The sequence below is a fragment of the Macrotis lagotis genome, chromosome 3 (genome assembly GCF_037893015.1).
Source record: "Macrotis lagotis isolate mMagLag1 chromosome 3, bilby.v1.9.chrom.fasta, whole genome shotgun sequence".
Classification (NCBI taxonomy): Eukaryota; Metazoa; Chordata; class Mammalia; order Peramelemorphia; family Peramelidae; genus Macrotis; species Macrotis lagotis.
In genome coordinates, this window is record NC_133660.1 from 13059258 (window position 1) to 13131346 (window position 72089).

Here is a 72089-nt window from a genome sequence, read left to right on the forward strand (position 1 = left end):
CTATTGATATAGTACAAGAAGAGGACAAGAAACAGACTAGGTTCAGTCCATTAATCAATCACTAAGTTCTTATGTATTTATTAAAATATTATTTATTTATTTTTTTTTTTTTTAGGTTTTTGCAAGGCAAACGGGGTTAAGTGCCTTGCCCAAGGCCACACATCTAGGTAATTATTAAGTGTCTGAGACCGGATTTGAACCCAGGTGCCAGTGCTTTATCCACTACGCCACCTAGCTGCCCCTATGTATTTTTTATAAAAATCTAAATCCCAAATTCTTTCTCTGGCTCCTGTCCCTCCTCCATCTGTCAAGAAGGTAAGCAATATGATAACAATTATACATGAATAACTAAATATTTATCAAGTACATGGCATATCCCAGGCACTATGTTAGGCATTTGTGATCACACAGAATTATAACTGCAATAATAAAATACATGTGTATTATATATGTATATATAAAACAAAAAGGATTGCTTTTTCTGATGTAAGTTAGATATCTAAACAAGCTTGATGTTAGAGACGCATCCCATTATAGGAATCCTTTGCTAACTCCCAAAAAGGGAGTCTCATTTCCTTTTGAGAACTGAACACCCAAAATACCTTAGTTGTTGAACAGAATCATCACCTTCACCATTCCAACTTTTATTTTTTGGCATCATGATTTGGTAGAAATAGGTGGTGAGCATGGATATATATTTGTGTAGCCAAGATTTCATTTTGAAAAGGAAAGGAAAAGTCATCAGAGATTTGAGAATGTAATTTTGATAGTTTTGTGGAGAATAAATAAGCTGATGTGGGAGGGGGGAGATTTACAGCAGAAAGACTAATGAATAAAGGCTACTTTAAAGGACTGCAGATTAGGAGGCCATTGCAATGTTGTGTTAGCAGCAGCAAAAACAATAATGTGGCTCACCTGTAGAACACATGGAGGGTAGCAAAAGTAGGAAAAATAGGAAAGGGATCAAGATAGGGAGTGCTTAAAATACTAAATACTTCATATTATATACTTGAAATATTGAGGAGTCACCAGGATGGAGTTAGTGAGGGATGTTAGTTACTTTAGGCTTTAGAAAAATCACTTTGGTAGCTGTTTGAAGAACAAATTGGAGTGGAAAGACTGATGAAAATATATCTGAAATAATCTAGATAAGAGGTGATGAGGTCCTGAACTATGATGGCTGCGTGAGTGGACAGAGGAGGAGGTACATGAGTGATATTGGGAAGGCAGAATGAAAAGTTTTGATGCAAGATGCAATCCAAGATCACACATTCATTGTACCCAAGACTAACAGTTTATGAAAAAAGTCAGTCAATAAACATTTGTTAAGTACTTACTATATATTAGAAGTATTGAACGTAGTAGGAATACTGGGAATATAAAGAAAGACAAAAGGACAATTACTGCTCTTAAGGAGTTCAGTAAGTGAAAAGGCTTGGTGTCAGGAGATGGGAGTGTCTTATTTAAGGAACAGAAAAGAAGTCAGTCATTGGATGCAGAGTATGCAAGGGGGAAAGGTGAAAGGTAGGTAGGAAATTTCTAAAGGGCTTTAAATGGCAAATAAGATATCTTTTTTTTCCCCCGTAGGTTATAGAGAACAACTAGAATTTACTGAACAGAGGAAGTGGCAGGATCAGGTTTGAACTTTAGGAAGGGTATTTGACTACCAAGTGAAGGATGGACAGGATTAGAGATTTGTGGTAGGGATACTAACCAGCAGGCTCTTTATTGCAACAGTTCAAGCAAGAGGTGATAAAGGTCTGCACTAGGGTAGCAATAGTGTCAGAGAAGAGAAAGGGTCAAATTGACAAACCTTGGCAGCAGATTGGATATGTTAGTGGTGAAAGAGTCAAGAATGACACCTAGATTGTAAGCCTGGTATTTTGAGACAATGGTGAGGCTTACAAGAGGAAAGTAAGTGGTAAAGGGTTTGGAACAAAAGATAAGTTCAATTTTGGACAGGCTGAATTTTAGATGTTTATTGGACAACCAGTTCAAATGTTCAATAGAAAGTTAGAGATAGCCAGTAGGGAAGCAGTAAATTGATAAGAGTTCATAGAAAAGAGTAAAGATGATAGAATAGTCAATCTGTTAGAGAAGACAGGATGGAATGGGGTCACCAATGCATGGGGGTGCCAGTCCTAGAGTCAGGAAGATTTGAGTTCAAATCCAATCTCAGACATTTATGTGACCTTGGGTAAGTTACTCAACCTTTAGTTATCCCAGTTTTCTCTTCTGTAAGTGGAGATAATAATAATAATAATAATCATACTTATCTCCCAGGATTATTGTGCAGATCAAATGGGATAGTAAGTAAAATGTTTAGCATATGGTCTGCACTATATAAATATAGTACAGACACATAGTAAGTACTATATAAATACTAGCAGTTATTATCTTGAAAGGTTTTTGCTGTTGTTTTTGCATTGAGGAGGAACATCTCTTCACATGAGATGGATAAGAAATAATGGGAGAAGGTATCTGTATGATAGGAGATGAGAAGGGGAAAAGGAACTCCAGAAAATGGTCTCTTTTTTCAGTAAAATAATATTAGGCAAGGTTCTCAGATAAGAGGATTGGAGGGGTAGGAAACATGAGATGTTTGAGGAGGAAAGAAAATATTTGGAAGAGCTCTGTGCTGTAGAGTAGTAAACTGATTAGGGAAGTAGAAATGGATTATCTCCTCAAAGCAAAGCAAGGGCTAACATGGTTAAAGTAACTTAAATTTATACGGATCAAGTCAACTCAGTTTCATGCTTTTCTTTAACTTTCAGTAATACATGTGCAGGAGTGAAGGTAGTAGTAGATGGTGGGAGTGATCAAAGGCTGAACTTAATTAGGGGGATATTGACTAACTGATCAATGAGAAAAAGAGGACAATATAGAGTTGAACTGGTTTCCTCCAAAAGATCATACAGAAGAAATAGAGACAAGATTTTAGAGATGTAGAAATGGTAGAGCTGAGCTCCCCTCCATCTGAAAATGTACTAGATGAAATTCTGATGGAGAAATTCAGAATAACTCAATGAGTTATTTGTCTAACCCAGCTCTATATAGAAAGACAGAGAAGTCTTCAGGAACAGAAGATGAATAGGGCCAGGAATACACCCAAAGAGCTGCTGTGCACCAGGACTTAGGAGGTCCTAAACCCATAATGGGCTACTGTTGAATCCATACCAGGATATTAAGATGGGGTCAGGTGCCAATCGGAAATTTGTTGGTTACTACCCAGTTCTGGGTCACAAATCCAAAGTGGACTGAGAAAGGGACCTGTACACTGGGTAGTGTTTCTGAATAGGCAGGTTGTGAATGATGTTCCAGGAAAGGAGGACATTAAAAGTCAAGAAGCAGTCTGAGCTGCTGGAGTATGGGAGAGGCAAGGTAGGAGTGAAGTGGAAGGGTCACCTCAACTTCAGCACTTATTTCAGTCTCTTTATTTTAATAACTTGAGAGGAATAATCAGAGTAGGCATCCCAAACCAAAATGGAGCCTACAAATCCTTTACTCCGAACAAACAAAACTTTCCAATTGACTGATAGAGTCTGATTCAACAACATCTATTATTGCTCAGACCAAAACTCAGGTCAGGAACTCTCAGAGCTCAAACTAAGGGGAAAGCTGGATCTTTAGAAGCATGAAAAGCTTACAGGTCCCCAGCTTATCTTTGAAATCCTGAAATCTAACTCCAAGAAAGCAGCAATAGGACTAGCTCAGATCTTCCCTCTAGAAGAGTGGCAGAGTCCAATCTCAATATCAAGTCTGAAGTTAGGAAGTAGGTTGGAAGAATGAACAAAGAAATAAACAAAAATAGAATCCCTCAATAAAGAGTTATTATGGTGGCAGGAAGGCTCAAGACATAAACTCGAAAGAAAAGAATAGTTCCAAAATATCTATAAGTAAAACCCAGAATAAAACACACAGCTTGGATACAAACTCAATTAGAATTTCTGGAAGAGATGAAGCAAGAAGTTTTTTTTAAAGATTATAAAAAGTGTTTTTAAATGTCATGAGAGTGCTTGAGGAAAAAAGAGAAGGGAAATTAGTGCTATGGAAGAAATAATTGGAAAAGGAATTAACAAAAAAGATACAAAACCTTGATGAAGTAACAAATTCCTTGATAATTCAAATGGAACAAAGAGAAACCAATGACAAAGCAAAAGGATTGAAAAATAGAATAAATGTGACATATCCAATAGAAAAACAAGTCAAGGAGAAAAACTTTAAGCATTAGTGGACTATCTTCATGCTGTGTCCAAAAAAGGAAACTGGAAATTATATTGAAAGAAATTTAAAAAGATAGCTACCCAAGATAGAACCAGATAGAAAAGTCAAAATAGAATAGGTTCACTTAGTCACCTCTAGAAAAATGAAATCTCTCAGGAGCATCATATGAAAAATCCAGAATTTTTACATTAAAGAAGAACCTGCAAGAAGCCTGGGAAAAAAAGAATTCATGTACCAAGAACCTAAAGTCAAGATCACATATGATTTAGTGACCACCATTATCAAGGAGCAGAGAGCTTGAAATTCAATAAAAGGCAAAGGATATAAACTTAAAAAAATTTGCCCAGCAAAAAGTATAATGCCACAGAGAAAATAATGTACCTTTAATGAAATTGAGATAAAATTTCTCAATCATCAATAGTTCTTTTTTCTTTTTTTAGTTTTTTACAAGGCAAATGGGGTTAAGTGGCTCACCCAAGGCCACACAGCTAAGCAATTATGAAGTGTTTGAGGACAGATTTGAACTCGGGTACTCCTAACTCCAGGGCCAGTGCTCTATCCACTGGGCCAGTGCTCTATCCACTGTGCCACCTAGCTGCCCTATCAATAGAATTTCTGATGAAAAGACTGGTGTTGCATAGAACCATTGAAGTTCAAACGTAGGACTAAAGAGAAACATGAATAAACAATAATAAAGGACAAAAAAGGATGAACTGTTATAATATAATATGGGAGTTTAACACATGTCCCTTTGGAGCTCACTTGTCATCAGGGTTCATAGAGTATAAGTAATGAACTGCTTCATCTTGGAATTAAGATGGGGAAAGGAAAAGATTGTGGCTAATACTGGAATGATGACCTGGGCAAAACATAAGGGGTTGAAGGATTGGAGGTAATGGTGTAGATTAACAGCAGGGTTTGGCATTAGAAGATAGAAGGAGAGGTAGAAATCCAATAGTTTTATGATCAGATAAGTGTTCATGACTATGAAAGTGGTGGATCTGTGGTTGATGACAAGATCTTTTGATTGTTTAAGCTGAGGTGAAATGGAGAAGTAGATCATGTGAAATAAATAAATTGAACCCTGTGAAGGTAGAGTATTTGAGAGAGTGTAGATATGTGTGTTGAAGTCCCTTAGGATGAAGAATTGAAAGACTATTGAATTGAAGAAAAAAGTTTTTAACCTAACAGGGTAAAATATGTTCTAGAAGGTGGGAATCAATAACTACTAGAATTTTGATTGGGACATAGATATTCGGTAGATTGGTTGGTTCTTATCCTTTATTATCAAAGAAGATCAAAATGACACCTCTATGTTTGACACAAATTACAGTGTGTCTGACTCTGGCTGATCAGATCAATATGAGCTTGGAATACTCTACCACAGGTTGGGCACAAATAGTCCATGTGAACACCTGGGGTGGGTAATCTAAATTTATGTATGTCATGCTTCCTTTGAGCTGCTTCCATTCTGCCTTCCTCATAGAGTGTAGCCCTCTCACTGATGAGAAAATACCATGCTGGCCACTCCTGTGCCAGGGTCTCCCAAGCTGTGCAATTAATTCTTAAGTTCTTAAGAGAGACCTTTAGGGTGTCTTGTATCACTTCTTCTGACCCCCTTGTGAGCACTCACCCTGTATGAGTTCTCCATACAATAGTCTTTTTGGTAGGTATATTTCTTGCATAGATATGGATTGAGAGAATCTCAAAGGAGGAGATGTTATTGAATGATGGTGGTAGATGGACATTCAATTAATAAGACAATCAAAACATTTCTACAAAGAAACCAATTCTGTGTATTTGTAAATGCCCCAGATAAGGAGAAATACAAACAAGGTAAACAAACATAGTAACCAAAAGGGTACAGATAAAAAAATTACTTGCCCTGTGGGGAAAAAATTAAAAGAGAGCTAATCACTACAGCAATAACATCTCTTTAAGAGAGGATACCATTAATAGCTGTCTTTCCAAAAATACAGAAAGAGAACAGGATGAAAATGGAAATTAAAAAAGTAATAGTAGAGAAATAGGAGACCTGTATCATCTTGGACTGAACCTCATAACACCTCAACTCAAGAGTAATTCATGTTTTTTTGGTTGGACTAACCAGCAGATTGTGAGGTCACAATAATGGGAAGTCAATATTTAACAATAAAAGGAAAAACAATTCCTGTAGCCTCTTAAGACTAAGTGTCTATGCAAAAATTTCTAAGGAGAAAGAGAAGAAATTGAAAAGGGAGTGGTAAAGAAAAGGGGAAACTTCTTTCAATGGTAGAAGGGGGTTTTGCTGAAGAATGCTGCCAGAGAGGAAAAGAGATTTTCTGTAGTGGGAGTTGGGAACTATACAATGGGTATAACCTTCAGGTATTTGATGCTTAGAGATATTCTTCATCATATCTCAGGAGGAGAATCAGAATTTTTTTGGGTAACTGGACATGATCCAAAGAAAAGATTTCATGGCAGATGAGGAAATATGGTGACAGGGAAGGTAAACTGTTATACAGAACTGAATAATCAGAGACATGGCCAAATTTCTAACAAAGCAATACTTCTGTCTCTTGAAAGAATTTCTACATATAAGAATGAGGCATAAAAGAAAAAGCAGGGGAATGGGAAAGATTTACTCAGCAATACCATAAAAATTATTTAGAAGAGAGAATTTGGGGCGGCTAGGTGGCGTAGTGGATAAAGCACCGGCCTTGGAGTCAGGAGTACCTGGGTTCAGATCCGGTCTCAGACACTTATTAATTACCTAGCTGTATAGCCTTGGGCAAGCCAATTAACCCCATTTGCCTTTCAAAAACCTAAAAAAAAAAGAGAGAGAATTTAAAGTTGGTAGGTACCTTAGAAGAATTTTGTTGTAGTTGTTTAGTCATTTTTAGTTGTGTTCAACTATTTGTAACCCCATTTAAGGCTTTCTTGGCTAAGATACTAGAGTGGTTTGCTTTTTCCTCCTCTAGATGAAGAAATTGAGGCATGGAGCTAGCAAAGTATCTGAGACCAGATTTGAACTCAGGAAGATGAGTCTTCCTGACTTCAGGAAAATGACAAAAGACACAGAAAATGAAACAAAAGCAAAAAAAAAATGGAAGGGGAAGAGATAAAGAGGGATTTTATTTATTACCTGATTAGGAAAAAAGAAGGGAAAACTTAGAAAACTAGATAAAAAGAATAAATAATTAAAGCAAAATCCCAAAACTAGAGAAAAGGGTGACAGAGAGTGAGGTTATTGAAGAGAAATGCTTTGAAAAGGACTGCCTTAACTCTTTTGGTGCTGAAATTTTTTTCCTTTTGTCCCAGTGCTGAATATCTTGTGCCAAATTTGGACCAAAATATGAATTTCACAGGAATCAATTATAGTGGTAGTTTGTCAGTTTCTTCCTAACAACCCTATAAATGAATCAAAATAACTTGTAGAACAACATATATTTTTTCCAACATAACATATTCTTGTACAAAAGAGTTAGAGTAGATTAAACCAAAATAAATGAAGAAATAAAATAAAGGAGGAAGAAAATTCAATTCAGAAATAAATACTATTAAAAACAATTGGAGGAAAATATAAAACTGGCTCTTTAAACTCTATTTATCTTCTGGGGTGGAGCCAAGATGTTGGCATGAAGCTAACAAGCTCCAGGAGCCTTTCCGTACCAAAGATACATGAAGCGTCTCCTCTGACATTCTCATTACAGATTCCACAAAGAAAAAAAAGGAGATTCAAAGAAGTTTTCAACTGCAGACATCATGGACGATCTTCATTGAAGGTCTGTCTCTTTGGGGTAAAGGGGAAGAAAAGTCTAGGAGGTGGGAGAGTAGGAAAGCCAGCAGGAGGCTTTTAGGCACAGTGCAGCCCAGGTCTGGACAGCTTCATAATAACAGAGGTCCTGGCAGCTGGATAGCAAGCCAGCAGGGAGGATCCCAACCCCAAACAAAGTCTGAACCCTGAAAACACTGGGGTAAAAGACAGGACTGAGTCAGGAACAATACTCTGTTAAGTCAGAACCTGGACATAAAGGAGGGGGAGGAAAAAAACAAAACCTCTGCAAAGGCAAGGCCTGGACTGCATAGGCAATACCTTGGCCAACAACAATCCAGGTATTAGACCCCAGCCCCAGCAAAATAAAAGCTTGCATCTATACTTCATATATCCCAGGAGCAGAATGACAACAACAAAGATGAGCAAAAAAGCTAAAAGAGCACTCGTTATAGAAAAATACTTCACAGATAAGTGACAGCAAAGCCATGTCTGAAGAAGAAAGCAGTGAAACATCACTCACAGGAGAAGTATCAAAACAGTCCAATCATCAAATTGCTTAAAAAAAATTTAAAAACCAAAGAAGAGAGGAAGAAGAAAAATGGAAAAAAATGAAGTTGATCAGATCTACACCTCTAAAAAAGGAAATACAAAAGGTAATTGAAGAAAATAAAAGCCTAAAAACTAGAATTGAACAGTTAGAAACCAATGAATCTACAAGACTACAGGATTTCATCAAGCAAAATAAAAAGGCTGAAAAAATTGTAGAAAATGTAAAGTACCTTCTAGGGAAAAAGAATGACCTGGAAAACAGATCTAGGAAAGACAATCTACAAATCATTGAACTCTAGAAAGCCTGGACCAACAGAATACCCTGGAAAACATCATGCAGGAAATTATAAGGTAAAACTGCTGCAATCTACTAGAACAAGATAACAATATAACAATTGAAAGAATCCACAGAACCCCTCCAGAAAGAGACCCCAGGAATAAAAACTCCAAATTCCAGAACCCTAAAATAAAAGAGAGAATATTGCAAACAGCAAAAAGAAAACAATTCAAATACAAAGGGAATACAATCAGACTAACACAAGACCTATCAGCCTCAATACTGAAGGATTAGAAGAACTGGAATAACATATTTTGGAGATCTAAGGACCTGGGATTACAACCCAGAATGTACTGCCCTGCAAAATTCAGCATATATTGTCAAGGAAAAAGATGGAAGTTCAGTAAAATACAAGACTTCCAGAATTTCCTGATAGAAAAGACCAGAATAGAGAATTCAATTGCCAAATACATGACTGAAGAGTTACATAAAAAAGGTAAATGAAAAAGGGGACTGAAAAAACAAAACTGTTTTAAACAAATATTGGTCCCTAAAAGGGGAAGATATAACAATTTTAACTCATTAGAACTTTACTTTTCTAAGGATAATTAGAGAGTAGAATATAATGGAAGGGAATGAACCCAAGTGATATAGGTTAAATTAGGTCTCACTAAGTTTGAGATAAAAAGCCTGAAAAAAAAGCAGGGGTGTCAACTTTAACTTAAGTATCTCATTACACTCTGACTGGCTTTAATCGCAAGGTGCTAAGCACCTTCTCTAATGAGGGCATCATAAGTTGCAAGGACCTGAGACAGTATCTCTATTACTTAAAAGAATTTCTAAAGCTCTCAGTGAGACCTCCAGAGCCTCCCAGTACTTAGAGAGAGATACTTTCAATTAATTAGATCAGCATGCTTCAAAATTAACTAGGGGTTAAGTACCCTGGGTGGTGGTGGGGGAGGTAAAGTGGGAGAGACAAAGGGCTTTGTTTCACTTAACAAGGTGTTAAGTACCTTGAATGGGAGGCTGGGAGGTAAAGTGGGAAAGAAAATTGGTGGGAGGGGCACAAATAGTTCAAAAAATGATATGGCTTTGGAGGATACTTTGACTTGTGAAGAGGATTGTGTGAGCTAGAAAGATACTTGAAAAGGGGGTAAGATAAAAAATGATTATAATTACAATTTGATGCAATTTGAGTCAATGCTGGTTATTAAACAATCAAGTAAACAATCTGTGATGATATCTTGATAACAATAGGAGCTTATCAAGCAATCAAAAACTGTGATATTTGACTAATAATATTAGAGCACCAAGGGAAAAAGCTCAGAGATTTATAATTTTAGTGGCAAAGAAGGGAGAATGTGAATGCTGTGTAGATTCTCTTCAATAGATGTAACCCAGTAATGGAATAAGATAATTCCCACTTTGGTTAGAGAATCTACAGGGAAGGGGGGGATTGGGAAAGGGAAAGATAAGGGAAGAAGGGACTGATAAAAGGGAAGGGAAGGTATAAATGAAAATAAACTGAAATTTAATTTTTTTTAAACCTTTAAAATTTTTTTATTTATTTAAGGCAAGAGGGCTAAGTGACTTGCCCAAGGTCATACAGCTAGGCAATTATTAAGTGTCTGAGGCTGGATTTGAACTCAGGTACTACTGATTCCAGGACTGGTGCTCTATCCACTACACCACCTAGCTTTCCCCTGAACTTTAAATTTTTAAAAGATAAGTCAAAGGGAAAAGGTAGTAAAATTTTGGTGAGGAGGAATAAGAGAAAGGGAAAGAGATAAATATAAATGGAGAAAGATAGCATAGAGGGAAATACAGAATTAGTAATCTTAACTGTAAATGTGAATGGGATGAACTGTCCCATAAAATGGAAACAGCAGAATGGATTAAAAACCAGAATCTGACAATATGTTGTTTACAAGAAAGACAACTAAAGCAGAAAGAAACAGGGAAAAGGTAAAAGGTTTTTGCAAAATATATTATGCCTCAGCTGAAGTAAAAACATCTGGGGTAGCAATTCTAATCTCTGACAGAGTATAAGCAAAAATCAATCTCATTAAAAGGGATAAGGATGGAAACTACATCTTCTTAAAAGGCACCATTGGAAATGAAGCTATATCATTACTAAACATGTATGCACTTAGTGGGATAGCTTCCATATTCCTAGAAGAAAAGTTGAGTAAATTATAAGGAGAAATAGACAGCAAAACTTTAATAATGGGAGACCTCAACTTCACTCTCACAGAACTAGATAAATCTAACAACAAAATAAACAAGAAAGAAGTTAAGAAAGTAAATGAAATCTTAGAAAACTTAGATATGTTAGACCTCTGAAGAAAACCTAATGGGTATAGAAAAGAATATACCTTTTTCTCGGCAGCACATGGCACCTCCATCAAAATTGGCCATGTACTATCAAATGCAGAAAGGCAGAAATAATAAATACACGCTTCTCAGATCATGATGCAATGAAAATTACATGTAATAAAGGGTCAGGGAAAGATAAACTAAGAACTAATTGGAAATTAAGTAATTTTATCTTAAATAATGGTAGATCAAACAGCAAATAATAGAAATAATCAATAACTATATCCAAGAAAATGATAATAATGAGATATCATAACAAAATTTATGGGATGCAGTCAAGGCGGTTTTGAGGGGAAACTTTATATCTCTAACTGCTTATATAAATAAAATAGAGAAAGAGGAGATCATTGAATTGGGCATGCAACTAAAAAAGCTAGAAAAAGAAAAAATTAAACATCCCTCATTATATACCAAACTAGAAATTCTGAAAATCAAGGGAGAGATTAATAAAATAGAAAGCAAAATCCATTGATCTCATAAATAAATCTAAGAGTTGGTTTTATGAAAAAGCCAATGAAATAGACAAACCTCTGGTTAATATGATTTTTAAAAAAGAGAAGATAACCAAATAACCAGTATCAAAAATGAAAAGGATGAACTGACCACCAGTGAAGAGGAAATTAAAGAGATAATTAGGATCTACTTTGCTGAACTGTATGCCAATAAATTGGACAACTTGAGAGAAATGGATGAATATTTACAAAATACAAACTGCCTAGATTAACAGAAGAGGAAATACATTACTTAATCCTATTTCAGAAAAAGAAATTGAAGAAACCATCAGTAAACTCCCTAAGAAAAGGTCTCCAGGTCCAGATGGATTTACAAGTGAATTCTACCAAACATTTAAGGAACAATTAATTCCTATTCTACATAAACTATTTTAAAAAATAGGACATGAAGGAGTTCTACCAAACATTTTATGGCACCAACATGGTGCTTATACCTAAACCAGGAAGAACCAAAACAGACAAAATTATAGACCAATCTCCCTGATGAATATTGTTGCAAAAATCTTAAATAAAATTTTTAGCAGTGAGACTACAGCAAGTATTACTAGGTTAATACACCTTGATCAGGTTGGATTTATACCAGGCAGGCAGGGATGGTTAAACATTAGGAAAACACTCAACTTAATTAAACATATCAACAGTAAAACCAACAGAAACCATATGATTATCTCAATGAACAAGCCTTTGATAAAATACAACATCCATTCCTATTAAAAACACTAGAAAGCATAGGATTTAATGGAATTTTCCTTAAACAATTTCTATCTAAAACCATCAACAGGGGGTGCCTAGGTGGTACAGTGGATAGAGCACTGGCCCTGGACTCAGGAGTACCTGAGTTCAAATCCAACCTCAGACAATAATTACCTAGCTGTGTGGCCTTGGGCAAGTTGCTTAACCCCACTGCCTTGCCAAAAAAAAAAAAAACAACAAAACCCTAATAAAACCATCAACAAATATATTTAATGGCAATAACCTCGGAGCATTTCCAATAAATTCAGGGTTGAAACAAGGGCGCCCACTATCACCATTACTATTCAATATAGTATTAGAAACAGTAACAATAAGAGAAGAAAAAGAAATTGAAGGAATCAGAATAGGCAATGAGAAAGCAAAACTTTCACTTGTTGCAGATGATATGATGTTATCCCTAGAGAACCCGAGAAAATCATCTTAAAAAACTCCATGAAACAATTAGCAAATTCAGCAAAGTAGCAGGATATAAAAATAAATCCTCATAAATCATCAGCATTTCTATACATGAACAACAAAGTCCAAGAACAAGAGATAGAGAAATTCTATTTAAAATAACTGTAGATAACATTAAATACTTGGGAATCTACCTCCCGAGACAAACCCAGAAATTGTATGAACACAATTATAAAGCTCTCCTCACTCAAATATAGTCAGTTCTAAATAATTGGAAAAATGTCAAAGACTCATGGTTAGGTTGAGCTAATATAATAAAAATGACAATTCTACCCAAATTAAATCACTTATTCAGTGCCATACCAATCAAACTTCCAAATAAATACTTAATAGGAACAATATTCATCTGGAGTAACAAAAGGGCAAAGATAGCAAGGGAACTGATGAAAAAAAGGTAAAGGAAGGTGACCTAGCTCTACCAGATCTAAAACTATACTGTAAAGCAGCAGTCATTAAAGCTGCCGGGTACTGGTTAAAAAATAGAGTAATGGATCAGTGAATTAGGATAGGTTCAAAAGAATACACAGTACACGACTATAGCAATCTACTTTGGCAAACCCAAAGGTATCAGCCTCTGGGATAAGAACTCACTATTTGACAAAAATTGTTGGGTAAACTGGAAAATAGTATGGCAAAAACTAGGTATATATCCATATCTCACACCCTATACCAAAATAAGGTCAAAATGGGTACAGGATTTAGACAAAGAGAGATACCATAGATAAATTAATAGACTAAAAAAATATTCTGTCTGATCTATGGAAAAGGGATAAATTTATGACTAAGCAAGAATTAGAGTACATTATAAAATGCAAAATGAATGATTTTTGACTATATTAAATTTAAAAGGTTATACACTAATAAAATCAGTGCTGCCAAAATTAGAAGTAGAAAGCTGGGAAACAATCTTCACAATCAGTTCTGATAAAGGCCTCATTTCTAAACTATATAGAGAATTGCATCAAATTTATAAGGTCACAAGTCATTCTGCAATTGATAAATGATCAAAAGATATGAATAGACAGTTTTCAAATGAATAAATTAAAGCTAAATATAAGCATATGGAAAAATGCTCTAAATCACCATTGATTAGAGAAATGCAAATTAAAACAACAATGAGGGGGCAGCTAGGTGGCGCAGTGGATATCACTGGCCCTGGACTCAGGAGTACCTGAGTTCAAATGTGGCCTCAGACAGTTAATAATTACCTAGCTGTGTGGCATTAGACAAGCCACTTAACCCCATTGCCTTGCAAAAAAAAAAACAACCTAAAAAAAAAACCAGCCACGAGATATCATCTTACACCTATTAGATTAGTCCAGATGAGAAAAAGGGAAGATGATCAATGTTGGAGAGGTTGTGGGAGGATTGGGACATTGATGCATTGCTAGTGGAGTTTTGAATGGATCCAACTTTTCTGGAGAGCAATATGGAACTATGCCCAAAGAACAATAAAACTGTTCATACCCTTTGACCCAGCAATTCCAATTCTAGGACTATATCCAGAAGAAATTGTAAAAAATAGAAGAAGTCCTACATGTTCCAAAATATTTATAGCAGCCATTTTTGTAGTGGCAAAGAATTGGAAATTGAGGAGATGCCCATCAATTGGGGAATGGCTAAACAAGTTATGGTACATGAATACTATGAATATTATTGTACTATAAGAAACAATAAATGGTCGGATTCTAGAGAAGGGAGTAGAGCCAAGAGAACAATTTACACATCAACATACTATTTAATAATAATACTAAAATGTTTTTAATTTCTAATAAACTAGGTATTAATGGATACGGTTTACATAAACAAAAGTTCTTTAGGACATTCAGTATTTTTTAAGAGTATAAAGTGGTCCTGTGATTAAAAAAAAGTTTGATTAAACTGCTAGATTAAATAGTCCAATAAAATGAAAATGAATAACAGATTTGGATAAGAAAATAAGACCTCACAATCTGTTGCTTTTAAGAAACACATCTAAAGATATACACAGAATAAAAATGAGAGGTTTAAACAAAATTTGCTCAATGTTAACTCATATTGTTTGAGCATATAATCTTGATGAATGAAGTGGCTTAAATGAATATATGGAGACTAGTAATGGCAGAAGAGAGAATCCCCCTTTGTTTTGGACAAATCAAAAAAGAAAGATAAACAAGAGTAGAACTGAACAAATTTCTCAAGAAACTAGAACTAAAAGAACAATAACATCTTCTAAATGGTGCTGCTAAAGAATACTATATTTCTAACCTCCATGTGAAATTTAAATAAAAACTGAACACATAGGGGCGGCTGGGTGGCACAGTGGATAAGAGCACCAGCCCTGGAGTCAGGAGTACTGAGTTCAAATTCAGCCTCAGACACTTATAATTACCTAGCTGTGTGGCCTTGGGCAAGCCACTTAATCCCATTGCCTTGCAAAAGCCTAAAAAAAAAAAACCCAAACCAAAAAAACCAAACATATTTTAGGGTACAGGAGTATTGCTAATAACAAACAAAAGTGAGTAGATAAAAATAATCACATCATTTACAGATGGCAATGCGATAAAAATATCAACTAGTTCAAGGAGCACAAATGAAAGACACAGACCTTAAGTTGAAACATGAGGAACAACATGCCAGAATTTCTGGGCTTGTACTTAAGTTGCTTTTAAGGGGAAAATAATGCCACTGAAAACTTTAACCAGAAAAAAAGAGAATATTAATAAATTAGAATGCTTTTTAAAGTATTTTTTACTGATATCTTCAGTTTTTTTACATCAGCATATTATCCTCAGTATATCTCCCACTCCTGTCCCCAGAGAACTATCTTATTTGTTATAAATAGTATCTTTTAAAAGCAAAAAAAAGGAAGGAAAAAATGAGCACAATTGATCAATACATGAAAAAAAGTATGAATGCATTGTAGTTAGAAATGTCCTCTCATAACTTTTAACTTGAGTTATGTTTGAGGTTTTTTTACTTTGTTTATTTCACTCTGTATCAGTTCATATTATAGATCTTTCCATGACTCTCTGTGGTCATTACACACATGCACAGCAATATTCCATTACATTTATGAACCACAATTTGTTTAACCATTCCCCAATTAGTAGGTGTCTACTTGATTTCCAATTCTTTCCTATCACAGGAAGTGTTTTTATAAATATTTTGGTATAGACTGTCTTATTGAAGGCTTCTTTAGGGTATTATCTCAGTAATGGAGTCTTTGAGTCAAAAGGTATGGACATTTCAGTCAATTTGCATGGTTATAAATTGCTTTCCAAAGTGTTCATTTCATTTTACAGCTCCACCAACAATGTATTAGTGTGCCTATCATTCTATAACCTTGCTAACATTGATGATTGTCATTTTTTTGTCATCTTTCAGGTTGTTAACAGGCATATCTCTTATTCTTAGATTTGTTCAGTATCATACTGTCCCTTTTATTTACTCTATTAGACTTATCCAAATCAGAGTGTGAGTTATTGAAGTCTCCTATCACTATTATGTTACTGTCTATACCTTCTTGTTTCTCAGTCAATGTTTCTTTTATGAATTTTTATGCTAACATATTTGGATCATGAGTTTATTACTTATACTGATTTATTGTCTGTAGTTTCTTTAAACATAATGCTATGTCCTTATTTTCTTTTTATTTTTTGAATGTTTTTGCTTTATCAATAGCATGATTGTGATTTCTGCTTTTTTGGATCCACTTGAGGCATATTAAATTTTTCTGATTTCTTCAATTTTATTTTCTGTATGTATTTTTTCAAATATGTTTCTTGTAAACATCAGATTTTATAGTTTTATTTTTTATCCAGTCTATTGCCTATTTTTATTTTATTGGATTGTTTAAGCCATTCACATTTAAAGTTATTAGAATTAAGTATATATATATATATATATATATATATATATATATATATATATATATATATATTGCTTTATTTGTTGCTATTTTTCCATCTGGTAAAGAGAGTCCCCCAAAAGGGAGCTGAAAAGAAATAGGGGAATAGGAGGAAGACACCCAGAATAGGATGGGGGGGGCATTGAAGTCTAGATAGGCAGAAAATAGAATTGGAAGGAGAATGAAGGCTGAACTGGGTCCTTCAACAAAACTGAAGCTTCAGGAGGAATTCACCATGGAAGAAGGGAGACAAACCTGGTGGATTAATAGTTCAGGGTGACCAGATCAATGAAGCAATAATGCCAAGAGACTCTCTTGCTCTTTTTTTCCCCAAATTGCTTATCTTGTCCTCACCTAATTTTTGTAAAGTGATTCCATTTCTAAGCCAAAAGATTTCCATTACTGGTCTATCATGAACCAGGAATAGAATAGACAATTGGCAATGTAAACTGCTCCCACACAGAGTTGGAAATATTCTTTAATTTTGTTCTGAGTAGACCACCCAGAGGGAATGAGACAGTAGTTTCATTCTTGGCCTTTCTTCCAGGAAGACACAAGTCAAGGATATAATTAACATCAAAGAAGATAGGATTGCCTTATTTTTTCAGGACACCAATATAGGACATCTTAGACCAGCATTTTAAGTCAATTATTTCTGGATGGGCCACTGAGTGCTTTTGCATTATTGCATATTGCAAAGAATCCAAGAATGAATGAATTAGGAATGGATATAATGCTGTCATGTTACAAGGTGAAGAGGTGATGCATTGAAGCTGTCGTATGCACTAATTTCCTTATCTCTGGTTATATGAGGGAATTGAAATCATGATCAGTTGAAAAGGTGAACCAAAACTATTAAATAATAGCTGTTTTAAAAATAGAATGAATAGTAGATAGATTTAGAATTTGCTAAATCATACAATTCTAGAATTGATGTGCCTTTTCTGTTCAATTGAATCAACATTTATTGAATGTTTCCCATATGTAAGACAATAGGCTTCAAATTTTGCTACAAGGTGAAAAGTGAAGGGATTTCACAATAATTATTTTCCATCATGAAAAATAAGTTGATATTTTTATAAGAAATTATGGAGTTTTCTAGCAAAGATGATGATATCAAGTCTAATTCACCTGTCAGATGACAAAGGACTGATGAAGATGGTTATGTGAAACAAAGCTGCAACAAATGCAAAATAAAATATCCTTAGCTTTTCTATTCTAAGACTATAACAGAAGACATTTTAAAACTTGTGAACATCTCAGTTGGGGAGATAGAATCTGACAGTAGATAGGCTAAGGACCACATGAGCACTGGGTCAAGGTTATACCAGGAAAGGCAAAGGCCAGTTTGAATTCTTTATCCAAGGAGCAGTGAAATATAAATGAATCACCACCTCTATTCAACTGCTACAGGGGATGGAATCAAGCTCTGCATCACATCAAGCTTATAAACATTTAAAGAACACCTATTGTTATGAGTTAGGCATTGAACTAAGTACCAGGTATATTAGGAAAGACCAGAGACAGATCATGAGGTCCAGGAGCTCACATTCTAATGGGGAAGACTATATGCACACAAGCTACATACAGGATAGTCTAAAAATTATCAACAGATATGGAAAGGACAAGAAGTAGGAATAGTAGGGAAAGATTTTGTATGCAAGAATGAATTTTATCAAAGACTTGAAAGAAACCAAGGGAAGTAAAGAGATGGGGGGTGGAGAGGGAGAGTATTCCACATATGGGGTTAAGCAATGAAAATGCCTGAGAGATGGAGTTCTTTTTTTGAAGAACAGCAAGGAGGCCAATGTCACTGAATCACAGAGTTTGGGGTGAGAGAGATATGGGGTGTAAGGGAGAGAAAAATTAGAATTTATTAAATATTCTGTGTGCCAGGCATATCATGCTTAGAATGCTAAGCACTTAACATTTATTAACTCTTTTGTTCTGGAAAGTTAGAAGGTACAGATTATGAAAGGCTTTGAACATCAATGAGAGAATTTTACATTTGATCCTAGAGGTGATGGAGAGTCACTAGAGTTTGAGTATCTGGGTGGTGACATGGTCAGATTTCTTTAGGAAGATCATATTGACAAATGGACTTGAATAAAGATAAAGAACACTAATAGGACTTTGAAATAGTCCAGGTGTGATGTCAGAGAAGATGTTAGAGAAAAGAGCATATTCAAAAGAAATTACAACAGTAAAATCAAGTCATTGGCAAAAGATTGCATATATGAGTGGGTGAGAGAGAGGAGTCAAGGATACCACCCATGTTTTGAACTTGAGTGAGTCAGAGAATAATGATGCCCTAAACAGTAATAGAGAAGTTTGGAAAATGGAAGGTTAGGGAGAAGAAGGATTAGTTCCATTTTAAACACATTGAGTTTAAGATGTCTACATCTTGGTGGATTCAATTTGATATTTCCATTAGAGATGAAAATAGAGTAGAAAAGTATTTCTAAGAATCATCCAAATAGTATCTAAGAAAGGAACTATATTTTAAATGGGACCAGGACTGGGTTATCTCATCTAAGACTGTCTGATGAGGCAAAACAGCATCTAAAATGCAATAAAAGTAGGACAAACCTCAGTACTTTGCTGTTTCACTCAGTGGTTGTAATTGAAGTATAATATCAATGTTTGTGAAATTCATGTATAGAAAGGGGTCCCTGACATCCTTCTGGGCCCTGAGAAATTCCTTAGAAATATAACTTTGGCTAGGCGTCTTTGGGTCTGAAAATAGTCTGATAGGACACAAGGGGTCATGGATATACCATAAAATTGTCTAAAGATTTACAAAGCACCCTTGTTAGCCTAATTGTCTTGCTGTATCTGTTAAATTCCAGGACTGCCTCCCTCTTCCCCAGATGCAACTGGAACCATAAGATAGTAAATTCCTGACTCCCTCCATTTCAGACAATCATTACACAAAGACCCTGACCCCTTATCACCCCTATCTATATGGAACTCTATGTTTACATATGTATATATCAAGATAATATATCTAACTGATGACTTTGCTTCTGTATCTTGCTTGCTTTCAGTAAACCCCCCCCCCAACACTATAAAAACCCTATCCTCTGAACACTTAGGTACTGTCTGATTTGGGTACTCAATCCCCAGATAGTCCCGGGGAATAAAGATCTCCAATCTTATCAAATTCTGGTCTCCGTCTCGCTCTTTGGGTACAACAACAAACACATTAGATTGAAAGAATTCCAAGGTAAAAATTTCATCAGAAGATAAACTCATAATAAGCAGGAGGTATATTTTAGTTTGATTTTGTTGAAAACAGAGGAGATTAATAGATGCAGGAAATGAAGGAAGGGATAAGACATATAAAGAAGGGAAGATGAATACTTGTAAAGAGAATTAACAGCTTAGAAGGTGAAAAGCCTTATCCAAAGATAACTCTGATACTCTGGATACTTCCAAGAAACAGAACGGAGCTAATAACACTTAGTAATTAATTAGATAGAATTATTAGAGCAAAGTGAAAGGACTGGCTGAAAACTGAGCAGAACATGTGAAGTTTCAAGACAACTAACCTAGGAAAGAGGATAATTAAACACATCCAGAAATATCACAGTCAAATTTCAAAGCTCTCACATCAAAGAAACAATTTTAGAAATATATAGGAACAGGGGCAACTAGGTGGCACAGTGGATAGAGCACTGGCCCAGGAGTCAGGAGGACCTGAGTTCAAATCTACCCTCAGACACTTATAATTACCTAGCTGTTTGACCTTGAACAAGTCATGTAATCCCACTGCCTTTCAAAAACCAAAAAAGAAAGAAGAAAGAAAGAAATATACAGGAACAAAGAGCAAAGAACAAGGTACTTACTAGTCAGGATTACATGAGATTGTGAACCAAATAAATAAAATGACAGGAAAGTTTGGAATGTGATCTAGCAAAACTGATGAGAAAACTAAACCTCAGTGTAATTTTTGAAACATAATCACAGCAGACCAATAAATATTAGAAACAGCAACATCTCTGCTCTCAACCCTTCTCCACTCTTGAATCAGATCATAAACTAGAAAAGCAATGAAGACATTAACTTTCAGATTTATCTATAGGAGAAGAGCTCATGACAAAAGAAGGTCTAAGGAAGAAGTAAAGACTGTTACAGAAGGTAAAATGAACAGTTCTGATTGTATAAAATTTAAAAGATCTTGCACAAATCCACTTCAATTAAAAGTTTCTCTAAGGTTTTTTTTATTTCAATCTGATTTCAATTTATAAGAATAAGAGCCACTGTCCAATTGATAAATGGTCAATGAATAGGAACAGGCAATTTTAGAGATATTCAACCTTGTTAATCATTAATAATTATAGAAATTAAAATTATGACAATTCTCGAGTTTTGCCATATATATGTATATATACATATATATGTATATATATATGTATATATACCAGATTGGCAAAGTTTATAAAAAAAGAAAGCAACAAATGTTAGAAGGTACATTAATAGAGCCATTGCTGATGAATTTGTGAGTTAGACAGTGATTCTGCAAAGATATTTGGAGCTATTTCAAAAAGTTTTTAAACTATATATAACCTGTGACCCAGCAGTACCATTACTGTATCTATATCCTAAAGAGATCAAAGAAAGAGGAAAAGGATCCACATATTCAAAAATATGAGAACTTTTTCAGTAGCAATAATGAAATGAATAGCATCCCCAAATCCTGGAAATTTGCTTATATGAATTTTTGTAGAGTCAAGTGAGTACAATCAGAACTATTTACACCAGCAATACCAATAGGATAAAGAAAACTTTCAAACATATGAGAACTCTGATTATTGTTAAGACCTACCACAATTCTAGAAGATTGATAATGAAGCATGCTATTAGTCTCTTGATGGAGAGGTAATGGATTCATGATAGAGAATGAACATGCATTTTCACACATAATTAATGTGGGGGCTTTTATGTTGTTTGACTTATTTATTGAAAAGGGTCCGTTTTGGTTTTTCTTTTCTAGGTTTTTTTTTTTTAATTTTTGCAAGGCAAATGGGGTTAAGTGGCTTGCCCAAGGCCACACAGCTAGGTAATTATTGTCTGAGACCGGATTTGAACCCAGGTACTCCTGACTCCAGTGCTTTATCCACTATGCCACCTAGCCGCCCGCTACTACACCACCTAGCCGCCCAAAAGTGTCCTTTTTCTTTCCTCTCTTCCTTTTTTTTTTAATGAAAGGGGAGTATAAAGATAGGGATACATGGTAGCAAAAGCAAAAAGAAAAGAAGGTAATTGAGGTATATTTTAGTTTGATTTTGTTGAAAACAGGAGATAATAGGTAGATGGCCAGAGATAAACTTAGATAAGTTCAATTTTGAAAAATTACAGGTCAAATTTATTATATACTTAAGAAAAGTCATACGTAATAAAGACCTGCAGTTTGATGTGCAGTCCTAGTTTTCAGTTTTACCATGAATATGGAAATATGTTTTATTTGGTATGTTTAGAGTAAAAATAAGGAATTTTTTAAAAGATGTGAAAAGAACTTATTCATAAAAAGGTGGGGGTTCAGTGGTTAAACATCAGAATCTAATGATATTTACAAGAAATCTTCTTGCAACATCAATATTCACACATGCTAGAAAAATAAATAGCTAGAGTGAAATATAGTATACATTAGAATATCCAAAAAAAGCCAGACAACAAGAAAAGTAAAAAATAGATATGGTTAAGTAAATTAATATTTAGGAATATCAATAAAATCAAAAGACAGTCCCTACTCTCAAGGAGCTCACAGTCTTTTAGGGGGGGACAACAGGTAAACAAATATGTACAAACAAGATATAGATAAGATAATGTTGAAGGTAGTATATCAGGATTAAAAAGGACTGAGAAAGGCTTCTTGCAGAGAACAGAAATTCAGCTGATACTTGAGGTAAGTTAAAGAAACCAGGAGATAAATGAGGAGAGTCAGCATTCCAGGAAGGAAGGATAATCTGTTATGTTAGGAGATGTAGTATCCTGTGCAAAGAACAGCAGGGAAACTAATATCATTACTGAGGTAATATGGTGTAAAAAACTGGGAAGATAAAGTTTTGGTTATGAAAGGCTTTGAATGCTAAACAGAGGATTTTATATTTCTGAAAATAATAAGGAGCCATTGTAGTTTATTAAATGATAGGCAAGGAGTGTTATATAGGATATGATAAGATATGAACTTTAGTTTGACAACTTAATAGAGGAAGAATTGGCATAGAGAAAGATATAAAGTAGGGAGACCAACCAGCCTACTTTTATTTACAATAATGCAGGTGTGAGGAGACTGAAATTTACATCAGATTAGCAGCTGGGTCAAAGAAAACCTTTCTGTCTACTTCATATAAGAGATGTTATAAAACTAGAAATGACAAGACTTGACAGGTAATTGTGTGTGTGTGTATGTTTGTGTGTGTGTGTGTGTGTGTGTGGCTGGGGAGTTCTGGGGAAAGAAAAATATTGTCATCTTTTTATATTGGGAACAAATCTTGTGGGTTTTGTTTTTCCTGTACTGCTAAAGTACTGTACTGTTCTATAGTGCCTTGGTGAGTGATCTTGGTCATGCCCTTAGGACAGTAACATGCACAAAAGTAATAGATGACCAAGCATGCTCAGTAGGCAAGGCATATACAATGAATAATATCTCAGCCAGGTATTAAACCTCTCCTGAAGGACCTCACCTGTGGCATGCACAGTAGAAAACTACACCTACTCCAGGTGTTAGCCCTTGCTCTTTCCATCACAGAAAATGTACTTAAGGAATCATTACTTCCTCACTAGGCTCTTTGGGCAGCTGCTGCCCAGTTTCTTTCCCTCTTCCTCTCTCCAGGCTGTAACCAAGAGGTCCCAGCTCCTTGGTGCTGGATCTATGTTGACATAATCCAGTCACTGCCTTTGTGGCTGTTTCCTTTCCTTTTTTTCTCTTTCTTAACTTGACTACCTTCTTTTCTATTCTCCCCCAGTCATCACTTACCTCATAAAGTATCTAAACTTGATTCCCACAGTGATCTACTCTCCCTCATTAAGGATCAGTGGTTTTCGGTCTTTACTCTGGCCTTTCTTTCCCTCAGCTTCTGCTAATCAGTCTGCCCATTAGCCTCTCTCTCTTTCCCTTTAGCTGAAGCAAAACTGAAACCCACTACCTGGCTGCTTCTCAAAAACAACAACATAATTTGTGAACTTTCTGTAATCACTTGTATACTGTTTGTGCAACCTATAAATTAAATCTTTTCTTGCCTCCTTGAATCAGAGAGTTCAGTGATTTCATCACCCAAACAAACCACAGCTGTCCTCCCTCTGGCAACCTGTGGGTGCTGATAGTGAAAGAGAATGAGGAGTCAGGGATGTCAGTCTGGAAGACTGTGGGGGGGGGCGGAACAAAGTTGGCGGGGAGGAAGGGATAGTAGTATTCTCCACAGTTATAGGAAAGTTAGGAAGGAATGAGAGGGATGTTTGGGAAAGGTCCAGAGCAGGGCTACCAAAGGAAAGAATAACCTGCAGTTCTATCATTCTGAAAGCTGCAGAACTTTCCAGATGACTGAGAGCAGTTGATCTAGCAGTAGTCTACTGGAACTTCCAACCAGAGACAAGCCCACAAGTGTGTTGCTCTAACCCAAACCTGGGTAAGCAACTTGCAAGCACTGAAAACTTTGTAGGTTCTCAGTCTGATCTGTACCTGAAATCTTAGAAAAGCACAACAACACTTAATATTCCATAAAAGTACTAGGACTCAGGAAGACAGAACCCCCCTAGAAGTGTGTAGAGTCTAGTCTTAGCAAATCAGGAAGTAGATTTGAATACACAAACAAATAAAAAGTCTCACCATAAAAGGCTATTATAGGTGAGTTCATGATACAAAGGAAGGGAATAATTACAAAACATCTCCAAGGAAAACCTCCAAGAAAAATATAGCTTGAGAGCACAAATTCAACCAGAGTGCCTCAAGGAGATGAAGCAGGAATTGTTTTTGTTTTTATTTTTTGAAAAAAGTTAAAAATCATTTTTAAGATCAAATAAAAGCAGTGCAATGATAAAAAGGGGAAAAGAAATGAGAACTTTTGAAGAAAGACAAAGAATTAATACGTTGAAATAAGAGGCACAGAACTTAAATTGAAAATCAATAAAATTACAATTCAAATAGAAGTCAATAACCATGAAAAATCAAGAAAATCAAGAAATACTAAAACAATGTTAAAAACTGAAAAAAAAAAGAACAAAATGAAAGATATCTCATAGCAATGCCCTGGGAACCAAGGAGAACTAATTTAAGAGTCACTGGACTACCTGAGAGTCATGAACAAAAAGAACCCAGATATCATATTTCAAGTAATCATAAAAGAAAACTGATTAGATCTCTTAGAATCAGAAGGCAAAGTGGAAATAGAAAAATAAATCCATGAGCTACCTTCTGGGGAAAAAAAAAACCCAACCCAAAATGAAAACTCCCAGAAACATTTTAGCCAAAATTCAGAGATTACAGGTCAAAGAAAAAATACTATAAGCAGTCAAGAAGAAAGAATTCAATACTAAAGTGCTACAGTTAAAATTACAGGTTATTTAGTAACTATCAGTATAATGGAGCAAAAAGCTATGGTAACATACCCAACAAAACTTAGTATAATTCTATACAAAGAATAATAGACTTTTACTCAAAAGGACTGCCAAGCATTCCCAATGAAAAAACTAGAGCTGCATAGAAACTTTGAATATAAACACAGGAATCAAGAGAACCATGAAAATGTAAATATGAGAGAACAATCACAAAGATAAACTGTTTATATTTTAATGTGTTGGGGAGAAAATCAGGATTGTTAGAGGAAGTTTAATTAGAAAGAGGGTGTAGCTATGGTCTTTTTATATTTATGGTTTTTGAAAGAAGAATGAAAAGGAAGGGAAGAGAAATACAATGAGAGGGAAGAAAGAGTGAGGAAAATTGGAGAAAATTATCTCACACAATGGGATTAAAGAAGAAGTGAGGTAAGATGGTGACACTTGAATCTCATGCTTATCTAAGTCCATCAGTTTAAGGAAGAATATATATATATATATTATATATGTGTATATATATATATATATATATATATATATATATATATATATACACACACAGAGAATTAGATGCATTTCACCCAACAAGAAATAGGAGGGAAAGGGGTTAAGGGAAAGAACAGGGATTAAAGGAAAAGAGAGAGGGCAGAATAAGAGAAGTGTTAGAATCAAAGTAAACTCTTGAAGAAAGGGCTGAAAACAAAGAAGGAAAAGTATAAGATAATAGTGTATAAGATTATTAATATACAATGAAGAGTCATGATTGTTAAAGGGATCAAGAGGATAGTAGAATTATAAACTAGAATACAACTTCTTGGTCATGTGAGCAACAAGATAGAGGACTAGATGTTTCCTCTCAAAAAAATAGAAATAATGCAAAAAAGATAAAGCAAATTCAACTGACTCTATGATCTGGGACATCCAGAATCCAAAAGGTTAAAAAAAGAAAAACAAAACCCATGAACTGATGCCTACATCCATTCCCTACCTTCCATGTTAGTGTGGCTATATTACTTGAGCAAGGACCTAATATATGTACAATAAAACTCAACCCCACACCTTGTAGACCTTGGCTCCAGATAATTGAAGTTTTTTCAGACCATAACAGACATCCACTGGCAAGACAGTCCTTCAGGAGCAGAACCTTGCTGACAGCCACAACAACCAGCCAGCACTGCAGTAGACAAGAAAGGACAGAGGGGAAGGATCAGACCTTGTGCTTGAACTTGAAATGGAACTCAACTTTTTACCACCCAAATTCTCTCTTCCCAGAACCTTGTCCAACTACAGAAATCAGCTCCATAGGAACAGTACTGCTAGTCTCCAAAATACCAGTGCCAGGACAGAGTACTGAGGAGTGAAGATATAGGACATCGGGACAGGAAAATGTGTGTGTGTGTGTGTGTGTGTGTGTGTGTGTGTGTGTGTCTGTGTGTCTGTGTGTCTGTGTGTCTGTGTGTGTGTCTATGTAGCATTCCACTAAACCTGATAGAAAGAGTTTGGTGTCCAGGTGGAGTCAGTTCTGCTCACCCAGAAGTCACTTGGAGCAGAAAACTTTGCTGGTGAACTAAAAATTGTTCAATGTGGGAGGAGGCTGAGACCTTTACAACTAGATCTATTTCCCTTTCTGAGACTCTCTGATAGTTTGGGCATGTAATTCCTGTTTTTGTAGGAATTTCTCTATTTCTTTTGTGTTCTCAAATTTGGGCAAAGATACTGGAGTGGTTTACTATTTCCTTTGATAACTCATTTTACTGATGAGGAAATTGAGGTAAAATAGGGTTAGGTGACTTGCTCAGCATCACAAAGCTAATGTCTAAGACCAGATCTAAACTCAGGAAGAGGAGTCTTCCTGACTCCTGGCCATAACATAATTGTCCCTAAAGTGAAGCTGGAGAATGTGGGCCTGGATCCCATGACTTTTCTCATGCTAAGCAAATACATTTGAGTTAATTCTCCACATATAATTGCAAATATATATTTTGATGATTCTTTCTATTTATTCTGGTCTTGCTTTGGTTTCATGTTGTTTATTTGCTATTTTATTGATTTGATTTTCAGCTCTCCTTTCAAAAAATCAGATTAGCTAAAAGTTTATTAATATTATTTATCAATATTTTTAGTTTATCTGTTTCTCCTCTATTTTAATACCTCTTCCTTTATGCTTATTTTAGGTTGGTTGGTTTAGTTTCTAATTTTTATATGTATATATGTCTATGTATATTTTATATGTATATGTATATGTAATATATATGTATATTTATTTCATTAATATTCTCTTTTTCTATTTTGTTAATGCAGTTGATATGGCTTAGATTTCCCCCCTGCATCCCAGAAATTTTGATATATTGCTTCATCATTATAATTTTCTTTCACTTAATTATTAATTTTTTTCTATCATTTCTTCCTTGATCCACTCATTAGTTAGGATTTCATTGTTAAATCTCCTTTGGGTCTGTGTCTTTTATTTGTCATTCCCTGAATTTTGTTATTACATTATCATATATAAAGAATGTATTAACTATTTCTGCCTTTTGTTATTTGTTTGTCCTAGCTTATGGTCAATTTTTAAAAAAAATTCATGAAATGAAATAGGTAGATGTGTGTGTGTGTGTGTGTGTGTGTGTGTGTGTGTGTATTCTTTTGTAGTGCCATATAGAAGTATTTATCTCTATCTCTATCTCTGTCTCTATCTCTGTCTCTGTCTCTGTCTCTGTCTCTATATCTCTATCTCTATCCCTAATCATCTATCTATCATCTATCTATCTATCTATCTATCTATCTATCTATCTATCTATCTATCTTTTGGTCCTATTTTTTCCAGTAATTTGTTTAGTTTCATATTTTCCCATTTATCATTCTATGACATCCAAAATTGAGAGTAGGATATTAAAATCTGTCACTATTGTGTTAATGCCTATGTTTTCTTGCCACTATATTAATATTTTCTTTATAAATTTGGATGCTATCACATTTTGGAATGATTGAAGTTTATTACAAAAATTGATTTCTTTAGAGTCAGATGGCTGTTTCTTACTCTTCCTATTCCTTATGTAGTATATTGCATAAGACTTCAGCCTCATTCCGATTTAGATTCATGTCCAGGTCTGGGATGAGAGCTACACAGTTATAGGCTGGCTCCCATCTCTTCTTCCTGAAGGTTCTACAATCTTAAGATCCATTCAAGCCAGAGTCATCAAGTGGGACCCTGCTCCTTGTTCTAGTACAAGTTACAGGTTCAGTACAGTCCCTATGCTGGAACTCATATATCTTGTCTTTAGAACCCAAAGGCCTCTGGCAAGTTTTCCTTACTATCTTGGGTTAGAAAAAAGACCCACAGCAATTTTCTCTTGGATTTCCCAATCACTTCCCAATCACTACCCCCACAGCATAGTTGTGGGAGAGATCTTGGCTTTACTTCTTTCTCCTAATGCTTCATATTTGCCATTCTACTTAGACAAAAGTTTTAAGTCTCCTAAAAATCATTTGGAGGTATATTGTATACACATTAGTATTAAATATGATGATGATGATGATGATGATGATGTCTGTCCTTCATTCTTGAAGAAGACCATGACATCAGGGAGGTGATGCTATGACAAGCTAGTGAATTGGATTTGAGTGAGTGCTAAATGTTCAACCTTACTTTCTCCTCCGGAGCCATCTGAGTCTAGTGGCCAGATATAAGTTGAGATGCCTGGAGATAACCCTGCATGTGAGTTAATCAGATTTAAGTGACTTGCCCAAGGTCATACAACTAGTGTCAAGTGTCTAAGGCCAGATTTGAACTCAGGTCCTTCTGAGTCCAGAGTGGATGCTCTATCCACTGCACCACCTAGTTGCCCATATTAATATGTCATATTAAATATGATATATAATGCATAGGGGCTGCTTTAAATAATGGAAAAATGCAGCATTAATAATAGTAAAACATTAATTACATCTAGTTATTTTCTTTGGATGTATTTATAATTTGTTTTTCAATTTATGGCTCTAGAATTTGATTGTTCACCAAGTCATGATATCCAACTCTAATATATATTAAAGTTGGGTATTTTATATTTTGCTGTTCTAAACTCTCTCTTTCTTAAACTAGAACAATATAGAGGACACTATATCAATCAATTACCCATGCCTATGTTTGAAATTTATTTGTTAGCCTTCAAGTAGTCACTTCTAAAATCTAGTATCAAAATGTCCCAGAGTCCAAACTTCAGAAAGGACCTCAGAGGCATTTAGTTCAGCTTGTGCCCGAGAACCAGCTCTGTAATTTTCTGATACATAGCCCTCCAGCAGCCTCTTCTTGAAAACCTCAGATGAGTGTTCCCACCACTTCCTGAGATAACTCATTTTAGTTGAATTCTGTTAAGTAGTTAGGTTTCCAGCCCACATTCACTTACGTCTAAATCTGCTTTTTCTTTATGGTCCCAATACTTAACACTGTCTGGTATTGCTTAATAAATGTTAGTTAGTTATAATGACCTAAGCCTGGGTTAGTTTTCCTGACGAGCAAACCTGTGACCTGTCCTAGGGACATTGGGTACCCCTGAGTAAGTATGTGTGAGAGAATGAGAGCACTCATTGACTGAGAGAATGTCCAGCCCTATGAAGGCAATTCATTTTTGTTGGAGACACACTTAGAGAGGACCTTCAGGAGAGATGAGTCATGAGGCTCAAGGCCAAACCATTTAAATGGAGTCCCAGACCTGAAGAATTGTCTTCCATTAAGAATACTGAATTCTTGTGTTTGCAAAAGTGGATTGATTTCTCTTTGTGATATTTCTTTCTTCTCTCCTTGGATGAATTTAGATCATATCTTACTAACAATTAAAGAGCTCATTCACCTTTCTGCACTCTGCAGGTACATTCTAATTTGTTTAGCTTCTCTAAATTTTCTTTGCTATTGTCTTGGATAGAAAAGACCACCACTGTGGTTGTCTTTTGAGTAGGTAGGAAAGGGCTTCCCATTTGAGAACAATCAGGATAGTTTCCTTAGGCATTTTGGGTTAGAGATTTTTAGTCAGTCTGATACCTATCTTGGAAGCTGGAGAGGAGAATGTCCAGATATAATGATCTTGGATTCTGCCTGTCCCTCCATTTAGATACCCAACAGGGTGTGTGTGCACCACACACACACACACACACACAAACGCGCGTGCACGCACTCTCATTCACAGATAATTACATTTTGTTTTTGTGTCATAGTTAAACTTGTTATTTTTTCCTTGCCTGAGACAGTGCTGAAATGAATGAAAATAAAGGAGAGACTTCTTGGAAGGGTGGGTAATTTTAGGAGTAGGTAGAAGTAAAAAGAATGAAGACTTACATTGCATCTTCCAAAAATGGAGATAAAAGTTAAGTGATGATTTTATGCAAATAGAATATAGGAAAGATGAAGGGGGGGGAAGCTAAAGGGACTCTTGTACTGTACTCATCTTTCAAGACTTGTCACCTGGACAATGAGGGTATTGGACTAAATTGACTGTATAGGTACCAACTAACTCTAAAATTTTAACATTCTGAAGAGAGCAAAGAAAGACCTGAAGGGAGGAGCAAGTGGAGAAGATGACAGAGAGTAATGACAGAGTTGTTTGACTTCCTTGCTCCAACTGCCTCTTCTGGTCTGCTATGGAAATTCAATAATTTGCCAAATAAAACAGAGCAAAGCATTTTATTTTATTTCTATTTCAAAATCCCAGGAAAAAAATATCTCTACAGAATCAAATTTTTCATCCCATTTGAACCATATCATCTCTTATTTGAAATGCATGACATGTATTTTTTAGCTTATTTCTGGAATTGTGGTTTCTCTAGGGCAGAACCATGTCAATGAACCAAAGCTAGTACACCTTACCTATTAAAAAAGACAACCACGACTTTGGCATTGAGAAATGGCAAATCTAAAAGCTTATTTTTATTTGACTAAGCTATTAAAAAATCTCAGGGATAGAAAAGAGGCAGAAAAAAATCTCTACCTATAAATGCTGCTAGAAATGACCAAGGATTTATTCAATTTTGACCTGAAAAAATTTGGCACCTGAAATTAAAGTCCTATGCAAGCCATGCCTTCAATTGGCTAAGTGTATGGTTGTAAGCCATTAATGGCACCTACTTAGAGGAGAAATTAAAATTTTAAATACCTTTTAAGAACAAAGCACTGAATTCTGTGAGATGACTAGCTACTACTAGGGGAAAATATTGAGTTCTGGATATTCTGTTTGCCCTTGGGAAAGGGTGGGAACATTTGATTGTAATTCCAACTCCCCACCCCTGCCCCAACCCTCAGCAGCCCCAAATACCACCAAATTAACCCTTGGGTCCCAGAAAGCACTAATTTGCAGATAGTTGGTTTTATGCAATGGTCATCCACAAATTTGCATGGTCTTCCATTTTAGGTTATGTGAATGATATGCCTCTAGGGATAGTGGCTGACCTTTTTCTTTTTCCTCCCTAATTTTCTCACCAAAATGTTTACTCAGCAGAAAGACAACATATTTATAGATATAATAAAACAGTAGAGGAAAAAAATGTTTAAATATACATGTTACATGTTATATTTTGTACATATATACATGTGTGTGTGTTATATATACATATAGAAGATTTTCCCTTTAATTATCCAGTGCCAAATTCAGAAAACTCTTATGTAATAATAACTCCATTGGTCCATGATTCCTGGAAGGCCAAATATGCTTCATTTCAGCCCTCTCCCAGGGGCTTCCAGTAACCTTAGGAAAGGTTTGGGGGTCTCTAGGATCTCTGCAAATTGTTTCAGCCCCTAGAAATGGTATTCTTTCTAGCCTAGGGATGATTCCCTACACCTCAGCTTCATTTAACCACAAATAGTTTAATTTTTACAAAGAAATATTTACTTCAAGAGTACAAACACCAACATACAAACACTTCCAAAATGTGGTCTTAATCCTCCCCTTATACCACCTCAGACTCTAGGGAGGGGAAGGGGAATTCTGGTCATAGTTTAGCATAGGCCCAGTTTCAGATCCAGTCCCTTACCCCAGGTTTGACTCCCTGCCAGGTTGATGGATGCAAGATAGTGCTTGGAATCTTGACTTCAAGGTGATTTGAACTCCTGGTCTAGAGGACCCGAGGACAAGAACACAGAATAGAGTCCCAGGCCCGTTTCTTGGAGCCAGTGTAAAAGAGAGGGTAGGGGCTGGGGGAATTTCCCATTTTGGTTCAGTTTATGATACCTTCTTTGTGTGTGAATTGCAAACTTCACTTTTTAGAAGCAGAAGAAAAGAATACAGATTGAGTTAGAATGAGAGAACCAGAAAGAGATCAGCAATTTAAGTGTGTCCAATTCGAAATACACTCATTGTTCGGGCCTGTTTTGGCTTCACAATCAATGGGGGGAAGAGGAGAGAGAGAGTGCTCCATGTTGGATGATCTTGGCATATCCAAGCAAGTCCTTCATCTTGGGCAATGCGGGGATGCTCCAAAGATCCTTTATACCTTTCCCCCGCTTGAAATTTGTTATCTCTGGCAAAAAGAGGGGATGCATTTTTTTTTAACACAGTCTTCATCCTAAATTGAAGTTCTTATCTGAAATTCAGATTGGTTGTCTATGGATTCTGGAGAGGTCTAAGCAATGTCCTTTATTTACTTCCCCAGTGCCACACAGAAATGAGTCTCAGTCAGTGTTGCATCATCAAATACAATCTCACATGTATAGATGAAAATCACAGTTAGGTAATCCCCCAAAACAAAGTTTTTCAGATTCAACAAAATAAGAAGCATTTGAACAAGATTGCCAAGTATCTCTGCTTGCTTAGCTTCAGCCTCATAGGACTTTTCCTTAACCCACAAGCAAAAGAAACAAAAATGGCAAAGAAAACTGTCTTCCATCTCAAACAGAAATCCACTGTGCTCTGAGTTTTCTAAATTACATAGATCTGTTTTTTTATAGGGATATGGGACATGTAATTGCTTAGATACCATGCCTTTCTCAAATGACAAAATTGTCTTTGGTCCCATGATTCCTCATTGAATAAAGCCTTCCAAATGAGGTCTGTGCAATAAATAACCCTTTCTATACAGAGCGCAACAAGCTTCTTTAGGGGTCCCTTTGGTAGAGGCAATACCCATGAAGGCATTTTCCTCAGGTCCCTCATCCTAAAGGGCACCCCATATCCCCCCATGGCTCTATGCTATAGCCAGCATCAACCAAATGGAATTGCTAACACATTCATTAGGATAAGATCAGCAGCTTCAATTAGAGAAGTATCCATAAAGATCAACTAGACACAGACAAATCCCCTAAGAGGTTATCAGTGATTTTGTTTTGAGAAAAGGGAATCTGGTTCTATTTGAATGAAAAAAGAACAATTTCAAATAGTCAGGGACAATCTACTGATGCCAGATATCTCACTTGAAATTTAATATCAATACTTAAGCAGAGCTCAGCATCACAGAATAGCATGGGGGGTGAGAATAACTTCATTCCCTCAGCTTCACTCTTGACTAGCAGGCTATCTCCTGTTCCCAAATCAGTGGATGTAAGCATGTGCTGGGTTCAGATCCACTGATTTGGGAACAGGAGATAGTTGATTCTTTTGGAAGTGGAGGATTTCTCTACAATGTAAGGCTAACTCAGAGGAGCTCTTGCTCTATCTTCTTATCATATCTCTCTTCTCTTTTCCACTTGGATCCACCTGAATTTTCTATATCTTTTTTTCCTGCTGGTCCTATCTTAAGTGTTAAGGGCAGAAGACCCAGCAGCCATCATAAATCCCTTGTATATTGACTGTGAAGATATTGGTGGTGGTGGTGGTGGTGGTGGTGGGGTAATGGTGAAAACTCCTATGTCTTCTTTTCAATCTATAATAACAGGGGAGGAGCTGTCCCCACTGAGTTGTGGCTTTAGCTACCATGTACCATCATTCTGATCCTCACTGTAAGGGGCAGAACAAATGTAGTCCAGGGCCATTCCTTTCCCTCACCCAGGATAATGACTTCACATTGTTCCAGCCATGGCAATGATAATAAATAAGATCCACTTTGTTCCTCATTCCTACTTTCCTCCAAGGCAAATGAAGATGAACTAAAATGTGGTCTTAATCCTCCCCTGGTCATCCTCTCTAATCTGTACTGCTATGTTTTTCACCATTTTTCCTAATATGTTGTGCCTTCTCTGTCTCCCTGGAAGAGGGAAAGACAAGTTTTCTTTCTTTTCTGTGGAGGTAAAGGGGAGGGGAGGTAGAGAAGACTGGCTACAGTGATGATGTTTGTCCTTTGTTTTTCAAAGGAGACCATGATATCAGGGAGATGGTGCCACAACATGTAGATGAATTGGATTTGAGTGAGGCAGGGCTGTGCTAAGTCGTCAACCTCATTTTCTTCTCTAGAGCCATTTGGGTAAGCAGCTATGAATCACATTGATTAGAGCTAGCCCTGTATGCAAGATAAATGATTTTTTAAAATGGTATATTGGTATCAAAATTCCTGGAGGAAATAAATGTTGGGCATCTTTGAAGGATTCCTCTTTCAACTCATTGATTCAGAAACTCAAACTAACCATTCACTTTCAATTGAAATCTTGTTCTGAAAGTGTCTCCAAAAACATTGAAATACCAAAGCTCTCCTTGGAAAACTGAAAAAAGCTCCACAGAGTAAGGTAAACTGTAAGAAGACTAGAACAAGGTGGTGGGAAGAAGGTAAACAGATCCAGTATTCTATGGTTAACAGACTGTCCTTTTTTCCTTTCCCAATTCCTATTTTTTAGAGTTGCCAGTAGCCTTGGCAAAAACTCTTCTTTAGATCCATTCCCTATTTGCTTATTGCCCCTCCTAGGAACCAATTCAGTTTTGGACACTCCTTCCATTGTGCTTTCTTGAAACCCTGTTGAATTGCTGACAAATTTCCCTTCCTCTTAGACCTAGACATTTTCTTCTCATGATCCAGTTCAACACAGGGTCCTGTTTCCTATTATATTAGGCCACTTGGTGAAGATGGTTCTGTAAGAGGTAGTGAGAAAGATGTCTTTGCATAACATTCTCCTCACTTTCATCAACATAATGTGCAAGTCATATCATCATTCCATTGATGTCATGGTCTTCTTCAATTACAAAAGTCAACAATCACTTATCATCAAGTATGAGTATATCAATATTTAGAATTCAATAATACAAAAAAGTATCTGAATTTAAACAGGTAATCAACAAATGTAAAGTTTGCAAAATTAAATCAGTGGAATTCAGTGGAATTAAATTTTGAATTAACACACAACAGAAAAAAATCAACTCTATATTTACAATTTAATTTTTTTCTTGCTGAATTTCTCTAGGGTCTTACTGTCTAAGCTATCTCAAAAATTAAAAAAAAAAATCCAAGACAGAATCTCTCCAAAGTTCTCATCTAAAGCAAAGGGAGTTTCTTTGTTATTTGCTATGTATACTTATGAAAGAACTATTATTTGATAGGAAGAGAGTCAAACCTTGGATATAAAACTTGGGGTCCCTCTTTGCTCATTAATGAATAGAGATTTGAAGCTTAGCTTGAACCTAAAAATTGCATCCCTTAGAACAATAATACTTAAGGTAGCAGACAGATGTATGTAATTCTAACCTGATACTCTCTTCTCTCTGAGGAGAGAAGAATGATGAGCCTCTGGAACCATCCTCTTGTTTTCTTTCTTAGCAAGAATGAAAATATCCCTTGGAGAAGGGTGGAGGGAGGAGATGCTTAGAGATGTCTATTCTGGCTTTCCTGCAAGCCACATCAAGATAGCCACATTACATGTGGGGTCCTGTCTGAGGAAAAAATTGAACCCTTTCTCAAACACTATGTTAAGAGCTTAACAAATATTTTCTCTTTGGTCATAGATTTACCAAGAATTCTTTTGATAAGCATTAGACTATTCCCATTAAAGCATATATGTCCATATTTGCTGATATCTTTTTAAGGATCTTTTTCACTATTTTTAAATCTACAATTTCTCCAAGGCAACATATATAGCAAAAGTTATACTAGCACTTTTTTTCCTGTATAACAGAGAAATGGAAACAAAGTTTATGCTTATCTGATGGAAAACTGATAAAGAAATTGTGTTTTAGGGGCGGCTAGGTGGCGCAGTGGATAAAGCACCAACCCTGGAGTCAGGAGTACCTGGGTTCAAATCCAGTCTCAGACACTTAATAATTACCTAGCTGTGTGGCCTTGGGCAAGCCACTTAACCCCATTTGCCTTGCAAAAAAAAAAGAAAAGAAAAGAAAAGAAATTGTGGTTTATAAATGTAGTGTATCATATTTTTAGATTTTCATCTTTCAAGTTTCATCTGAATTCTGAATCTGCAGGAAGACTTTATGGATCCCCCTTAATTTTAGAACTTCTCTTTTATTGATTATTTTCAATTTATTCTGTATATATCTTGTTTGTATATAGTTGTTTCCATGTTGTGTCCCCCTAGCAGACCATGAGGTCCTTTAGAGCAGAGATTGTCTTTTACCTTACTTTATACATCCAGGATTTAATGAAGTGCTCATACATCATAGGCACTAATAAAGGTTTATTCATTGATTGACTAATTGATTGAGGTGAGGAAGACTAGGCATTGTCTGACATGAATTCTAGATTTTGGAACATTTTTCAAAGATTTCACAGGAAGCATAGGTAGAGTCTCATGAACTAAATATCCTCTGGGGAAGCCAGCTGAAGAAGAAAGGGAATCTCTTAAGAATAAAATTCTGAAAGGAAAAACAAAACAAAAGGAAATAGTTTCAAAAAAATGGGTGTTGTCTGAAGCGACTGATATGGGCACTTCGATTTTTCTAAAATTATGTATTGAAGGTTGACTTTCAATACATAGCATCAGAGTTAGGTTAAAAGCAAAGAGCGACAAGAGGATAGTGAGGGAAAGAAGAGGATGCAAGAAGGGAGAAGAGTAATACTGGGAGGGAACAGAGTGATGGGAACTGACAACTGAGAGAAAATAGAGCTGATTCATCCTTGTTTTGCTTTTTTTTTTTTCTGCCAAGAATGACCTTTGTAGTGATAGAACAAAAAATGTCCACTGGAGTTTGATTCTTCAAGTTAAGCCAGGAGAAAACTTAAAGAGCATCTAGCTACCTTTGATAAATTCAAATTACCTGGTCTAGTGAACTACATTCTTTGATAAAGATAAGTCTTTCATAAAGACTGAGTGATTTTGGAAACATTATGGAAAATGAGAAATATGTCAAAGGACTAGAGATCAAATGCTCCAACTTCCAAACCAAAGAGAATAGAATCTGAAAACTATAGGACAGTGAGTTTGATTTCAATTCCTGGCAAAATTCTGTAAAGGATAATTAATGACATTGTTAGGAACATATTTAGTAACATCTTCCCCCCGCCCCCACCCGATTCTAGTAACATCTTGAAAAGGAAGTTGTGATCACAAAGTTCCAACATAGCTTCCCTGTTAGATTTTCTTTGAGGGGTGAAGAGAATCAAGAAATGATGTACACAGTTTATTTAGATCTGAACAAAGCATTTTATAGAGTATCATATAATATCTGTGTTATGTCCTCTAGCAGACCACGAGGTCCTTTAGAGCAGAGATTGTCTTTTACCTTATTTTATACATCTAGGACTTAACAAAGTGCTTGTATATAATAGGCACTAATAAAGGTTTATTCACTGATTGAGTAATTGATTGAAGAAGAAGATTCGTGGACTGGATAACAATATTTATGAATTACTTCAATAGCTGGATTCAAAGAAGGGTCTTGAATGGTTCTCTATCAACTTGGTAGGAAATCTCCAGTACAAAAACCCCATAGCTTTTTGCTGATTCCCGTGTTGCTCAATATTTTTATTAATGACCTCGATAAACAAAGAGACGGTACGATTATCAAATTTAAAAATGATACAAAGTAAATGGGGTTACATGGAGATCTGCAATAGTTAATACTATGATAAATGGAGGATCCGAAAGAAATTTGATAGTCTAGAACATGAGGCAGGAATCTAATAAGGTGAAATTCAATCAAGATAAATCTAATTTTGAATAGATTTAAAAAAGATCAACTTCACAAACATAAAAACTTTAAAGTTTGCTGTGTTTTGCATGCATTATTTAATTTAATACCCTAAGAAACCATGTGAAAGATATTATGTGTATTATTATCATCACTATTTTACTGATAAAAAAAAATTGAGCTTAAAGACATTAAGTGACAGGCCCTAAGGTTAATCGTCCAATACTGTTAGTGGAATATTTGAATTCAGGGCAGTTTTGCAAAAAGATATTGCCTCTGCCCAAGAGGTTCTAAAATTCAGCACCCATCTCTTCCTCTCACATTTCTTTTTGTCTCTAGTCATGAAACCAACCAGCTGTCTTACATCTCTCTTCAGGGCTAGACCTTGAAGGAAATCCCTCAATTTTGCAGCACTTTCTGTCTGTCTTCTGATTTTATTTCTAGCAAGAATGCTCAGTTCTTCCGGTAGAGAATGCACTTACTAGTCACTGGACAAAGATCACTCTATGATTTTTACCACCTTCTTCTCCCTTTTCTGCCCTTTCCCATTCATGATGGAAATAGAACATCCAAGATTATTTTGGATGATGTATCTCATGGGTAACCATGGCCAGTCTATTGAGCTGTCAGTGATATTTCCTCTTTTTGTTATGTAACATGGCTGAATGATACTACACAAGGTCAACCCAAGGAGCAATACTAAGAGTTCCCTTTGGAAACTTCTGGAAACTCCAAGGACAGGGAGACTCAATGTTTGAATTTTGGGGGATGATGAATTTCCTGACTGGCCAGGAAGCCAAAGCTACCATTTTGGGGGTCCAGTGCTGAAGGGACTTTTTTAATGCTTTAGCATGTCATACTAGACCCTGAGACTACAGAAAGATCCCAGGGTGCTGCATTACCTCTTAGCTTTTAGCTGGTGGGCTTATTTCCCAGAGAAGACATGACTGCCACTGAAGGATGAGGACATATAAGGTCTCCTTCCAATCCCAGAGCTACAGAGATGTTGCCTACTTATCATTGATGGTCAAGGTACTTCATCAGTTGAGCCTGGGCCAATTGTTTGTGGGCTGACTCTCTCTCTCTCTCTCTCTCTCTCTCTCTCTCTTTATTTTTCTTAAGAGGAATGCAGTGTCAGCAGTGACTAGAATAGGGGTAGGAAAGTGGGGTTTATGACAGCTATGACCAGGGTGATTGTGGTTGTAGCAGCAATGAGGGAAGACTGGCAGCAAGAATAGAATTCCCATCAGGGAAAGAGGTCATTAGAAAGAAGATCCTGCTTGGGGTTTAGTCAAAATAAAATGTAAACTTACCATTTTCATTTTGCAAAAACTATTGATGTCCCTCCTAGTCTTACCTCCTGTCATATTGCATCAGGGACATGTTGGGATGTCCTGGGCTAGACCTGACTCACACTAATTCTGTGTGTGGTTCAAGCTTGGGTTTGAACTTGTGGGCAAATATACTATTTAACAAAAGGAGCTTTAGAATGGAAAGAATTTGTATTTAGGTCATTACCTTTTAGGGAAAACCTAACCAAATCTATGTGGCAAGGAGCTCAGTAGATGTGGCACCATAGGGTAAAGGAGAGGTCAGTTGACTCAACTATGCCTGAAGCAAGCATTAGTAAAAATTAAAGTGCTATTTAAATGTGTGTCTTTTATATTATTGATGGTGATAGTGGTAGTGGACAGCACAGGTGAGCATAGATGAGTGGGATAATTGTGGTGATATCAATCAAAGAGAGAGAGAGAGAGAGAGAGAGAGAGATTTGTTTAATTGAACTGGATTTTTAAAGGAAAAATGATGACATCTGTTTTGTACCTCTTGAATTTGAGGTTCTGATCAGATTTCCAGATGACTATCTAGCAGATAACTGGAAATAAAGGACAAGAGCACTGGAAAGATAACAAGTTGAAATACAAATTTGGATAAGCTTTGATAAATTGAGATAATTACAATTTGGGATCATGGAGTTGATAATGAAAACCTCAAAGACAGATGAAACTACCAGAGAGGGAAGAGAAAAGTGGAGAAGACACAATCTTAGGGGACATAGATGTTAATGTGATTGGAGGATGAGTTAGAAACAAAGCAAAGCCTGTGACCTCTGAGGTAAGCTAACATGCTATTATTTCTATCCTGACTAAGGATTATTGCTTCTGGGGGGTTCATTTTTTGTATTGACAGGGTTTTCTACTCAACTGGAATTCAGAATCTAGACCAGGAATCTGCCATTTGGTGAGACACTAAAGACAGAAGCTTCTAAGATTCCCTTTTCCTCTAATAACCTACCAACCATCAAAGAACAAATAGCCAGTGGAGATGTTCCTTTGTACATTTTCTTATTGCAACCAAAAGAGGGTCAAGAACTGGAACACTCTAAGCAAGTGTGGTGACACCTTGAGAAGTTATCCGTCCACTTTCACATTTTGTCCTGTGATGGTACTCCATCAGGAAACAATGACAATTTCTTCTTTTTTGTATTGTATTTTTCATTTGTGTCTAACTCTTAATGGACCCTTATTTTGGGTTTTCTGGCAAAAATACTAGAGTAGAGTGGTTTTATTTCCTTTTCCAGCTCATTTTACAGTTGAGAAAATGAAGCAGATTTAAGTGACTTACCCAAGGTCACACAGTTAGCAAATATCTGAAATCAGATTTGAACTCAGGAAGATGAGTTTTTCTGACTTCAGGTCTGGTACTCTATCTACCCAACAAAGTAGCTTCCCAGGTAAGTTTTAGAGGTACTGCTACTTAATTTTAAAGTATAATTAAATTCTCAGAAAGCAAAATTCTTAAGTTTGAGTTTCATTTGCAATCTAAAAAAGAAGTGAAAGGAGATAATATTTTATTCCACTGGGAAAGTTGTAGATCCCCAGCATGTGTGTGTGTGTGTGTGTGACTATTAGAAACACATTTCAGCAAGTGGCCATATTGTGTAATACTAGCTATATATGAATAAAAGCACAGAACCACTGGCCTAAGAAAGTTATAATTTGAAGTGGGAAGATCAGTGCTTACCATAAAAAAAATAAACAAACCAAAAAAAAACCTAAACTGGTTTTCTGATGTACAGTATGTTTACAAAATCAAATTAAAAATAAAGACGCTGTGGATTGAAGAGATGCTGTCTTCCTGTATATGTAATGCTGTTTTTCAGAGTGTTAACATATTCGTAACCATTAATATACATTCATGACTTGATCTATATTTTTCATTATTTCCATGTATTAAAACTATGGCTTCAGTACCGTCTTACACAGGGCTAAGGAGGCACTATGTTACTGTATGTGAAGACCAGAGACTTGAGTCTCTATCTTCCTTCTCTAATTGTATGATCTTTTAGAAGTCTCTCCAGATTTCTGTTGCCTCATCTGAAAAATGACGTTAATAATATTTTACCTGTATGAAGACATTGTATTCCAGATTATCTGGAATTTTTTTAATAATGCAAATTCCAATCTATCTTTGGAGCAAGTTGCTTAATTTTCTTAGAGGCTTTGACTGTTGGGTTGGAATTTTTTTGCTAGTAAAAAAAATGAACAGGCAGCTCTCAAGAGAAAAAGCCCAGACTATCTATTGTCTTATTAAAAATACTCCAATCATTAATAATTAGAGAAATGACAATTAAAGCAATTTTGAGATTCCATCTCATACTCATCAGGTTGGCAAATATGACCAAAAACAAAAAAAGAAAATGATAAATGTAGGTGGGGAAGATGTTGCATAATGACCAGCCGAACTGCTTCATTATTTGTAGGGTTGTGAATAGGTTCAACCATACCGGAAAACAATTTATAATAGACAATACTTACTAACTGACTGGAAGAAGGGAAATCACTTCAGTGTTGAATAAGAACAAAAATAATGGCTCACAGAAGGGTCATATGAGACTTGCCTGGAGGCAGAGATGGTTTGGGGTGTGGTCTTTTTCATATGATAGGGAAGTCACACATGGGTCCTTTTAGTTTCTAACTTTTGTGAGCACTCAAAATATAAAAGACTAAACAAACATCAATGTTGGTGATACTTGTGGGTTTGGGGATTATTTTTCTTTTTCCTTTTTTTTAGGGTTTTTTTTTTTTTTGCAAGGCAATGGGGGTTAAGTGGCTTGCCCAAGACCACACAGCTAGGTAATTATTAAGTGTCTGAGGCTGGAATTGAACTCAGGTACTCCTGACTCCAGGGCCAGTGCCCTATCCACTGGGCAACCTAGCTGCCCCCTGGGGATTATTTTTCAAAATGCAAAAATAACAATTTGATTTTCTGCTTAGAAAGATATTTCAAAGAAACATAGAATTGACTCATATACCCAGAATATGTGATTCATATGTATTACTTGTTCTGAGGTCAGGAGTAGTTTTTAAAATAATAATACAAAGTCAGTAATGATGCCTGGCATTTATATAATACTTTAAGATTTGCTAAGTGCCCATCAAAGTTCTTCCCGACTCCTTCCCAGATCCATCTTCTTCCCAGGTTTTAAGATAGATGTGGTTGTTCACCTTCTTCATGAGCAGTGAATAACCAACTACAGTCTTTTCAATAAAATGGAAGAACACCAAGTCTGGCTGTCTTCTCTGCCTTAGAGCCCTCCAATCCCCAAAATCTTTTCCTGTGCCCTAAGGACAGTATTGTGCCCCATGCTAGTGCTCCAACACACTTTCTCAGGTTTTTGGGGGGAGAGATTAGTTTTACATTTTAGCTCCAGTTCCAAGTCCAAAATTCTCTTTGTGTTTGATTCCTAGGCACCCCGGTTTTTTAAGACTGCTCTGCTGGACTGACTGGCCAGATGGCTAGATCTGGCCTAGAATCCTCAGCTCCAAGGTCAACTGTATTCAAACCACCCTCTATACCTGAGACTGAGAGACCAAACAACATAAAACATCATTGGGGCACATTTTTGGACCCAAGGTAAAGGAGAAAGAGAGAGAGAGGAGAATGAAGTTTTCCCTTCTTACTGGTTTGGTGAAGTGAATAAATTGAAGAGAGTCAAAGGATTTTTCAGACACAGAAAGTGAAGGACTGCCTCTGTCTGGCTACTTTTAAAGACGAAGACTCCCTGGCTATGCCAAAGCTACCCATGCCCATGTGAGAGAGAACACAGAGGCCTCCATGTTAAGTGGTCTGGGTGTGCCCAGACAAGCCTCTTTACATAAGCACTGAATAAATGTTGTTTTCATTCATACATTCATTTATTCATAATCTCAAAAAGCCTCTAGGGTGGGTATTCTTTTATATTAATTTGAAAAATTCAAGACTCAGAGATGGAAGGGAATATCTGGGATGGGATTCCAATTGAACACTTTCCTAAATCCAAGTCTACAACTTCATGACACAGTGCTTTTGAATTAAATTTCAGGAAATGCACTTCTTTAAACATAAACTGGGGAAACAAAGGAATGACAAAATCTTGACCCTCAAGGAGATTACAGTTCTACAGGGGGAATCAGGAAATGAGTTGTAGCAAAAGGTGTCTATCCCAGAGAAGGAATGATGAGGGCAAAGGACAGAGCCAGAAAATGGATATTTGCACTTATTCTTCCCCCCAGAAGTTACTTCTCCTGATTTCCCCACTGAATTTCACAACAACTGGATTAATTTCAGTTATTAAGCAGCCACTGTATGTTGAGGTACTAAGTGTTGATGAGACAAAAACAAGAGCAAAATAGTCCTGGGGGAAAATAGGCATAATCTTACACAGAAATTTGGAGGATGAGTGGAGAATTAGCAATTAAGAAGTCAGAACTAGGAGTTGGCACTCTCAGTGAGCTTTGAAGGCAACTAGCTAAGAGATAGGACTTTCCAATAGCTTGTGCAAAACATAATAGTTGTTCCAAAGCCTCCCCCCCAACAAAAACATAGATTTGGGAATTGGAATATGACGACTGGAAACTATTAAGTATACTTGTTGCTTGGAATCTAGAATATACGAGGAGGAATTATGCAGACAAAAAAAGATAGGTGAAGTTAGATTGTAAGGAATTGAAAATATCAAACGAAGGCATTGGGTTTTGTCCTAGACGCAATAGGGGAACGCTGGAAGTTTTTAAACAAGAGAATGACATGTTCACAACTAGAGCTTAAGAATGTTACTTTTGCAATTGACTGGTTGGAGATGAAAGGGGTTGGATGCAAGGAGACCAATTAGAAGTCTGCCACAGTGGTCCAGATAAGAAGTGATGAGCACCCTGAAATAGACTGGCGGCTTTAGGAATGGAAAGAAGAGTAAGAAGGCAAGTGATATCATGCAGCTACCTCTCCATCGATGGGACATTTATCTGATTGTATATGTGAAGGTGAAGTGAGAAAGAGTGGAGAGTCAGTTCAAGTTGCAAAATCATCTTTCCACTCAAATCCTCCCATAGTCCAAATGCCTAAAGAGGGAATCACCATTTTCCCAGGCTCTCAGATTTGCAGCCTAGGAGTCATCCTGAACTCTTCACTATATCTCACCCCAAACTGTTGCCAAGGTCTGTCGATTTTCTCTTTGAATATTCCCCCTTCTATTCTATGACCCTGCCACCACTTTGGTACCAGACCTCAGCACCTTCGGTCTACACAATTGCATTAGCCTCTTGGTTGGTCTGCCTGCTACAAATCTCTTCCCGCTTCCTCCATTCAGCTGTCCAAATGACCATATTGTCCTAGGACCTTGCATTATTGGATCTAAAAAAAATGGACCTTTTGTTCCAGCCTCGTTTAGAGACTGTTTTCTCAGAACCTACTGACCCAAACCCACTGTCCTATTTGAAAGGCTACACCTACTGTGTCACTACAGCCCTCCAATTACCATCAAACTTCTAGATCTTCAGTTAACACTAAGTTTCCTGCACCAATACACTATCTGATACTAGAAGAATGGGGACAATTCCTTTCCTATCCAGAATATAGAATTTAGAAGTCTCCTTGCTCCCATACTGCATTAATTTTGCCCCATTGAGTCACTACAACACTGCTTCAGTATTTGATTTCCAACAAGACTCAAACACTAGACTGGGAAGCTTGAACCTACTACCATATGTAGGTAGGAAGACACTACCAATAACCTGACTGGCTTGAAGATTAAATTTTATTCTTAGTTTCTGCCATATTTTTTCTAGTTTTCCAAGAAATTTTTGTCAAATAGTGAGTTCTTATCCCAGGAGCTGGTTTACTTTATAGATTTTAGATTTTATAGATAATTTATAGATTTCTATAGTCATTTATTATTGTTTCTTTTGTACCTAATTTATTCCACTGATCCACTACTTTATATCTTGGCCAGTACCAAACAGGTTTGATGACTGCTGATCTATAAAAATAGATCAGGTACTGCTAAGCCATCTTCCTTTGCAATTTTTTTTATTAATTCCCTTGTTATTCTTGACCTTTTGGAGGTTGAATACACTAAATGTATATGAAAAAAATTCTCATTCCTCTATGATCATAGAATGACCAAGAGCCTCAAATAGCAGAATGGAACTCTAGGTCCCTGCCCTAAGAGCAAAACTCAAAACCTGGGTCTCTCATCTCTAAAAGTCTGGTTATACCTAGAATCTCAAACTCAAAAAATTGTTCCAATTTAATTCAATAAATATTTATCAAATGTCTGGAACTGCTAAATTCTGGGACTTGTCAGTAGAACCTCATGTAAGAGTTGGAACTAAGACACCAAACCAAATAAAAAATCAAGTGTTTGCTCCGTGTTCAGGGTAGAGGTTTGATATCTTAGAGGTAATATTCAGGTGGACAAATCAGTACGTGAAGATTAAAATAATGTATAAATTAAAGGACTGATATCATGATAGAGCTAGATGGTGAAATAAGAGGTCAAAAAAAGACCTTTGCTCCCACTACTTTTTTTTTTTAGGTTTTTGCAAGGCAATGGGGTTAAGTGACTTGCCCAAGGCCACACAGCTAGGTAATTATTAAGTGTCTGAGACCGGATTTGAACCCAGGTACTCCTGACTCCAGGGCCAGTGCTCTATCCACTGCACCACCTAGCCACCCCTACTCCCACTACTTTCTGTAAAAATAATCAGCTCCTCTTCACTAAAATGAGGTAATATTGGAGAAGGAAATAGCAAACCACTTGAGTATCTTTTTTTTTGGAGGAGGGTTTGCAAGGCAGTAGGGTTAAATGACTTGCCCAATATCACACAGCTAGATAATTATTAAGCGTCTGAGGCTAGATTTGAACTCAAGTCCTCATGACTCCAGGACCAGTGTTCTATCTACCCACTTGAGTATCTTTGTCAAGAAAACTCCAAGGACAAGTCCATGGGGTCCCAAAGAATCAGACACTACTCAATGACTCAATAACAAAAAGGCCATATGAAGTGAATATTGGAAGTACACTAGAAACTTTCACAGAAAATATAGGAGTAAAGCAAGGATACTCACTCTTATAACTGTTATTAGACAGTGTTTTAGAAATGTTTGCAAAAGCAGTGCCAGAGAAAGAAATTTTAAAAAGTAATGATAAGCAAGGAAGAGATAGTTAGCCCTAGGGATGCAATTCTCCAACATTTTAGTCTCAAGTGCACTTTCTAATCTTAATTATTGAAAATCCCCCCCAATTTTTATGCTGTTTAACTTTAGTAATATTTATCATGTTAGAAATCAAAACTGATAAAATTTAAAATATCTATGAATTCATTTTAAAATAGCAAAAACAAACCAATTAAATGCTAACATAATTGATTTTTAATGAAAAAATAATTATTTTCCAAAACAAACAAAATTTAGTGAAAGGTGTAGCATGTTTTACATATTTTTGCAAATCTTTTTATGTTTGATTTAACTGAAGAGAAAATGGCTGAGTTCTCGTATCTGTTTCTGTATTTAAACTATTGTAATACATTATTTTGTTTGAAGTAAATGAAGAAAATTCAAACTAACATAGCTATGTACTTGGAAAAGGGAGAGTATTTTAGTAGGCAAATAATTTCTTAATATTATTATTAAAATAGTTTTGACCTTGCAAACCGTCTGAAAAGATCCACAGACCACATTTTGAGAACCTCTGTCCTCAGAATCAGCAAAGTTAATGAGACAGTTAATAACCAATCAAGTTAAAGAGTTCAAAATAAATATGTAGACATCTCTAGCATTTCCATATAACAATTAAAAAATAAAACTCATTCAAAACGATTATAAAGTATTTATGAGTTAGTATTTTGTACTTCAGAGTTTTCTCTATTAATTGATCTTTTCAATATGATTTTGTTTTTTTCCTGGTTGAGCTATCCTTGAAGCATTACTATGAACCCAATTTGACAATAGTGAATAATTTTTTAAAATGTTGCTCTAGTCTTTTTTGACAGAATTTTATTTTTAAAATTTGAACTGATATTAAAAATATTGGTATATAGTTCTTTTTCTTTGCCTTTTCCTTACCTGATTTGGGTACTAAGATTATATTCAACTAATGAAAAGAATTTGACAGAGTTTTAAAATTTCTAAGTTTTTGAGAAATTTGTGTTTAAATCTGGGAAACCATTGGAAAACTTTTAGAAGACATATGTGATGGGCAAGGCAAATGTACAGAGTATCTGCACCATTGCAAGAGTCCTTTCCTGCCTCCATTCCTCATCATTAGTACCTTCCATCTGAGAAACTTTCACCTTTTTATATATCTTGTATGTACACAGTTGATTGTTTGCTGTCTCCTACAATAGGATACAGATCTTTGAAGAAAGAAACAGAATAGATTTTTTTTTACTTAGTATCTAAAACATAGTAAATGTTTAATAAAATGTTTATTGACTAACTGAAAAGAATGTTTGAGGTTAATGATTTAGAGTCACTGGAGTTGGGAAAATTGTAATTTCTCTTCACATACTTGCACAAATATCTAGATTATGTGAAGTTGGAACCTTTTTCATTATAAAAGCTTTATTTTGGTAGTCAAGGTGAAACAGACTTTCTTCCTATTGGTGCTATAGAAGAGATATGTGAAAAGTTCAGAGTGTAAGTTTATGGAACTCTTATTTTCCTTAGGCAATGACTTAGTAACTAAAATACTGGAAAAAATTCTTCCTGACCTTACCTGATTTGATAAGACCTATTTTTCTTTGCCATCCCTCCTATCTCAGAGATAGAATGAGAGTTACCTGGGGTATTTAACAAAATGTATTATACTTCAAGACATATCCCGATTCTTGGGGAATAGTATTCACCTTAATGACTTTGAACTTTCAAGTAGAAATGGTGCCTTTGGAGTTATTACAGGAAAACATAATTACAAGGAAGACCTGGCTCTGGTTTTGGACTGGCTGGAAATTGTAGGCAAAAATCCTAGATGTCCCCTCCCCCAACCCTAGTTCTAAAACCACAAGACCAAAAGATGTCTTCATTCCTTTATGTCATTCTAACAGATGCTAAAAATGGAGGATATACATATATACATTTATGTATATGTATGTGTGTATAATTATATATATATATGTATATAGCATTTACACATTTTCCCCATTTATTCAATGTAGACTTGCTCATCATGATTTTAATAAATTATGACTATTTAGAGAAGTCTAACAGAATAAAATGTTTGTATTCTAATAAGGGGAGAAGAAACAAGAGGATTCTTTGGAACCCTAATAGTATTATAGATCATAGAAGGAATTAAATAAGATAGAAGGTCATAGAATGGTCTTTTAATATGTTGATGATTTGAATGAGAGAAATTCATTCAGAAAATATTCTAGGGAAGAAACAGGAAAGAAAAGAGAAGTTACTATCTACCATAATTGTTTTTTCAAGCAGAAGATTATAAAAAGTGGAAAATGTGTAAACAGTAGGCATCAATTGAACTTCATTTTCATCCAAATTGGTCAAAGGAGGGTAGAACACAAACAAAGTTTTCAAGCTAATTTAATCAAACATTCAAAGAATAAAAAAATCTGATGTAACAAACTGTTTACAAAAAAACTGGTAAGATGGGATCTTTTAATTCCTTTAAACTTTTCATTTTATTATTTGGTAAGCTATCTCTTTTTTAGAGACTTTCTTAAAATGTCACAGGATATATAAGTCCACATCAATATCTATATATAATACTACTACATTTATGAATAATATTACCTAAATTAAAATTTAATTAAAATCACTACTAATTCATTTTGTATTTGTTTTCTTGTTGCTTTTGTAGTGTACTTTGAGACCTGGTGCTGCTGGTTACCCTTTTAAAAATTATTATGATTATGATTATTATTTTAGTTTTTGCAAGTCAATGGGGCTAAGTGGCTTGCCCAAGGCCACACAGCCAGGTAATTATTAAGTGTCTGAGGTCAGATTTGAACTCAGGTCCTCCTGACTCCAGGACTGGTGTTCTATCCACTGCTGCCCCATACCCTTTTTTTTTTAAAGCATTATCTTTACCTTTTATTTCTTCATCATTTCCCATGAGATTTGTGCCCTTTTGTTTCTCCAGTTGAATTTCATTTTTACTTTTTTCTATTTATATAGTCATTTGGTTGTTATGCATTGAATCAGCAAATTAATTTAGGTAGTTTTATCAATTTCATTACATTTGCTTGAGCAATTAATATTTATGTTTTGTAGTTTTAATTATATAGTTCTTGCTTATTATACTCCCAAGGGTTTAATGCAACTTCTATTTATTTTAAGTGGATTTCTCTTTTTTGTCTCATTTTGCTGGGTTTTATTGGTATTAAAAAGAAATCTTGTGGATAAAGAGTTTTGGGGCAGCTAAGTGATGCAGTGAATGAATAAAGCTCTAGAGTGAGGAGGACTTACATTCAAATCTGTCATCTATAGTGTCATCTTCATCTCTTCTCTCTCATAATCATTTCTTATATAGTTCTTATCAAATCTTGTTTCTACTTGCACAACATGTTTCCTATATGTTCCCTTCTCTATTTTCATAAAGCCATACATCTTACATGTGCTGTCATCATTTCTTGCCTCTTTATTTAATAAAGTGATGGAGAAATGATAATAATGCAGATTATTATTAACTTAAAAATACATCATGTAGACAAGACTGGTTGTTTCTTTTTCTTCACAGTATAGATAAAAGTTTTATTTTCTCTTTGCATCGCAATGGGCTTGTTTGTTCTCTCTCCCTCAAATCTTTCCTTAATCTAATCTATCCTCTACTCAGCTGCTAAAACAACTTTCCTAAGGAGTAGTCTGAGCATGCCATTCCTGTCCTCTCCCCACCCACCCCACTACCCCTCCCACAGTGGACCTTATCATCTTTAGGATTAATTATAAAGTCCTATGTTTGGCATTTAAAGTTCTTTATTTCTGGTCCTTTCCCCCCCCTTTTAGCTCACTTACTATCTAGAATTATCGGCCATCAACTCTACATTGTGTATATCTACCTTACTATTTACACATTGTCTCTCCTATTAGGTTGTGATTGAATGGTCTGAGTCATGTTTGCTCACTTCTTTACCAGAAGCATTAGAAAAAGAAGCTCACTTTGAGTCTGGCTGGTGAAAAAGAATATAGGAACATAGGTCCATGGGAAGCGAGTACCAGGTAATCTCACTGGCATGGTAGCTCATTGTTCCATACAACAGCCAAACGTCCATTTGAAATCATTCATGATGAAATGTACTTCTGAATCCCTTTGCTCTCAAACTCCATCATGAATTCTTATTGTATATTTAGATCTAGCAATATATTTCTTGGGAGAAGAAATTGGGGTTAAGTGACTTGCCCAGGGTCACATAGTTAGTATGTGAGGTTAGATTTGAACCCAGATCCTCCTAACTCCCCTCCAGCTGATGCTCCATTCTCTGTGCCACCTAACTGCCCCAAATGTATCTTTAGAATAAATTTTAATCAATATATTTTGTTTTCATATTACTTCCATTCTCCAAATATATATATATATATATATATATATATATATATATCTTCTCAACTCCTTATAATAAAAATCTTTTAATAAACAATCAAGATTATTTTTATCAATTAAATAATAAAAGAAAAAATCAGTTAGTATATTGAAACTATATATGTATGTATATGTATTCTGTAATATATGTAATGTCCCATGTATACAAGTTGGCAAAGGATTTGGGAGAAGTATCTATTCTCTGGAACCTAGTTTATTAGTTGTTAGCTTTCATTATTTACTTTTGATATTTTGAGGCTGTTGTTCTTTACACTTAGATTTTTATAGCTTTATATTGTTTGCTTGGCTTAGACTACTTCACTCTGCATGAATTTGTGAAAATCTTTCCTTGTTTTTCTGTATTCACCATATGCATCATTTATTATAGAATAGTAGTATCTCATTATATTCAGGTGCCTTTTTGTTTCCAGTTGTTCTCCCCCCGCCAAAAAAAAAATAAAGTGCTGCTATCAATATTTTAATGTAAATATGGAACCTTTTATTTTATTAATGAACTCTTTAGGGCAAAGAATGTGGGCATTTCAGGCACTTTATTTACAAAACTATAAATTGCTTTCCAGAATAGCTATATTAATTCACAGTTCTGTCAACAATGTCTATCTTTCCAAAACACTAATACTATTTTGTTGTCTTTGACAACTTTTGCATGTTCAATGGAAAGCTTCAAGATTGTTTTGATTTATACTTTTATTATTATTGGTGTTTTGGAACATTCTAAAAATATAGAACACTTCATAACTTTGCATGAGAATGTTCATTCTTGAATGACAAAGGGCCTCGAAAATCTCTGAATTCTACCAGTTCTGATTCTAATTCCAACACTCTTGGAATAAGCATATTTTGAGAGGTATAGTGTATCAATAAAATGGCATAATCATATCAATCAGCTTTTTCACTTGAGCATATATTATAAAGAAATATAGAGGCACAGAAATGGTTTTTGAATATAAATCATTTGTTAGGGTTGTGTGTTCTCTACTGAGATTTCCATGCAATTCTTATTTTGTTCACACTGTCCTGCATCTAAGAAAAAGCTCAGAAGCTTCTTTTTCCTCTACCACAGACTTTAGTGGAAAGAAATAATTTTAAAAAATCATTTTCTAAAATAGTCTGATGCCCTGGATATTTATCTTAATTCAATCCTGAGCATTATTATGAACATTCAGAACTCAAACCATTCATCTTAACTTAAACCTTCAATTAAATTCCACAATGCAAACCTCCCAGCACTAGAAGAGCATTTCATGTTTATAAACTAAACCTGAAACTAGAAAAAGTGATGAAGTTTGGATTTTTTTTTTATGAGAACCCACTTTCTGACATCACATTGGCAGTGTTTCTGATTGGCTGCTAGAGAAGACAAAATAGTTTATATCCAGCAGGAACAAATGAGTGAGCAGAGGAAAAATTAAATCTGTGTCCACTCATTCACTTCTGCAAGCTTGCCTGCTCATCTCAGCTCTAAAAAGGAGTAAGTTTTCGTCCCCTGACATGGGGTGGGGTGGGTGAGAGGGAGACTGTCTTTGGTTTCTTAATTTCAAATTCTAAAATCTTTCTCTTGTCTAGAATGGTAAAATAATTTGGGGTTTCTTTATTGTATTTTTTCAATTTTTAGATTCTGTCCAAAAGGATGTACTCTTCAATTTGAAGTTCAAGCTCCTTAATATTTTGGGAATTAACTTGGAATCATTGACCTTATTCTAATTTCTGCTTGTCACAAATATTCATTTGTGATCTTCCCCTTCTCTTCTATTTCTGAGGTATAAAAGAAACTGTTAATCTGATGCACCCAAGAATTTTTTTTTTGCAAGGCAAATGGGGTTAAGTGGCTTGCCCAAGGCCACACAGCTAGGTAATTATTAAGTGTCTGAGACCGGATTTGAACCCAGGTACTCCTGACTCCAGGGCTGGTGCCTTATCCACTGTGCCACCTAACTTCCCCTACCCAAGAGGTTTTGCAGAGAAAGAAAACCATTTTTGTAATAAATTGTAACCTATATCATACTGTATCTCATAATGCTTTAGACTTTAATGTAATATGCATTAATTTTTTAAAATATTGTATTCTGAGCACTGTGATAGATACTAGGGATATAAATACAAAGAACTGTATTAATTAATTTTAATTTCTTTTCTTAAAGAGTTTATATAATAAAACACTATATATCAACTTTTCCAGTGTTTTATATATATACATATATGCAAACATACAAAAATATAGTCTTAGAATTTTATGTCTATACACACACATATATAGATTTAAAATTCCTAGACTTTCTTTGCAATCAGGAAAATGTAGAGTACTTGATGAAATAGAAATTTAGTAGCATATTATATATTCATCTTCTATCATTAGATTGAGTTTGATTCATTCAATGTATTCATTTGATTCATCATCAAAGAAAACTATAGGGTTAAGGTTAGAATTTAGGGTTAGTTTTGTGTATAATCTGTATTACAATCTGAATGGATCATCTGGATCTAGATTTTGGATAGGGGGAAAAATTTTTAAAAAAATGAAATTCCAAACCACATTCCTATTACCTTAGTAGTAGATTGGTTGTTGTCTTTCAGACTTTGTTTTTTATTGCTATATGCCTTATTTTTTCCTCTTGTTTCTGTGATCTAAAGACTTTCTTAATTTAAATCAATTCCATTTTAGTCAACAAACATTTACTTAGTATATAGTTCTTAGCTAGTAAACTACCTAATATAGACTACTTAATATAAGGTATTGTGCTAAGTGACAATGATGGAAAGATAGAAAATAGGACAAACCGTGCCTAGATGGTCCCAGAATTTCCTGAGAAATACATCATTTTCACATATTAGTATAATATAAGATAGAATCTAAAAGAAATCAGACAGTGTCATTTGGGAAGAGCTGGGGAGACCAGAAAAAAGTGCCCAGGGAAGATGACAAGCACTGACACTTGAATGAAAAATAGAATTCTGACAGGCTGAGGTGAGGAGGACATGTGCCAATGGGCCAGTGAGGAGACTTTTACGTGGGTCCAAGTGAAGGGTCTGAAGTAAGGTAATCAAGTAGAAAGATAGTGATGGGTGAAAGAGGGGTTCTGGAGAGCAATTGGACAGAGCTTGTCATTTATTTATATTGGAAGGAAGGGGTTGGTAAAAAGGCCAAGGATGATTCTGAGGTTTGGTGTGGAGATGTACTGTGCCATGGTTACATGTAACATCCATGAGAAGAGCAAGTTCAAATCAGAGTACAGTTGTAGTAAAATGCATCTCAATCAGTCAATAAGCATTTACGAAATGCCTTCTATGTGACGGGCATCAGGTTAAGTGCATGTTGGATAATATGTTAACTATTACATGTATGACAAAAACATCTCATAAATCCCGACTCTGTAGGAATTGGAAATTTTTTCCTCCCTTATTGTAGAGCCATTGCTCAGCTCCACTGATACCCGGGGCCCTGTTAAAACCTGATTACTATATTCTGAGTTTTCTGGATGAGAAGGGTTTGGTCAGTGATCATTTCCCCTATATTATGTGTTCATAGTATATCCCTCAATATCAGATAAATTACATAAGGTTAGCAACGTTTTTTCTTTTAATCTTTGTATTTCCAGGCCCTTCCACAGTGCCTGTCACCTAGCAGGTCCATTAATAAATGCTTCTCAATCGATAAAAATACAATGTATTTGTTGATGCAGTAAATATTACAATAATATAGCAGTAAATAATTGAATAGCAGATTTATAATTCCTAGGAATCAGTTCTTCTTCCCTCCCTTTCTTTCCCTTTCTTTTCTTCCCTTTCTCTCTCCTCCCATCTTTCCACTTCTCCTCCCACTCCCATTGCCACTGTCAAAAAGAATACTCTTGAAACATGGGCAATGGGGTACAAAGATGAATGGATTGTACCTTTAAACAGAACATAACAATCTAGGTCAAAAGTCTCCCTTTAGGTTTCCCACCATAGTAATGGCTTTATTTAAGAAAGATAGTGTGGAGTTTCAGATGGAGAAGCAAAAACAAACAAACAAACAAACAAACCCAAATCCCAAACTTTTTAAAGATAAAGAGCTAGCCTTTGAGCCAGGAAATCCTGGGTTCATCTCCTAACTCTAACATATACTGGCTTTGTGAATCTGGGCAAGTCACTTGACCTCTCGCTGCCCCAGCAAACCCTCCAAGATTCTGTGCTATAAAGCAGATGTCTGCTTTGGCATTGCCAGAGGAAATTTCTTCACTGAAAAAGTTGCAGACATGCCCTTCTCCAAAAAACACAGCAGTTTTGCAATGAATGTTGGTTTGTGATGACACATCAAGAGACATTTGGAAAGGAACATTAATTTTGTAATTTTCAGTATACTTTGTAATATGTAGTTACTGGGATTGTATTTTACCGGTAACTTCCACTAAAACTTTACTTAGAGGCTACTTTGTGCTGTATAAATACGTCTAGCTTTGAATATGGGCCTGGTGATGGTCTGTGTCTATTTAAGTACCAGTCTGTTTGTAAAGGCTGTGATGAATGAAAAGTTCAAGACATAATTTCTGGGTAATTAATCATTTTATTAATTATGACTAACAAGTAATTAATAAAAAAAATGGTCATTTGACCTTGTCTTGTAAACCAAAGACAATCATAGGGGTCTCTCAACACATGCCCTTGGAAGAGTGGGTGTTTCCAAAAGGCAGTAATAAAGTCTAGTTGGCTATAACAATTAATGAGAGAATAAGTTATAATAAGAAGTGGGGCTGGTTTAATGAGGGACTGGGGGACTGAATAATGCCACTCTTACTCCCAGACCACCACCAGCCTTAAACAATTTAGACAAAAGGATCTTACCTGATTCCTGCCTGCCACCCACCCCCTGGGTTCCCTGAAGAGATTACAAAGAGACAGAATTTACTTAGATTACATTCTTTTTATAAGATTTTCTAGTTGGGTTAACAATTCTACCTAGAATAAGACTGTATTGTATATAAGACTAATTGGGTAAATTTTTGGAAAGGTCAGTAATGTTTATTTCTAAATGAAGACATAGAAAGAAAACATGGTAATCTCAATTAATAATTAGTTATTAATATAAAAGAGAAATACTCATTTCTCTCAAGGTTAATCACTAAGTTCACTTCATGTTGATGAATTCTGGGAACACATCAGTGTCCAAAGAACTGCTTCAAAGTTTCAGATGGGCAAGCATTTGATGCATAGGTGGGGGGCGTACAAGCACCATTTAAATTGCAGGTCCAAAGTTTTCCTGGAAAATGACCATTACCATTGATAAAACAATGCTAAAACTACAACTCTGTTCTGTTTCTTTTTTATACAAGAGACAATATACTCAATTGGCTTTTCCAAGTGAGTGTTATTCAAACTTAATCTCTTAATCTCTATGACATTTCTTTACAAAAAAAAAAATAGAAGGTTCTACAACTTCCTTTTCCCTACCTTCCCCATGTAGGAGACAAAAGAGACTAGATTGTATATGGAAATAGTTGAAAAAGTCCATATGATACATTACCAAATGCAAATAATCCTAAAGATGATAAGGTCCACTGTGGGACAACATGACCCTCTTCTCCCATTTTTCTTCTCTCACATCACCCAGGTGTCTTCCATCACTATCTTCTCCTTCATCTCCTCTCCCATCCTGAGGTGTCCATTCTCATTGCAAACCTTTCTTTTTGCATACATGATCCCTTTTCCTGCTTTCTCCTCCAGTAGATTTCCCCCCTTTCATTCTGTTACCTCAGTCTCTTTCTTTCTATGAGTTGCTTCCCCTTTGCCAACAAAATACCTGTGTCTCCTCAATCCCCACTAGCTATTGTCCCATGTCTCTACTCCTTTTTTGTGACTAAACTCTAGAAGGCCATATACAATCAGATGATTCTCCTTTTTTCCTCTCATTCTCTTCTACAATCTAGCTTCTGATTCCATCATTCAACCAAAACTGCTCTTTCCAAAGTTACCAACAGTCTTTTCATTGCCAAATATAAAGGCCCCTTATCAATTCTCATCTTTCTTGAAGTTTTGAAGTCTTTCATATGTCATTCATTCTCTTCTCTGGTGCTTTTTTCCCCTCTAGTTTTTCATGACATTCCCCTTTCCTGGGTCTCCTCCTAACTAAGTGCTCCTTCACTATTTCAACCAGGTCAGGACTCTGACCTCTTCTTTCTCTATACGCTTTCCAGTTCACACGGACTTTATGATCATCTGTATGCTAATTATTGCCATATCTACATGTCCAGACATAACCTCTTTGCTGACCTCCTGTCTCATATCTCCAACTTCCTACTGGGCATCTTGAACTGGATGCCCTATAAACATCTTAAACTCAATACCTCCCCCTCCAAGCTTCCCTGTTTCATAATTAACCCTTTTATTGTCAAAGATACTATTATCCTTCTAGTCACCCAGGCTTCCACATAGACATCATCCTTGGTTTTTCTCTCTGACCCTCCCACCCCCATTCCCAGTCTAGTGCTAAGGCCTGTTAATTTTACCTTCACAACATCTCTTAGTCTTCTCTCCTCTGACCCTGCCGCTCCTCTTATCATCATATTCCTGGACTATTCCTGTGGTCTCCTCACTCCTGTCTATTCTCCACTCTGCTGTCCAAAGTGATCCTCCTAAAGTTCAAGTTGCTTATACCACTTCCGTACTCAATAATGCTCCTGACCATCTGCAAGATCAAACATAAAATCCTCTGGCATTTGTAGCTTTTCTAGACCTCTCCACTCATCCAGTCTTCTTACATCTTACCCCACCCCAATCATATATACTATAATCCAGTAACACTGGTCTTCTTACTGCTCCTCACACCAGACTCTATTTTTTTGGAGGCTATTGAGGTAAAGTGACTTGCCCAGGGTCACTCAGCTAGTAGGTGTGTGCAGTCAGAACACACCATCTTTTGTCTCTGAGTATTTTTGCTGACTACTATTCCCAGAGCATTCTCCCTTTCATTTCTATCTTTTGACTGGTTTTTGCTGGCTTTCTTCAAGTCCAAGTTAAACTCCTGCTTTCCACAAAAAAGTTTCCTTGATCATCTTTCATTCTAGTGCCTTCTTTCTAGTATTATTTCAAATATATCACATATAGCATGTTTGTACATAGGTTTTCCATGTTGTATTCCCCATCAGGCTGTGAGCTCCTTGAGATCAGGAGCTGTCATTTGCTTTGTTTTTGTATCCCTAGAGCTATGCACAGTAGCTAGAATATAGTAGATCTTTGAGAAATATTTGTTGATTGACTTACACGAGTAACACTTTACTTGTAAATTAAATAATTTCAAAATATTTTAAAAGGAATGCCTTTAAATCCTAATAGGCACTAAGAAGTTCCTGGAGAAGATTACCACTGGTTAGAGTAGACTGATAAAAAAATTTTAAAACCTTTTACTTAGTTTTCATTTCTTAGATTCATAATTAAAACCAATGTTGTTCATTTGACATGAGCTAGTTAAATTAGGCGCCTCTTCCAATGGAAGAGGTGGACCCATAGGTGAAGTAACTGATCATCCATAAGTGCAGACCCTATCCTCGAATAAGTTTTTTTTTCTGTCTAACATACATAGGATTTGAGAATTCAAAGGTTGTTAGAGTCCTAGAGCATAGCATTCATCTTTCTTGCTCTACCTCAGTATAAGTCCCCATAGCTCCCTAGGTTCTGCAGCTCAACTGCCGTTCAGTCATCATCTTTATAAAGCTGATTTCCTGGAAGAAGATCTAGGGACAGCTTCAGTTCCCATTCCTAAGAGAAAGGGAAGGTCTCAGTAGTTGTCAATGAATCAGAGGACCCAGGTGCTCCTTCTGTTTTTTTCTACATGAATGAATTCATTCATCTGGGGTTGCATATTATCCAACAGTCTATAATTAGTTTAAGAAAGGGCTCTGCCTCTTTCCTTGAAACCTCAGACCAGGCACAAGTATGATATTATTTATGAAACCTGGATTTTTCTAATTTTTGAAATTCTAAACTCACACAAACACAAACATCTCTCGCTAGACTGAGCAGAAAAGGTGGCCATAGCAATAACCCAAGTTCCAGTAGAACTAGGTTTATCACAATCTCCCTGGTTCCTATTCCATATCTTTTTATTTTTATCTTGTGGTCTTTGCCTTTTCTTTGCTACAAGGTCTAAATGAAAATGAAGACTAGGGTAAGGGGGAAGGGTGAATCCTTTTAATTTTTTACCCTGATCGCTTTGGGGACAATCAGTTTTATCGTGTGTGTGTGTGTGTGTGTGTGTGTGTGTGTGTGTGTGTCTGTGTACAGGATTTTTTGGTTAAGGTGGGGAGCTCCCAGTGTGAAGCCTAGCTTTACTGGTGACGCACTCTAACAACTCATGAGTAACTTAGAGTTGCTACCAACTTTCCCCACTTGTACCTTCAGGGAGGTGAGGAAAGAGGAAGTCAATGATTACAGTACAGTCATAGGAGATATCTTTCTGGTATCCAAGAAGACAATCAGAATATATTTTCTCAAAGAATTTTTGGTATTGTTAATGTATTCAGGTACATCAATCAATCAATAGGCAGTCTATAAACATTCATTAAGCTTGTCAACCATGTGCCAGTCAGTGTACTAAGAGCTGAAGATTCAAAGATAAAAAGACAGTCCTTAGCCTCGAGGAGCTCCTAGAATAATGGGGAAGAAAACATGCAAACAGCTATGTACAAACAAGTTATATGTAAGGATAAATATTAAATAATCAACAGAGGGAGTTATGGGAGATGGGGATGTAAGGGGTGATAGTGACAGAAGAAATATTAGTAATATTAGATGAGAACTAGAGAGAAGAAGGAGATTTGGCAAATAGCCTTAATTTTTCCAAGCATGACTGTGCTTTGTGTTGGCAATGGCAACAGAAATGCAAAAAGAAGATGAAATAAAACCATAAACACAATCCTTACTTTCAAGGGACTTAAATTCTATCAGAGAGACATGTAAATATATACATATATACAGAAGAAATATAAGACAAATGGGTAAATCAATACAAGTAAAATAAATTATGGGCTGTCCTAGAAGTCACGTGTTCTGATAGCTATATATAAATCACATTTTCTACCTGTCTTTTCCCCTTTCCTTCAAGTAGTTCTAAGGACTTGCTATATCACTAAATGCCATCAGAGGGCACTTGAAGATTGCCATTCTCACTACTTCACCCAGACACAAGAAGCATTTAAGGAAATAGCCTCCCTACTGCCTTCCTGGATTCCTATCTAATCCAGAGGTTTTAGATCTTCCTATGGATATTATGATATTCCTGTTACAGTTTTTTTGTCCCCATCATAGTGGATCTCATTTTCTTCTCTCAACATGAGCCCAAGAACTGTTGACTCACATAGAGATTAAAAGGAATTTTTATCTCAGGGAAAATGAAAATCTTCTCCAAGTAAGGTCTTAAATCTTGAATCCCTCATCTTTCTGTTTTTCACTTATTTCTTTCCTTGGATGCCACAGAAGCTTTTTAAAAGAAATGCTTTGGACTCATTGGTATAATCCTAAGGCAGATTCATACTAACTACCACATACAAAATGCCAGATTAAACATAAGAGCATGCAGGATTGGTCCTCTTATGGACCAACAAATAGGTCAATATACTTTGGAACTTTTATTTTACTTTTAATTTATGACAGAAAAAAAGTATTTCCATAATGTGGTACAATTTAAAAAGATGATTGCACATGAAATCATAAATCTTCTGTGCATAACTTGCTAGTCTTTTCAAATATGCAACACTATGTGATTTTTTCTTCCTCCCAACCTAGAGATGACTACCATTAGATACAAATAGGTATTATGTATATATATATACTATATATATGCATACATATTTATACACACATCTATATAAAATATACATACAAACATCAAATGCACATGTATGTGTGTGTATATGTACATATATGTATATGCACACATATATAAAATTATCCTATACATGCTTCTACTTATCAGTTCCTTCTCTGGAAGCAGATAGCATCATTCTTCATATGTCCTCTATAATTAATTGGGGTATTTATAATAGTCAAAATGACTTATTTGCTCAAAGTCATTCTTAAAACAATATTGCTGTTATTGCATGCTTTATTCTGTTCATTTTGCTTTTCATTATTTTCTGAAAGTCTTTCCATGTTTTTTCTAAAATCACTGAACTCATCTTTTCTTAAATCACAGTTGAATTCTATCACAATCATATACTACAGCTTATTTAGCCATTACTCAACGTATTGAAGCCAATATACTTGGAAATAAATATATAAATGAAAGCCTTAAAAATTCCAAGTGAAACCTATGAACAAATTCTTCTCTGGATGTGGGAGGAAATACAAAAACTGTTTTTGCAATCATAATACATTTGCAACCTGTTTAATTTCAGAAAGCAACAAAATGAAGACTGTCTTAATTTTGCTCGGCCTTTTGGGAATAGCCTGTGCCTTTTCAGTAAGTCCTTTTCTTACTCTCTTAATTTATCCAATGTTGACAGATGGATAGAAAGACAGAAAAATCGAGAGATAAATAGATGTACTTTTAATATTGATTTCTCCCTTTCAGGTAAAAAACTTTTATCGAAGGGCCAAATTAGATGATTCTGAAGAAAATGGGGTAATTGATTTTTTTTTACATTGTCTTTGTAATAGGCTACTCAAATGGCAATTTTTCTTATAATGTGACCTCATTAGTGTGGTTATTTCCTCCAATGGTATCTTTAACAATATAGTTTTACCTACCCATCAGGAGCAACTCTTGTCCACATCTTCTCATAAATCTGACCCAGGTAGGTCCATCCATTATACTAGGATCTGCCTTAAATTCTTCTGACATTGAGGCTATCAGTCCATCTTCTAACATACATTTCTTAAATGATGTCTTATACCTGAATTCTTGGTTATTCAGAGATTGTTGTGTCAAATGACTCCTAACAATTCATTGGTGGAATATTGATATTGGAAAACGGGAATATATTTTCTGGAAAAAATCGGAGTCATTAAAGAAGTTTTGCCATTTCCAGAAAGCAATTCAACTTACTCTCACTGTTCTATTTAGTTTGAATACCATTATATTTATTTGTATAGAAACTATAAACATTTTATTTTATTTTTTTTCCTTAGGTTTTCAATCACAGACATCGATATTATGTTTACAAATATTCCTACCTTTACCCACCTCTAAAACGAATTCCAGTTCAGGTAATTACCTCAGTTAACTTTTTATTCCATTACAGATATTTTTAGATCAAAACACTTAAATGAAAAAAAACACTTAAATGATTTTTTGAAAGGATAATACATTTTAAATAAATAAATATATATGCATATATATGAACAATATATTATATATACAGACAGTTTCATACATGTGTGTGTGTGTGTGTATGTGTATGTGGAAAATCTATTATTTTTTGTGACCAAACCTAGGCAAGACCAACCACCAGTATTCCAAATGTTTCACCAAAGTAAGGCTGTTTACGTTTTAAAGAAAGACTATCCCACAGTGTATAAAGCACTGACCCTGGAATCAGAACGGGAGTTCGAATCCAGCTTCAGATACTTGCTGCCTACTACCTGTGTGACCTTGGGCAAGTCACTTCACCCTGATGCCTCGCATTCAGGGCCATCTCCAATTGTCCTGATTCATATCTGGCCCCTAGATCCAGATGGCTCTGGAGGAAAAAATGAGTCTGGTGCTAAGGTACAGCACCGCCCCCCCCTAAAATCCAATTCATGTGCTTGTCTTAGCATCATCTTCCTGATGTTGTAGTCTTATTCGAAAAATGAAGGACAATCATTACTATTGAGCCCATAGAATTTAAAAGTATTCTCCAACAAGTTAAATCCAGTTGATTTGACTGATTGTCAAAAATTAGTTTATACTGTCGATAATAATTTATGCACCCAATATTGATTAATAATTAATTAGTAATAATTTAATTTACACAATATTTTAACAGAACATTTTACTATTATCCTATGTTCTACTCCTCTTATTTCATTTGAATTTCAGAACAGTCTTGTGAGGTAGATGGAGCACATATTATTATTTCTGTTTTACAGATGAGGAGACTGATACTCAGGGTGGTTAAGTGATATGTCCAAGGACATATAGTAAAAATTTAAAAAAAAAATATTTTTGAACCTAGGTCTTCTATCTCCAAATCTAATGATCTTTTTACTGTGTATGTATGTATGTATGTGCGTATGAAATGATGAATATAATGAATTAACTGGTACTACCATAGCTGATTCAGAAAAGTCATAAGAAAATGGTCTAAATCTTAATATCAAAAATTCAGGCAACCCCCCCCCCCCCCCCCCCCCAAATCAGGCCAATTTAGAGGTTCTCAAGGGTGAAGACAATTTGGATGTTGTCTTTGACTCCCAAGAACCTAGCATATAATAGGTACTTACTGTAAGTTTGTTGAATTGAATTGGGAAAATGGGAAAAGTGAGTGGACAAAACTTTGTTAAGTCAATGGAAAGATCCAGGGGAACCTGATGATCAAAGGAGGAGACATAGCATGGAAGCCTTGGAGAACTTCAAATTATATTTTCTAATTTATTCATTAAAGTATAACTGATATTGAAGACTGGTACTAGGGAAACTGTTTTAGTGTACTATATTGACAAAGGGAAATGGAAGGAGAAAATAACTGAACCTCTTATGAAGAAATAGAAAATCAAATAAGAGATGAATTTCCATCCTCCCATAGAAATCTCTTCTATGTAAAGGTATTTTATTTTTTGATCCAAGCCTGATTTCATTAATATAGGGAGCTCTTAATGTAGAAGCTTCCTCTACTGATGCAAACTGGTAACTTACCTACACCTATAGCCTTAGAGAGTTGTCTGGGAAGAACTGAGAAATATGGGTTTTCTCCCTAACATGCTACATCAGAGGTAAGATTTAATTCTAGGTTTTCCTAAATTGAAGTCTCTATCTAGAACATTACACTGCTTGTCTTCTATGGGGAATTCTATGTCCTCTAAAATTAAAAAAATAAAAACAACAAAACAGATACTTGCCCTCACCACAAAAATGCAATAATCTGAGATTTAGTTATTTTTAAAGATTATAATGTAATTTACGTTCAAATATCAATCATTTATCATAATCTGAGAATGATGGTCTTAGCATGTTGGTTTGAATATTTCTTTAGGACTTTTGCATTGAATACTTTCTAACTCTTACAATGTTAAAAAAGGAGCAGTTGATTTAAAAAAAAATTTTTATTAGGTTTGGGTTTTTTTTTTTTTTTGCAAGGCAATGGGGTTAAGTGGCTTGGCAAAGGCTGCACAGCTAGGTAATTATTAAGTGTCTGAGGTGAGATTTGAACTCAGGTACTCCTGACTCCCAGGGCCAGTCTCTATCCACTGCACCACCTAGCTGCCCCCAGAAAGGAGTAGTTTAATATATTTTCAATGTTGTTTAGAATTCTTTTTTTAAGGGCTATTTTTCTTTTCTTTTCTTTTTCTATTACAATAGAGACAATCTTCTTATGGTGTGCATAAATGGGAAATAATTCTAAGAATTCACAGTAGTCTATTGAGATATAAGTAGAAATAATATGGATAGCTAAAGGTTGTTAGGATTATACTGTACTATAATAAATACATTGGAGAAATTAAAAAAGAGAAAGAAAGAGGAAGGGAAGAAGAAAGGAAGGTAGGAGGGGAGGAAGAAAGGAAGGAAGAAAGAAGGAAGAAGAGGAAGAAGGAAAAGAAGGGAGGAAGCAAGGAAGCAAGGAGGCAAGGGCACCTACAGAACTGAAGATGTCTAGAATTAAATTAATAAGCTGAAGAGAATATAGAAATGGAAATCAGGATTTGTGACTTAAATCCAAATAAAGATTAGTTGAAATCTGAAAAAAAGAAAGAATTTAGAGATGAAGGAGTAGGGTAAGTGTGAGTTGACTTCAAGTTCTTGAACTGAAGTCAAGTAAGCAGATGATTAGCTTTATTCCACTTGCCCCAGAGCACCGAACTAGGAGCAATATCAATGGAAGTGGCAATAAGCTAATTTGGGGCTTGATATAGAGAAACTTCCAAATAGTGAGATAGCTGAAAACAGAAAAGGTTTGTCTTGGGTTGTGCGTTCCCCTTCAGCAGCTGTTCTTCAAATAAAGACACAACTTGTTGAGTATGTTTTCAAGAGATTCTTGTACCTACAGGATAGACCGGATGAAATCTGAGGTTACTTCCAATATTAAGACTGAGATTCTGTGGTAATGGATATTATTTCTGCAAAACAGTTTGAATTTGTACACTGTTGTGGAGGTTTTTGTTGCTGTTTTTGCAATGGAAAACAATATAGAAAAACAAAAAGATTAAACTCCACCTAGAATAGAAAGTGAATTTATGGGAAGAAAAAACAATTATAAGTCTTTATTAAGTGAGGGGCATTGCGCTAGGCAGTGAAGATACCAATGGAAAAGCATTACAATGCCTGCTGTCAAGAAACTCACATTCTAAAGAGGAAGGCAATACATATAGGAAATCTTAGTTGCAAGTCAAATGGAAGGGTCCTGTGGTTCCTGGGGTAGAGTGGCAAAGCAGATGGAAATGCATTTTTTTTTTTTTTTTTAGCAAGGCAAACGGGATTAAGTGGCTTGCCCAAGGCCACACAGCTAGGTGATTATTAAGTGTCTGAGACCAGATTTGAACCCAGGTCCTCCTGACTCCAGGGCCGGTGCTTTATCCACTACGCCACCTAGCCGCCCCGGAAATGCATTTTTTAATGCTGTTTCCACCGATAAAAAAAATACATCCATTTCTGATTTTCAGCCATTTGATAGTGCTAGAGATTTGGTTGGCAAAAATGTTCTTTTTCCAGTTGTTAGGAGTTACGGTTGCTGAGAAGACAAGATTTGCAGGTCCCGTTGAAGCAGTTGCCAAGTCACATCAGCATATAGTTTTTCTGGATATGCCCTGGTGGTTGATGTTCTGGAGAATGCTGCTTTTTCCTAGAACTCTTGAACTTAGATTAGCTCTTTAGCATTTTTATCAATAATTTAGATCATGGCACAGATGACTTGCTTATCAAATGTTCAGATTATGTAGCACTAGAAAGGACAATTAACTCAGCTCCTCTTTGATAGTGACTAGTAGTAGTAGTAGTAAGATGTCAGATAGGATTTCTTAAGGCCCTTCATTAAAAGGAAAATTCTCTTTTGGGGCTTTTATCCTAAATAGCCAGGCAAGTCTCAGGACAAAGGGAATTTAAAAGTTTATTTAATACAATTTGTTGGTTGCAACAGATCAGTGGGGATCAGCAATGACTTCAAGATGGAGCCAGCTTTTATTGATCACTTTCATAATGATATAAGGACAATTTAGATAGATCTATGTTGGTAAAAAGGGATAGGTCAATACTTTTCAGTTTCTCTCCAATGTAGCAAGTACACAACAATTTCCAGGCACAAATAGGTAGGAGAATGACTTCCTAGAGATACATATCAGGCAATAAAGCTTCAGGTTGTCTGACTTCTTCCAACATTGATTGACAAGCAGATCTGGGAACTATGGGTCATTGAATCAACCTTTCAATAATTTGATAGGCAAGAGGGTTAGGCTGAATCTAAGGAAATGAAATTCAACAGGGATTGATGTCCAGCACCCAAAATGTCCGACATTCAAAAAATGAACCTCTGCAGTATGGAATGGGAGAGATGTGGTCAGAAAGTAATTTCTCTGGGGGTGGGGGGAGGGAAGTTCTAGTCTAGGTGATTTTGTACACTTCAAACTCAATAGGAGTTGGTAATGTGAGATGTCTATTTAAAAAACCATGCCAATATGGACTTGAGCACCATTAACCCAAGTAGATTTTCCAAGAATAAAACCATGATAGTTCCGCTATGCTCCTAACCTGGTAAGAAGTCATTGGAATATTATGTTTAATTCTGAGACCCCACAGTAGTGCAGCTAGGTAGTACATTGGATTAGAGCACTAGCCCTGGAGTCAGGAGGACCTGAGTTAAAAAAATTGGCTTCAGACATTGCTGTGACCCTGGGCAAGTTATTTAATCTCAATTGCTTCAAAAAAATAAAAGAAGAAAAGAAAACAAAAAGAAAAGAATTGTGGCATAGAGTGCTGAGAGGAAGTCAATCAGGATGATAGAGGACCTTGTATTCAGGTCATGTAGGGATTGGTTGAAGGAATGAAATATATCTAATCTGAAGATGAGAAGATTGTTAAGGGATGTGGAGACTGTTTTCAAGTATCTGAAGGGCTGCTATGTGGAAGATGGATTAGATTTGTTCATTTTAGTCCTAGAATAGAGAAACAGTCCCAGTATATGGGAATTACAAAGAGGCAACTGCTTGATGTTTATAAAGTTGATTAATCATAATGTGAACTATACAAAAATGGAATGTGTTACCCCAGGAGGTAAGACATTCCCTTTCACTGGAAGTTGACTAGAAACCAAAAGTCTGATGATTATTTATTATTTATAGATACATAACAGGCAATAAAACTTCGGATTGTCTGACTTCTCCCTCCAACATTGATTGACAAGCAGATCTGGGAACAATTGGTCATTGAATCAACCTAACTTTCAATCATTTGATAGGCAAGAGGATTAGGTTGAATCTAAGAAATTGAAATTCAACAGGGATTAATGCCCAATACCTGGGTTCAAAAAAATGTAGTGATTCTTTTTTTGATATATGACTTTTTGTGAATGATTACTAAATTTCCCCCAACTCTAAAATTCTGAGATTCTATGATACAACAAAAGAAAATCATACTCATAAGGGTATTTAGTTTTCTTTTTTTACATGACTAAATTTTAAAAGACCTAGCTCAAAACTAAATCATTATAACCAAAGTTTAAATTTGCTATAACTTTATAGAATCTCAATTCTTACATCTTTTTTTTCCAATATCTCTTTTGATAGTCCTAGAAAGAGAAAAAAAATCCATTTTGATCTATTTTAGGGAAAGTGAGGTAGCATTAAGTATTTGATAATTAAGAGTAATGGTAATTTTTCAATTAAGAAAAAATTTTTAAAATATACTAAGGATAATTATAAGATAACTGACTTTACAAACTCCTAAAGTCATCTTTAATCAGAAAATTTTCTTTTACTGAGGAAACAATTGACCCAAATTATGTATTATATTCAAAGTTTTTCTTCTATTTTCTCCTGTTGTTTGTTTTCAATTGGTTAGAGTAGAGAGAACATAGAAAATATTGTGATATACAAATTGAATCAAGTATTATTTTCAATGCATTAAATATGACTATTACTTAAAACAACTCTAGAGCTATAGCTAATTATGTTGCTATCTAATTCCCCTACTAGACTCCATGAGTGGGAAAATGATATCTTACCTAAAAGTTTTCAATCACACACTTTGCTTGTAAAATTAATGGTACCCTTTGAGTTGTGAAAAAATGATTTTTTATATTAAAAATTCATTAAAAAACAAAATAAAAAATAAAAATTCATTAAAAATCATTTCATGTTGATTTTTAAAAGGCATATTAAAATAGAACTAACTACAAGCTCCAGTTCCAAGTTAGCCACAGGAAAGTGACAGTATTTCTGAACTTGAATTCTCTTATCTGTAAAATGAGGGATTTGGATTTGATGATCTCTAAGGTCCCTTCTATTTCTAAAACTGTAACTCTGTGTTCTAATTTTGCTTTACTATTATTTTGACTTTAATACAATCTAGTATACACATAGCTACATTTGATATTCTAATGTGTTGGGTGTTATTTATGGCCAGCTGTAAAAAATTCTGATCGTCTTTTATTATATATTTTAGCATAATGGTGATTCATCTGAGGAAGGTGATGGTGAAAGCTCAGAAGAAGAGGAAGAGGAAGAGGTGGGTAATTTCTGTGGTCAATGTCAAAACAAACAGAACAGCATAAAAATGAACAAGAAACTAGAGATGCTATACTCACCAAATGGCCATTTCCAGGATTACTTGCTGCCTACTACTTTCTATTTTGGAGAGCACTGATGTTAGGTAACTCCTTCCTAATTCAGCTAAAAATTGAAACAATTTCCCAGACGTGGCCATAACTTTCCAGTTAAAGTTACCTGGGATTATTATACTTCTTCCGAAGTATTTCCACTTTTGAGGTAGGGTTAAAATATGAGAAAGCAACTGAAAATCTATAATTAGATAAGTAGGACTTGCTGATAGAAGTTGAGTAAATGATAATCTCAGTAATGTTGGAGTGGTAAATATTCAATGACTGAACTTTAAAATTCCCAAAATCTCCTCCACCCATGCCTCATGGTGACATGACAGTAACTTGGGATTTCAGAAGATCAAACATCTAGAGCTGGAAAGGAACCCAATTGCCATCTTGTCCAACTTTCACCTTTTAGGGAGGAAGAATTTAACCCAGACTCTCTGGCTCCACAGCAGTGTGCCAACCACTGTCCTATGCTAAAAGGCTATACTTATAGTCTTCAAGCTCTGGGAAGTTGTAGTAATGATGTTGCTAAAGATTTGAGTTTCCTTCCCAGAGGAAGGCTGAGACATTTTTTCCAAGAGTCATCAACTGAATATAGACAGGTTCATCACTAACAGGCTAGAAATTTGATGATAAATTTTTTTAGCATCTTTAATGGACACCCATTAAGCAAAGAAAAAATATAAATGACCTCAGTCCTATACGCCTCACTTTAAGCTTGGGCAGTAACTATGGCAGATTGACCATAAATGAACTAAACAATAGTAACAAACGCCATGTCTTTAAAACATCTCTAATATAAACTTAGTTGTTGATATTCAAAATGTAAGATATTTGCCAAATGATCAGAGAGGGGACATGGATCTGGAGGAAAGAAATCATATTAAATGTTATGTATTTGTCATAAACAAAGCTCAAAACCAGAAGGAATGTGCAGCTAAATTGAAGACTGGTTCACAGATTTTTAGTAGGCAAAACAAGGGAGTTGATAGTTTGTTTCATTATATTACTTAAGGCGAAAAAAGGGAGGGGGGCATTATCTTGTAATGTTCACAGTATTTTCAAAAGGATCATTATGAAAATAAATGCAGCCTAGCTATTAATATATATAATATTGGGAGATCTTACTTAATAAGACCCTCCAAATCAATCAATAAACATTTAATTCTCAGTGACTTCAAAGTGTGTAATACCACTACTGAGATATAGTTCCTTATTCCAAATCACAATAACATGATACCATATTTGTGGTAATACAGGTGGGGGTTCTAGTCACAAAATTGGGTATAAAGCCTCATTCGGTGTCATTCTTGAGGTCTCATACCTCTCAACTTAGTTTGTGAGACACCCTGGTTTAGCTCACCCTACCAAATTGTGTTCATATTAGTAGATTTAATCCTAGAGATAGAACATCCCCAAGTGGTTACATTCATACACCCTCCTAAGGAGTCCTAGGAGAATCATGTTGAGAAGCATGCTTCCTTCCCCACCACTTTAGATCTTGAGACTTCAACCATTATGCTTTATCATACACATTTAACCTCTCACAAGACAATGCTCCACATGATTTAATGTTTCTATAGCCAATGATTCAAAATAATGGCACTTTTATGTTTTAAAAAATGATTTATTTAATAAGGCTAAATAAATATTATAGATAACTAATGTATTAAACCAAATATATCACAAGATACATATAAAAGCTATAGTGAAGAATGGCTATATACCTATGGAAACTTGACAGGGAAACAAATAAAGGATGAAAATTTAGATTAAGCCCTAACTGCAAGATTCCTGACTGGATGTTGATCCTAACCACTTTTTAACCAGAAAAATATTTTTATAGTCTTTTTTCAATTAATCAGTACTCTTTTTTTTTTTAAAGTCCTTTAGAAAAATGTTAGCTCAAAATGGGAAACTCGGCTCTCATTACATCGAAGAACTGTTAATATCATCAAATTGGTTAGGTTTGTTCTCTATAGGGCAGCCCAGAGGGCAATGCCCTTACTCAGATGCTACATTGTCCAATCAGAGTAGAGCTCCAGGCAGTAGAATTAGGGCTATTTACAACTCCCTAGCATCTGTCAAACCCCTTCTGCATTTCTTCCTCAAGCCAGAGAAGGCAGCGGAGATCAATAAACCTTTATGGAAGGGTTTACCTACCTTAAACTCTAGGTGGCACTAAAGGGTAACAACTGGACCTGATCTTGACCAATGACATTGGTTCTCTCTGACCAATCAGTAATTGCTCCCTCCGTTAATGGTTTCTAATGGCCATAGCTCCAATAGAGCAATTTCCCATCCCCTCCCCGCCTTCAACTCCTCTCAGGCACCTCCTCTTCTGATATGATGCCTCTAGAACATCTATTCAGTAGTCTATATCAACCTTATTTTCAGTGATTTGCCTTTTCCTTTAAAAAAGACCTAAATTTCCCCTGTGAAATCCTTTTTTTACACCTTTTAACCACTTTAGTTTTCAAATACTCATATGATTTCCCATTTTCTTAATTTTATTTTCTACAGTCACAGCATGTATATGGAAATTAGACATCAGGTCACATATTTCAAAACTTTGAAGTTTTCAACACAGGAGACTCTGTGGTACTTTTTTTTTGGGCAAGGCGATGGGGTTAAGTGGCTTGCCCAAGGCTACACAGCTAGGTAATCATTAAGTGTCTATGGCCAGATTTGAACTCAGGTCCTCCTGACTCCAGGGCTGGTGCTCTATCCACTGCCCCACCTAGCTGCCCCTTGTGGTACTCTTAAAACTGTTTCTTTACACTGTCGTTTCTCTAGTTTTTAAAAATAAATTTTAAAATAGATTTTTCCCCACTTCTTTATAAAGCTCAATTATTCCCATAGGTTTGAGACATGATTCCACCTTGTTTTAAAAAGATTTGAATCTCAAAACTATACTCCAGATCACTTTCTTTCCAAAAATGTCCTAAATCCCATTTGGAAG

General features: G+C 35.6%; 1 protein-coding gene and 1 long non-coding RNA gene across 2 annotated transcripts in view; both read left to right on the plus strand.

The window, feature by feature from the left end:
- Window positions 1-23081: 23081 nt before the first annotated feature.
- LOC141515970 (uncharacterized) lies at window positions 23082-43515 on the plus strand. Its single transcript, XR_012476577.1, has 2 exons — window positions 23082-23186; window positions 43078-43515. It is a non-coding gene; the product is annotated as an uncharacterized LOC141515970 (long non-coding RNA).
- An 18066-nt stretch (window positions 43516-61581) lies between these two features.
- IBSP (integrin binding sialoprotein) overlaps window positions 61582-72089 on the plus strand; it is a 15909-nt gene continuing 5401 nt past the window's right edge. The window contains exons 1-4 of the mRNA XM_074227351.1: window positions 61582-61635; window positions 61747-61797; window positions 62304-62381; window positions 68965-69027. Coding sequence (XP_074083452.1) covers window positions 61582-61635; window positions 61747-61797; window positions 62304-62381; window positions 68965-69027 — 246 coding nt within the window. The remainder of the gene's footprint in view (window positions 61636-61746; window positions 61798-62303; window positions 62382-68964; window positions 69028-72089) is intronic.